Source organism: Lissotriton vulgaris, chromosome 3_1 (genome assembly GCF_964263255.1).
Source record: "Lissotriton vulgaris chromosome 3_1, aLisVul1.2, whole genome shotgun sequence".
Lineage (NCBI taxonomy): Eukaryota > Metazoa > Chordata > Amphibia > Caudata > Salamandridae > Lissotriton > Lissotriton vulgaris.
The window spans coordinates 1,215,437,663-1,215,509,751 of record NC_141689.1 but is presented as its reverse complement, the minus strand read 5'-3'; the positions used below and the strand labels follow the sequence as shown (position 1 = coordinate 1,215,509,751).

At 42.5% G+C, this 72,089-nt stretch overlaps 1 pseudogene; it reads left to right on the top strand.

The window, feature by feature from the left end:
- Window positions 1-42,502: 42,502 nt before the first annotated feature.
- On the top strand, window positions 42,503-56,707 carry LOC147727669 (nicotinamide N-methyltransferase-like; annotated as a pseudogene).
- The last annotated feature ends 15,382 nt before the right edge of the window (window positions 56,708-72,089 follow it).

Here is a 72,089-nt window from a genome sequence, read left to right as displayed (position 1 = left end):
CAGATATATCTGTTTTTTTAAAACGTTAATTTCTCAAAATCCACTGGAGCACATATATTGAGACCCAGCAAAGGCGCATCAGGCTAACAGTCCCTACAATTTTGCCAAGTTTCGTGCAAATCCATTCAGCCGTTCGAGCTAAAAGTGAGGCCAAACGCCCTATGGAAAAATGAATGGGAAAAATGTGTTTTGGGACCCACCTTTTTTCTCGGCTCCCCCTTGACAAAACCCCCCCAACTTTTTAGGGGCTGCTCAGAAACAAAGTGTGCCATTTTCCTGAAAATTTCAGCCGATTCCGTCCACAAACGCCAAAGTTATTAGACATAGAATTTTCAAAAGTCCCATAGAGAAAAAATCCTAACTATATATACCTACTGGCGACCGCCAGTAGGTAATATATATATATATATTCTACCTGATTTCATCAATAACATCGTCCATTATTGGAGATTTATTGACGACATTTGTATGATTTGGAGAGGGGATGAGGAATCTGCCACTGACTTTGTTAAAACCATCAACAACACTAACTTGAACCTTTCGTTTACTAGCCAGATCAGTAAAACTAATATCCAGTTTTTGGATGTTGACATTTACACCCTGAACAATACCTTAGCCACCAGACTCCACCGAAAAAATACGGCGGGCAATTCAATTCTGCACGCCTCTAGTGCGCACCCTAAACACCTCATAAAAAGTATCCCTTATGGGGAGTTTATACGGATGCGCAGAATTTGTAGCTTGGAGTCTGATTTGAACACCTGCCAGGAAGAGGCAATTCAGAGGTTTTTAAAACGTGGTTACCTGATGGATGATCTTCTGACAGCTAGAGTTAAGGCCAACAGTGTCAGTAGAGATGATGTTGGAGAAGAGGGTTCTGAGAATGCGAACGAAGAGGCAGATAACCCCCTAAACATGACATCGATACGGTCAGTTTAATCACCACCTTTAACACTGAGGAGAAAAAAATAAGGGGCATCCTTAAGAAACATTGGCCCATTCTCCACACAGACATTAACTTGTCATCATTACTGCCCATTGAACCCTCCATTATATTCAGGAGAGGACCCTCGATGAGAGATTGCCTAGTAAGAACCAGCCCAGAAGTGAGTGACAACAAGGTTAAGATTTCCAACAAAAAGGGTTTCCATAAATGTATTTCATGCAGAGCGTACAAGTTCGGGATAAATACGGAGGAATTTCAATCTCCATTTAATCCCATGCCTACACCCATTAGAGACCTGTATATATGTCGTACAGATTACGCTGTATATGTTTTGGAGTGTACGTGCAAACTCAAATATGTGGGAAGCACCAAGTTACAGGTGTTTAACCGCATATTGCAACATCTTAGGGCAATAGTGAACTCTGATTCCAATTATCCTGTCGCCCGGCATTTCGAACTTGTACATGCCAAAAACTCGAACCATCTCACTTACTTTGTTATTGACTCCGTCCCCAAAAACATCCGAGGGGGGGACCGGGAAAAAATTCTGAGACAATTAGAGAGCAAGTATATTGTTCTCTTAAATACCAGAATACCTAATGGGCTCAACAGGGGGGAAGATTTACAAGTTTTCTTGTAAATAAATCATTATCTAATCCCTATGTAGCAACCTCGAATTGAGTAGCCTGTGTAGACATCTTTTTTCCAACGATTTTAGTGAACTCTGTTCTTTTGTTGTTCTCCCAATGTTTCAGCCATGTACAGCACAGTTAAATTGAGCTCTTAGCGAACTACACTGTAATACCATGTACAATCTATTCTGTTTTCAAACAATGGTCTTGGCATTTATTATACTATATTCAGTCACTATGGCTATAGTGAACACTTAGCATCAGCAGCCATGCCTGATCGTTTTTAACTGTGGTGGGTTTCTATAACAGTGGCGCAGGTACATTGAGTTACATGACATCTTTTGGTATGATTCTTTGTTATCATAGCATACATGTACTTACTGCGAGAATCTTATGCACTTGGGCACTTGAGCACTTTTTTTATGATAACAACGATGGAGGTCTTGTATTATGCTTTGGACAAGTCACAATAATTTTGCACATATGTTTTGACTGGTATGAAATGAGGATTGAATACTAATTTTTCATTAGGCATTATTGTATATATCTTGAAATGAATTTTACTTGATATTGCACTAGCACTTTATTCAGCTCATTGACTTATCTGAATATTGAAATGTCCTTTTGAGTTTTGTATTTTGTACATATGTGTAAATGAAGTATTTTTTCTATGTCCTTTACCCCCTTAAATCCGTTGTTATCGTTTCTACCTCTATGTTTGACACAGTATTTAAACACCCCGATTGGTAATTTGAGGCCATGTGATCAAGGCCGTTTTGTGACGGCCGAAACGCGTCATGCCGATGGCGAGGGAAAAATAAAGCCACATCTTTGAAAATCTACCTTGCTGTTTCTGAGATCTGTTCCGCGGTGGTGCGAGGAGACGCATTGCAGGACTCTTGTTTTGATACAATTTCAGGCAGAATACGGCTGTTTCTGTCTCAACGGATCCTCTCTCTTCCAACGAGTTGCTGTGCTGATACGGCCGACACCGCGCATGCGGACTGTTCTTTGACCCGGAAGGGGTAATCTTGGCAGCAGCTCCCCGTGCAACCTGGAGAACTACGCGACGAGCACTTCCAGTGATAACGCGGCGTTTCCGAGTAAAACCACGAGTGAGTCGAAGGACCCCCGAGGGATTACAAGGTTACGTGCGGTAAACTGGTGAGTGCGTGTCGCCGCTAATTCAAGTAAACGTTGCATTGCACGGGTAGAGGGATATTTTAAACACCGTTCATTCACGCCCTCATTTCGAGAAAAGACTTCGTTGTTGAAGGGCTGTGGCACAAGAATTATTTTTCCCTCCTAACATGTCTTCGTCGGCGGAGGCAATGAAAAACCGGGAGGCATTGGCTGATGCTATGTTCGTAAACCTGCCAACAGTTAGACCAGTTGCAGATAATAGGAGCAACAACAACCCCAATATTGATCTTAAGGGGAAACTGAACAAACTGGAGAAACTTCTAAAGACTGAGATCACGAAGTGGTGGGAAAAGCGATCCCTTGAAAAATATCTGGAAGTGGGAAGAGTCCGAGGGGGTTAAGGGTACTTATAGCACCATCATTTGAAAACCCCAACCCACTCATGTTAAAAGAATGGGCTACTAACAACTTGGATAAATGTATAGAGGGGTCCCCGTGGTAGGGGAATTTTTTCAGCACAAACAATAAAGAATTTTTCGAAAGAAATTAGATATTACTCAAAAAACATGGGTGTTGTCATTTATTCAACAACCATACATGAAACAATTCAAAGCGAAATTTATAATCATTTATAAATAGAAAGGGAAATTGTGAATTTGAAAAAGGCCCCAAGGGGGAAGGAAAGAAGGAGGGGTGTGCTCAAAGGGTATGTGAAAGATTATAAGGATAGTACATAGATTTAGACATACAGTGTGAATACACAATCAACAAGGATTCGCAAAATATTTCACAAAACCAAAACGGCCTACATCAATTAAGGCAAGTGTTGGACAGGTTTAACAAAAGAGGGGGCCATTCAACGGTCACATGTACAAATCAATGAGGTACTGGAGAAGTGCCGGATGTCCCGTGGTAGAGAGGCGTCGACGTTTCGACCCCTATTTATAGGATCAATTTATTCCTTTGCCGGGGTCTTCATCAGGACCGTGGTGGTGGGGAAAAGGGACGAAGGGGGCCGTCCTATTTAAAAAATGAACATTCATTTTTTAAATAGGACGGCCCCCTTCGTCCCTTTTCCCCACCACCACGGTCCTGATGAAGACCCCGGCAAAGGAATAAATTGATCCTATAAATAGGGGTCGAAACGTCGACGCCTCTCTACCACGGGACATCCGGCACTTCTCCAGTACCTCATTGATTTGTACATGTGACCGTTGAATGGCCCCCTCTTTTGTTAAACCTGTCCAACACTTGCCTTAATTGATGTAGGCCGTTTTGGTTTTGTGAAATATTTTGCGAATCCTTGTTGATTGTGTATTCACACTGTATGTCTAAATCTATGTACTATCCTTATAATCTTTCACATACCCTTTGAGCACACCCCTCCTTCTTTCCTTCCCCCTTGGGGCCTTTTTCAAATTCACAATTTCCCTTTCTATTTATAAATGATTATAAATTTCGCTTTGAATTGTTTCATGTATGGTTGTTGAATAAATGACAACACCCATGTTTTTTGAGTAATATCTAATTTCTTTCGAAAAATTCTTTATTGTTTGTGCTGAAAAAATTCCCCTACCACGGGGACCCCTCTATACATTTACCTATCTACGCCCAGGTCCCCGTGACTGCTTGGGTTCTACCCCCCATTTATAATATACTAACAACTTGGAGGCATCCAAAAACATGATTTGCATTTTGATAAAGTATGCAGAAATCGACAGAATTGACATTCTCAAAGAGATTGAAGCACTTAATAATGAACTGGATGCTCACAAAGAAACTGAATATATTAAAAAATATCGTGAAGATATTAACACTCGTCTCAATAAACATCAAGAAACCATCAGCTTGCGCAAACAATACAAATTCGCCCGAGATAAACAAGATTATGAAACCGGGAGAATTTTCACGTTAGCGAGAAAATATGACACTATGAAAAGACAGGCAATGACACCAAAAGCCGTTCCCCCAGCAATTAATGAAAGCGGGGAAATAACTGTGTCAGAACAAGAAGTAAGCTCTAATGCAAGCAGTATGGGCTCAGATGATGAACAAACAGCGGGTGTTTCAGGAGCAGTACCCACCCATTATGCACCATCGGAGGAATTTGGTTTTTTAATCGAGGACAGGTTGAAAACTCTGCGACCAAAAACCCAACAACAGCGGAACAAAAACGCTAATGCAAAAACCGCAAATGCCACGAAAGAAGGAAATGCCGCAGGGAGAGGTTTCGCAAAAAGAGGGAGGGGCAAGAAATGGTAAATGTGTTAGAAATTAACAGTACCTCCACTTTGCCCACAAACCATGAAACTGGCAATACAGACACCATGGATACTAAACCTACCACCGGTCTAGATAATACAGTCATCAACTTATCTGAAGAAGTCCTTTCTAAAGCAGAGATACAACTTTTGTCCTTGGGCCTGTCCTTCTGTCCTAAAAACGGTTACAATTATGTACAAACCAGAATTGATGTATTCAAATGTATTCGTAAGTTGAATTTGAAAAAACATTTTAAACTTGCAAATGCCCAGGAGAAAGCCACTACCATCAGTAGCGCCTTACATCCTTCTTCTATGTTCCAAGTAGCAGATATGGGGGCATTGCAAACGGCCCATGAATTGGCACTGGATGAAAGTTTCTCTAGTATCTGCACTCAAACTAAATGTGACAGAATGGGGGTAAGTATCAATGCACCGAGTGAAACCCCATTTAAACCTAAGTCCACATTTATGCCTCTGATGCCAAAGGATGCTATTGACACTTTTAATGACATGATTACTGAGGACCTGAAAGCTTTGCAAATCAATACTTCCAGAAAAAATAAAAGACTCAAATACATGGAAAAACAATACTTCAACTTTATGAAAAAATTGAGGAACAATTCAAATTTGATCATCAATAAGGCCGATAAGGGAGGCAATATCGTCATCTGGCCAAGAGACCAATACATGAATGAAGCTAACTGCCACCTTTCTGATCCATCCTGTTACCGAAAAGCGAACTTCGGGGAAGTACGTAACCTTAAAGAGAAGATCCATAAAGAACTAAATCAATGGAAGAGGGAAGGTCTTTTAACTAAGCAAGAATTGGGGTATTTGAAAGTTGATCATCCTTTGACCCCTACCTTGTATTTAATACCCAAAATTCACAAACAAGTGTCTCCTGTCCCAGACCGACCTATCATTTCGGCCCAAGGAAGTCTCATGGAGCCAATGTCTAAATATGTTGATTTCTTTTTGCAGAATTTTGTTGTTAGTTTACCTTCCTACATTAAGGACACTGGGCATTTTTTGTCTAAATTGAAAGAGGTGGAGTGGAGAGAGGGATATAGTTTGGTGGCCCTTGACATCAGCTCCCTTTATACCAGTATTAAACATACAGATGGTCTTAACGCTGTACAGTATTATCTAAACCAACGTAACATCATGTACAAGAACCATAATGAAATGTTGATTTCTATGATCAGGTTGTGTTTAATGAATAACTACTTCTTATTTAATAAGGAGATTTACCAGCAGTTAAGAGGAGTTGCTATGGGGGCATGCTTCTCTCCCACCTATGCATGCCTTCATGTTGGGTGGTGGGAGGAGCATGTCCTCAGGCTTCTACCTGATTTCATCAATAACATCGTCCATTATTGGAGATTTATTGACGACATTTGTATAATTTGGAGAGGGGATGAGGAATCTGCCACTGACTTTGTTAAAACCATCAACAACAATAACTTGAACCTTTTGTTTACTAGCCAGATCAGTAAAACTAATATCCAGTTTTTGGATGTTGACATTTACATCCTGAACAATACCTTAGCCACCAGACTCCACCGAAAAAATACGGCGGGCAATTCAATTCTGCACGCCTCTAGTGCGCACCCCAAACACCTCATAAAAAGTATCCCTTATGGGGAGTTTATACGGATGCGCAGAATTTGTAGCTTGGAGTCTGATTTGAACACCTGCCAGGAAGAGGCAATTCAGAGGTTTTTAAAACGTGGTTACCTGATGGATGATCTTCTGACAGCTAGAGTTAAGGCCAACAGTGTCAGTAGAGATGATGTTGGAGAAGAGGGTTCTGAGAATGCGAACGAAGAGGCAGATAACCCCCCTAAACATGACATCGATACGGTCAGTTTAATCACCACCTTTAACACTGAGGAGAAAAAAATAAGGGGCATCCTTAAGAAACATTGGCCCATTCTCCACACAGACATTAACTTGTCATCATTACTGCCCATTGAACCCTCCATTATATTCAGGAGAGGACCCTCGATGAGAGATTGCCTAGTAAGAACCAGCCCAGAAGTGAGTGATAACAAGGTTAAGATTTCCAACAAAAAGGGTTTCCATAAATGTATTTCATGCAGAGCGTGCAAGTTCGGGATAAATACGGAGGGATTTCAATCTCCATTTAATCCCATGCCTACACCCATTAGAGACCTGTATACATGTCGTACAGATTACGCTGTATATGTTTTGGAGTGTACGTGCAAACTCAAATATGTGGGAAGCACCAAGTTACAGGTGTTTAACCGCATATTGCAACATCTTAGGGCAATGGAATTCTTTAATTTCTTCACCTCAATATACAAGGAAGACACAAATCCTACGGAGGAAGAAATCAAAAAATATCTTGAGAAGATTCAACTTCCGTGTCTGACAGAGGAAGAAGCGGAATTGGTGAATTCCGTAATTACAGTAGAAGAAGTAAGGAGCACCATAAGTCATCTAAAGAAGGGGAAAGCTGCAGGTCCAGATGCTTTGCCTAATGAATTTTATATTGCATTGGAAGAAACATTAATCGAACCGTTAACTGAAACAATTAATAAATCATATATAGAACATGAAAGGCTTCCAGACTCATGGCACGACGCTACGATAAGTATACTATTAAAACCAGGAAAAAACCCGATGAACTGCGCTTCTTATAGACCAATATCGCTCCTAAATTGTGATTACAAGATCTTCATGAATATAATAGCGAAAAGAGTATCTAAGGTTATGGCTAAATTAATTGATACGGACCAAAAAGGTTTTATTAAGGGAAGACAGATACAAGAAATTACACATGAGCTTATAGCAACAATCGATATAGCTACACATGAAAATCTGCCCCTTACACTCCTTACTTATGATGCTGCTAAAGCTTTCGATCGGGTTAACTGGGCTTTTCTAACTAAATGTATAGAGAAAAGTAAATTCGGGATTAATTTCAATCACATGGTAAGGGATATATACTCAAGTCCAAGAGCAAAGGTAGCTGTTAATGGCAATCTAACGGAAAATATTGAGATCCAAAGAGGTACACGTCAGGGTTGTCCCCTATCCCCATTACTCTTTAATCTATATATTGAACCATTGGCATGTTCTATCAGAAATAATACTAACATCACACCGTTTAGATACTCACAATGGACAAGAAAAGTAGCGCTCTATGCAGACGATTTAATGGTGCTCACAGATGACTATAATAACTCTAATCAGGCAATCGAGGAAGAGATGAATAAATTTGGTAAAGTATCTGGATATCTGGTTAATATTGATAAAACGGAAATAATGAGCTGGAACTCACAATTAACTACACCACTTTTGAAGGATAAAATAAAATATTTAGGAATCATCATAACACAAGATCTTGGAAAATTAGCAGAAACAAACCTCACACGTGTCATGAATGAAACTAGAAAACTTTTGAAAACTTGGTCAGGTCTACCACTAAGCTTCTTAGGTAAATCCAATATAATCAAAATGTCAATCATTCCAAAATTCACATATCTTTTCAACAATATTCCACTGGAATTTAAAAAGGAAGCCCTAAAAAAGATACAAGGAGAACTAGCTAGCTTCGTTTGGGCATCCAAGAGCACAAGAATCTAATGGAATAAACTTAGGAGAAAGAAGAAACAAGGGGGCATTGCAAGTCCGGATATATATGAGTATTACAGATCCTTTCAATTCAAAAACATCAGGGTCTTATTAAGAACACATCAAGCATATCCAACACATCTGTTTCATTTGACAAAGGGGGAGGATCATTTCCTCTTCAAATTCGGCCATCCGAAATTTTTCAAAAAAGTCAAACTAAAAGTTCTGAATAATGCAGTTAAGATCTGGAATCAAATAAGGGCAATCACACAGATTCCATACTATAGTAGCTCGGCTCCAATATGGGACTCCCTAGGCACCCCTGATTGTTTAAAAGATTCTTTATCAAAACCAATTAGACAAGCTGGAATTGAAAAATGGGGAGAACTTCTATCTGGGAACTCCTTGCTATCATGGGATCACTTGCAAAGAACTGCAGATCATAAAATTTCGAGGTTTAAATATTATCAATTAAGCAGCTGGGCAAGCACCATTCCAAAAGGAGATCTAGACCCGGAAAATTTAGAATCAGAAATGATCAGCGAAACGGCAATAAAGAAAGAAGTATCAAAATGGTATTGGGCATTAATTGAGACAGGAAAAGAAGATCAAACAACTGTTGAAAAGACATGGAAGAAAGACTTACAAAACGAAGTTTCAGATCTCTGCCAACTGTGGAACAAATCAGTAGAAAAATGTTGGACATGTGTAAAGGCCGCACCATTAAAAAGAAACCACCTTTTCTCCATACATAGAGCATACTGGACTCCTAAAAAGCTGTCAAAATTCAGAGGAGCAGCAGTAAAATCATGCAGTAAATGTGGAGAGGAAAAAGCGGATGATATACATATGTTTGCTGGGTGCCCCTCGCTTATACCATATTGGCAAGAAAGTGGTAAGACTCTGACTGCAATGCTGGCAACTCCAATAACTGTGAGTACTACTTTAATTATTTTTGGGATACACCTCAATACTCAATCCAACCAGACAAGGCTAGATAAACATCAAGAAAGTCTATTATTTGTTATGATTCTCTTAGCACGTAGAGAGATATGTATCAATTGGATAAAACCATCTCCCCCAACACATGAAAGCTGGTTAAATACTGCATTAAGAATTAGTAACCTAGATAGAAAAAGGAAACAAAACAAAAATATGAAATACTGGGAGATTTTGGAAAAGTATATCGAATCTAGACAATAACCTATCTCTCTGTACAAGAGGCCCCTGTGCTGTGTCTTTTTTTTTCCTTTTTTTCTTTTTTTCTTTTTCTTTTTCTTTTTGATTCCAATGATTAAGCGGACAATAATTCCTGGCATGACTTGAAGTCTGCTAAGCGCCTAATGGGTCAAAGATTTACCAAGACGATGGAATTATTGAATAAGATGGAGGTATGCAGTGGAGAACGGATCAAACCAAGAGCAAGGCTTGCCTTTTGTACCCTCCGTTAGATGATTAGGGGCAGCTCAAGTTAAGCACTTGGCTCGTTGGACGTTGGTCTCCCAAATGCCTGTCATTCTTTCCCCTAAACCGCAATATGAGGATTTTATTTAAAAAAAAAAAAAAAAAAAACATCTTAGGGCAATAATGAACTCTGATTCCAATTATCCTGTCGCCCGGCATTTCGAACTTGTACATGCCAAAAACTTGAACCATCTCACTTACTTTGTTATTGACTCCGTCCCCAAAAACATCCGAGGGGGGGACCGGGAAAAAATTCTGAGACAATTAGAGAGCAAGTATATTGTTCTCTTAAATACCAGAATACCTAATGGGCTCAACAGGGGGGAAGATTTACAAGTTTTCTTGTAAATAAATCATTATCTAATCCCTATGTAGCAACCTCGAATTGAGTAGCCTGTGTAGACATCTTTTTTCCAACGATTTTTGTGAACTCTGTTCTTTTGTTGTTCTCCCAATGTTTCAGCCATGTACAGCACAGTTAAATTGAGCTCTTAGCGAACTACACTGTAATACCATGTACAATCTATTCTGTTTTCAAACAATGGTCTTGGCATTTATTATACTATATTCAGTCACTATGGCTATAGTGAACACTTAGCATCAGCAGCCATGCCTGATCGTTTTTAACTGTGGTGGGTTTCTATAACAGTGGCGCAGGTACATTGAGTTACATGACATCTTTTGGTATGATTCTTTGTTATCATAGCATACATGTACTTACTGCGAGAATCTTATGCACTTGGGCACTTGAGCACTTTTTTATGATAACAACGACAGAGGTGTTGTATTATGCTTTGGACAAGTCACAATAATTTTGCACATATGTTTTGACTGGTATGAAATGAGGATTGAATACTAATTTTTCATTAGGCATTATTGTATATATCTTGAAATGAATTTTACTTGATATTGCACTAGCACTTTATTCAGCTCATTGACTTATCTGAATATTGAAATGTCCTTTTGAGTTTTGTATTTTGTACATATGTGTAAATGAAGTATTTTTTCTATGTCCTTTACCCCCTTAAATCCGTTGTTATCGTTTCCACCTCTATGTTTGACACAGTATTTAAACACCCCCATTGGTAATTTGAGGCCATGTGATCAAGGCCGTTTTGTGACGGCCGAAACGCGTCATGCCGATGGCGAGGGAAAAATAAAGCCACATCTTTGAAAATCTACCTTGGTGTTTCTGAGATCTGTTCCGCGGTGGTGCGAGGAGACGCATTGCAGGACTCTTGTTTTGATATATATATATATATATATATATATATATATATATATATATATATATATATATATATATATATATATATATATATATATATATATATATATATATATATATATATATATATATATATATATATATATATATATATATCCAAACACCTCATCACAACTCCAACTCCTCAGAATAACAAGCACGGACCCAGATAAGTGCTGCAATTATTTTATTTTGCCAAAGTCTGCCATTATGCATTTCAGCAGAACTAGCAGCCTTGTTCATATGACAATGCTTAGGTATTCTCACCGCTTTTTAAAGTGCAAGCGCTTTACATAAATTATGAACATAGACAATAGAGGAAATGGACATTCAGCCCACTCGGGCGATATCAATTGCACTAAATGAGCGAACTAGTATTAACCTGTGATTTACAGTTGATAGCGCAGTTGCGGTTTAATTACACTGCAGGAAATAAATATTTCATAGCAATGTGTATGTCTTTGACATGCTATTGTATAATTGCGGTTGCTCTAACTGGTACTTGATAGGGAAAACGAATACTTAGGTTTTTGTGCAATACAAATGGTTTTAAATCATTTTAGCATTTATATTTATATACTTATTATTATGTATTTATATATTTATTTAAATCTTTGAAATGAGCACATGTTAGTGAAAGCAACTTTGCCAGTTAAGTGTTGTAACAATGTAAAAGGAAGAAAGCAGACTGAGCGCTCTAAAAATGTGTATTTTATCTATGTCCATGCATCATTGCAATTAGGAGTAGACGTAACTACAAGGGTGTATATAATGGGTTAAAAAATGTCCTGAAACTGTCATGTGATCAAGCCCTGGGAGCAGGGTGAAACGCTTTGTGGCGGTGGTACGGGCAAATTAAACAGCTTTTAAGCACATGCCATTGGGTCTGCATTTGTTCTTGGCAGCGGCGAGCATTGTAACAGAGTGCTTGATATATATATATATATATATATATATATATATATATATATATATATATATATATATATTCACTGAAAAAACCATAGGTTATAGTCGATATATAGTTAGGAATTTGCATTTACAAAACCTTGAAAATTCAATGAAAAAACCATTGGTTTTAGGCCATATATAGTTAGGGATTTGCATTTACAAAACCTTATTTTACTCGCATAAAACCATTGAAATTCCATATATAGTTAGATGCGCTAACTATATATCGCGCACCCGCAATCCACTGCTGATGATGTCACATATTACATCATTCATGACATGGTTAGTGACATCACTGATGACATCACTGATATTGTTGTCAGCATTTTGAAAGGAAACATAAACAGCCGTTCTCCTAGTGAGTCTCACATTGTTACATTTAGGAAGAATGTTGAAGAGTAGTATGTGAAAAATCTGAAGCCATTTTTCTACAAACTCTCAATCAGCCTTGGATGGAAAAAAAAATCCTGAAGAATGTACAAACTGAAAACCAATTTTTGTCTGCATAGCATCAACAGCAACGCTTGAGTCAGCTTTGTGTCAAGCCGCCATTTTCATTCAATCAATAGCGTCCCCCTGCACACATTCAGGGACCTGGTCGTAGCTTCAGATGAAACGGATTGTAGGACAAGAAGCAGAAAGGAAAAGGAAAAAAGTTCCGCCGGACCTCGGGAGCCGGCCGCCTATGTCATGTGCGACCTTTGGCCACACCAGGGCAATAGTGAAGCTGCAGCAGGTGCAAATAAGCTTCAGACAGTCTTACAAGCACTGCTCAGAACTCTCAACTATGGCACTCAACATCCAGGACTTGCCATTCGGATCTTGGCGCCTTGTGCTGGTTCCGACCTATTCACACATCGGTCCACTACTGACATCACCTCATAAGCCAACGGGGCACCCCACGCCGACTTTCGGCGCAGCATTGTAGGATGGCCACACCAGTGCGGCAACTTGCTGGACACCACCTCGGTGCCATCCGGATCTCGGCGCGTTCGAGTCACTGTGCCGGAAGAGTGACCGGAACTCAGCTGGACACGCCGTCTTTCGGCGCAGCATTGTAGGATGGCCACACCAGTGCGGCAACTTGCTGGACACCACCTCGGTGCCATCCGGATCTCGGCGCGTTCGAGTCACTGTACCGCAAGAGTGACCGCAACTCAGCTGGACACGCCGTCTTTCGGCGCAGCATTGTAGGATGGCCACACCAGTACGGCAATTTGCTGGACACCACCTCGGTGCCATCCGGATCTCGGCGCATTGTGCTGCCTTCGGCCTACTGTAGCCGCAAGTGCGGACGCAACTCAGTTGGACGGCGAGTGAAACGCTAAGGGGCGCCGCACTGCAGCCGAGGAGCCTCCATCTTGGGGGAGACGCACAGCCCCCACTGACTGACGCGACCTCACAGGCCAACGGGGCGCCCCACGCCGACTTTCGACGCAGCATTGTAGGATAGCCACACCAGTGCAGCAACTTGCTGGACACTAACTCGGTGCCATCCGGATCTCGGCGCGTTGTGCTGCCTTCGGCCTATTTGCACATCGTTCCGCTACTGACGCCGCCTCACGTGCCAACGGATTTTCTACGCTTTTTGTAGCCCTATGCCGCATAACAGGTCATGTGACTTGTTTATAAAACTTTTCATTGGTTCATTTTACTTTTGGTTTCCTAAAGATAGAAGGCTTGATCATATGACCTAAAAATAACACTTTTCATTGGTTTAGAACATTTTTTTTTCCCAAACGATGAAAGCCCCACCTTGTTTCTGGATGATTCAGACTGAAGCTGGCGTCAGCATGAGAGCACCACCGTCTCGTGGCTCCGTCGTGGTCATTCCGCGAGCAATCATGGCAGCCGCTCCCCACCGGAAGCCTGCAGGAGTCGAGACTTTTGTAGAATCTTCACGGCTGAGGGGACGCTTTTCGAGAATGGAGCCCAAGTCCTAGCAGGCAAGCGTCCGAGTTCCAAGGTGTCCCAGGGCCATTTTAGTGGACCAGGCCCAAAACCGAACAGCCGGCCGCCATTTTAAGAGTCATGTGGCAGCCGCCTATCGCTGCACTGCAAGAGTGGGAGCAACTCAACAACATGGTGAGCGAGACGCTGTAGCCGCAAGAGCGGGCGCAACTCAGCTGGATGGCCGCCACCTGGGGAGGCCCGTTCACGCCGCCTCCCCCACTCCCCCCCCCCCGGGCCGCCCCACGCCAATTTTCGGAGCAGCATTGTAGGATACCAAAACCAGTGCGGCAGTTTACTGGACATCACCTGGGTGCCATCAACATCTCAGCGCGTTCTGCTGCCTTGGGACTATTCGCACAACAGACCGCTACTGACGAGGCCTCCCTCCGCACCACCCTGGACACCCCACGCTGTTTTTCTTTGCTGCATTGTAGGATCCCAAAAACCAGTGCGGCACCCAGGTGACATCACCTGGGTGCCGTCCAGAACTCAGCACGTTGTGCTGCCTTGGGACTATTCGCACAAAAGACAGCTTCTGACCATTGTTGCTTTTTTTTGTGAAAAATGTTTAAATGTTTTTACAGTTTTTTTTCCGTTCGTTATATTTAAAAGTTAATAAAGTTTTATAATCCTACTTTGTTGGAGTGTTTTTTAAAAAAAAAAAAACGGGTGAATGGGGCCTTGAATCGGGTTATTATCATGTGTGGGCTTTGCAAGTGTACTGCTACAGGATCGGACATTTCAAACTCAAATGCACGTTCTTTTTCTTACCTTTCCGAAGCATGGAGCGCAATAGCAGGCAGAGAAAGGGTGATGCAAGTGTTGAACAATGCCTGGCCTGGAAGTTGCTGGCAGTGCCCCCCCCCCCCCCCCCCCGCCCGCTCCTGAAAGAGGACACACACACACCGCCGCCCCGAGTACTTCACAGATCTTTAAAAGACCATGCGCTTGTTCATGAGGCTTAAATGGTTTATCACCCCTTCTAGAACCCCTGCATCGACCCTATGACGTTTCCTGGAAGAATTACCACGTAACACAATACCAAGCCCTGTCAGCTGAAACCCCCGAGGAATCATGGGGCATATTATCAAGGGGGTTTATCTCCGCTTTTTTGGCTTTAAAAGCCAAGAAAGCGGAGATAAAATTATCTCCCTATTACCAAGCTGTCGCTAACACCAGTTAGTGACAGCTAAAAGGAGATAGCGACCATCTTGGGCCCCGCTTTGCATGTCAGTGATACTTATCACTAATGACATGCAAAGTGGGCGTGCCAAGATGTTAGCGACTGGAAACAGTCCCTAACATCGCTATCTCCTATTACCAACTTTTGGAGATATTCGCGCTAAGCGCGAATATCTCCAAAAGCTAACACCTGACCTGAGCAGTTCTTAGCCATGTTATCCAATGGGAGGTGGATAACATGGCTAAGAGCATTTGCTCGATAATACATGAATATCGCTGACTTTTCTGCGATATTCATGCATTGCGGCCGTTTTTTATCGCATTTGCGATAAACCTTGCTAATAGCAAGATTTATCTGCGATAAAAATCGCCGATGTGCGGCGATAATTTTTGTCTCTAAACAAGTTAGAGACAAAAATTAACGCTAGTTGTTGGTAATATGCCCCCGGGTTTTTGCTTGCAGAAATCGGGAGGCGGGAGACTAGCACTGAAATCAGTAGTCCCACGCCTGAATCGGGAGGGTTGGCATGTCTGGATTCTCTACAGCTGGGGCCATAAACTATATCCGCAGGGGTAGGTGATAGCCTGGGACCAGCCTGGCATCTAAAATGGCTGCCGTGCACGACAAAATTGTGGCATTGGAAAAAAGGCAAGATGGCGCAGACAATGTTTATCAATAAGGATTCATTTATAACAAAATATTTTATCGCAGTGACAAATTGGCGGTCAACACTTCCTGATTTCCATCGAATCGAACGTTAACAGACGTCACGCAGCAAAAAAAAAAAAGCTCACGCACAGCCGCTGGAAGAGATGTATCAACATATATGAGCCTCCTCAGCCACCCTCAGGAAACATAGGGGATTAGGATACGTCTCCCGCACCCCCTTATACCTAGTAATTTAATTAAAACGAAGCACAAAATGGCGAATTCCCGTTTCGCTACCAGTTTGCGGCCCAGTTCGCGGCCCGTGAAGCGCTTCTACCGTGAAAAATCATTTTTTTTTTATTTTCCCCACGGGACCCTTTAATAACCCCAACAACATTCCTAGGGGGTCAAGAGGAGTATACCTTGCCCCCTTTCATTAAATTCCCCCTTCGTTTTTCACCTCTTCTTCTCTCTCGATCCTACCGAGAGATAAGATGGCGGCCGCTCCGGACTGTTTAGAATGTTGACAGACACCGGAGAGCCAATCAGCTTTTTGCGCGTAAAGTTCCGTTTCGCGAAAAGTAAGCGAACCGGACCGCAGCCTGGAGCGCTGTTACAGATATATATCTTGTTTTGAACGTTAATTTCTCAAAAACTACTGGAGCACATATATTGAGACCTAGCAAAGGCACATCGGGCTAACAGTCCCTACAATTTTGCCAAGTTTCGTGCAAATCCATTCAGCCGTTCGAGCTAAAAGTGAGTCCAACCGCCCTATGGAAATTAACATGGGAAAAATGCGTTTTGGGACCCCCCTTTTTTCTCGGCCCCCCCTCGACAAAACCCCCCCAAATTTTCAAGGGCTGCTCAGAAACAAAATGTGCCATTTTCCTGAAAATTTCAGCCGATTCCGTCCACAAACGCCAAAGTTATTAGACATAGAATTTTCAAAAATCCCATAGGGAATAAATCCTAACTATATATACCTACCGGCGATAGCCAGTAGGTTATATATATATATATATATATATATATATATATATATATATATATATATATATATATATATATATATATATTGAAAATAGGATTCCAACTCCAGATATGCTCCCATGTAAATCATCCAGGCACTCACGAATATCGTTTCTTTTAGGCTTCTTTTATTATAGTTACAGCAATGTCATCAACGCGTTTCGGGAGCCAAGCTCCCTTGATCACGATATTTTTGCGTTGTCAAGAAGCCTTCCTTTAATGCACGGAAGGAGTAGTAAAAACAGTAAAAGGACTCACAGTAACAAATACAGTTGTTTGTAAATACGGCGGCCATTTTAATATTTTTCAAATACATGGGTAAAGGGTATTTGGCAATTAAAAACATTTGTTATTTCTGCTTTAATGCTGATATACACATAACCAAATGTTAAAATCCCTGAAATAACAGTGAACACTCAAATGAACAATTCAATGATTAAAGTGCAAGTGCATATTTTCATTTTTGTAAATGTAAACACAAGGTTTCACAATTATTAAAGGCCAGTGCCTTTTTCAACAAAATGGGACTTGCTTAACTATTGAAAATAATTTCTTGCTTATTCCTCAACAATCCTTAAGTATTTGCCAAGATGTATTTAACATAAAACAACTGTATCTTGGTTAGATTTACCTTGTGGCTCCGTCAATCTAAGGGACTTATTTTTGATGGTAATGATAATCTATCTACTTTATTTATTGGTCATAAAGTGCAAGTGCTTCTGTAAACTAGTATTTTTCTACTGTATACATTCTAAATATTGCACATAAGAATAATAAAGTGCCAGTGCGAAAGTGCGTTTCAATATCAATAAAGTGCTAATGCTTCAATTTCAACAACAGTACCTCATATATGTAAACAATCCACTCATATTGCACTCCGACAGATATATTTTTCTAAAGTGTCCGTGCACATAAAAAAAAAAACAACATTACTCATCACAATATAACCGTCCCTGAGCCAGTTCTATTCCAGAACAACATACTACCAACCATACAAACTAAAAGGAAGGGAATTCAGAGTTATGACTATTAAAATTGAAAAAAAAATTTGTTAATTAAAATCATTAACAAAAAGTTTCCAAATGCAGTTTCGGTAAACTCGAGATTGAAAAAACAATTCATCATATGTACAGTTAATAAGTTTAAACATGTATAAAGGTCTTCGTCAACATTCAATCCCTGCGGCTCCTTACAATTAAATTCTAGTATGAAATAGGTCTCTAATCTTCCTAATTCGCTTTTCCTATCTCCCCCTCTCTTCTTCTTCGGAACCTCTGCAATACATGAGTACTGCAGGCCTGCGGGGTTACTTTGATGGTGCAATTCAAAATGTTGGGCCACTGGGTAAGACCTATCCTGATTAACGATGGCTCTTCTGTGCTGTAGGATCCGCTGGTGTACGGGTAAGATAGTACTACCGATATAAATCTTTGGGCAAGGGCACTGTAGTAGATAAACTACGTACTCACTTTTGCACGTAATGGCACTCCTCACTTTTACGGTCTTATTAAAAGATGTTTTAAAATCTGTGCGATTCATTCCATGTTGGCACGCTTTGCATTTAAAACACCTTTTAAAACCAGGTTTGGGTTTCAGCCAGTCTGCATTACTCTTTTTCTTATCCTGGAACTCACTCTGTACAATTAAATCTTTTAAAGATTTGGACTTTTTATAAGTGATTTCAGGGTTCTTCTTCACCTTTGGACCTAACACTGGATCGTTTTTAATCAGATATTAGTGTTTTCTAAGGATATATCTTACTTCCTTATGTTTGGTGTTAAATGTGGTGATGAATCGTGAACTCCCCTGATCATGATGTCCTTTATTCAATTTTTGAGTTCTGGAGGGCTCAAATAGTAAGTTATGTCTAGATAACTTCCTGGCCTTTTTGGAAGCCCCCTTAAGGACCGTCTCACTATATCCTCTTTCTAAGAACCTCTGGGTCATTTCAGTTTCTATGGTGTTGTACTGTTCATCATTACTGCAGGTACGCCTCGCTCTATAGTACTCCCCAAATGGGATACTTCTTATTAACGCCGTTGGGTGGGCGCTCTCTGCGTGCAAGATTGAGTTCCCAGCAGTACTTTTTTGGAACACAGTAGTTTCTAGTTTATTGTCCTGAGGGGTGATCCTGATATCTAGAAAATCAATAGAAATGTTACTGGAATTTCCCTCGAATTCCAAATTCAAGGAGTTCTGGTTTATTTCTTCGATAAACAGGTTGATTGATGTCTCCGTGCCCTGCCACAGCACAAAGACATCATCAATATATCTTACCCACAAAAGGATATGTTCCGACCAGTGGTCGAGGGTACCCCCCCATAGCACCTGCTCCTCCCAGTAGCCTAGATGTAAATTGGCATAACTGGGGGCAAAGCAGGTGCCCATATATATATATGTCCAAGCACCTCATCACAACTCCAGCTCCTCAGAAAAACGAGCGCGGACCCAGATAAGTGCTGCAATTATTTTATTTTGCCAAAGTCTGCCATTATGCATTTCAGCCGAACTAGCGGCCTTGTTCATATGACAATACTTAGGTATTCTCACCGCTTTTTAAACTGCAAGTGCGTCACGTAAACTATGAACATAGACAATAGACTTTGCCACTTTAAATGCTTTTCAATTGTAAATGCTTTGAAAAAACATAACATTTCAGATACCATTCCTAATAACTGTAAAATACAAAAGTATTCAACATAAATGTGCAGGACTTAAATGCCTTTTTAGGATATGCAACGTGTTTGTTTTTCAACAATGATCGCTGTATATATATCAAACAGATCCAAGAAAGAGCACACTCAGAATGATCCCTATGGAGTGCTGCATTTATTAAATTTCGAGTGATATAATATGTAAGGTCACAAGCAGTGTGTTGTGGGGTATAAGTTATAGTAACCTCAGGTAAACATAACTGCTGGATTTCACTGGTTTTGTACAAGTGAAATCCGAGCCTAGCTATACCGTCCTTGTAGCCTTTGCTTTTTTCTGTGAATTTCTAAGGTTTCTTTAAATTCTATTTCCTAGCTTTAATATCCGTTACCTGTGTTTTTTTTCAATGAACTTATATGTTTTTTCAATTCTATTTTCTAACTATAACATCTCCGTAACGTTTGTTGTTTTACGTGAAAATAAAAGGTTTTTAAGTGTAGCGTACAATTTGAGAATGAGTGTGTGAGTGAGCGCAGGAATGTCTCAGTGGTTTTGTGAGTAACTGTGTGAGTGTATTAATGGGTCTGTCAGTGGGTGTGTGAGTATCTGAATGGGCCTGGGAGTGGCTATATGTGTCTCACTGGGTGTGTGAGTGCTTGCATGATTCTCTGGGTGGGTCATTGAGTATGTGCATGAGTCCGAGTCGGTCGATGAGTAGGTGTCTGAGTTAGTCGGTGAGTGAGTGTACAAGTGTCTGAGTGGGCCCGTAAGTGGGTGTGCGAGTCTCTGAGTGAATCAGTGAGTGGGTCTATTAGTGTATACATGAGTCTTTGAGTGGGTCAGTGAATAAAGGCATGAGCCTCTAAGTGGGCCTATGAGTGAGTGAGTGTGTGAGTCTTTGAGTAGGTCTGTGAGGGGATGTGAGAGAATATGAGTGTGTCTCTGAGTGGGTGTTCACTCCTGACCTTTCTTTCTGCCTCTGGCTGCTCATTTCTGAGCTTTATTATTTTGCCTCTTTCTGCTTCTTGTGGACCTCTATATTGCCTCTTTCTGCTCATTTCTGTGCTTCATTCTGCCTCTTTCTGCTCATTTCTGATCTTTATCTTGCCTCTTTCTGCTCGTTGCTTAGCTTTATTTTGCCTTTTCTGCTAGTTTCTCACTTTTATTCTGCCTCTTGCTGCTCGTTTCAGACCTCTAGTCTGCCTCCTTCTGTTCATTTCGGACCTCTATTCTGCCTCTTTCTGCCTGTTCCTCCCCTTTAAAATGCCTCTTTCAGCTCATTGCTGACCTTTCTTTCGCCTCTTTCTGCTTGTTTCTCACCTTTATTTTGCCTCTTTCTGTTTGTGGCTGACTTTTATTCTGACTCTTTCTGCTTGTTTCTGACCTTTATGTATCCTCTGTCTGCTTGTTTCTGACCTTTATTTTGCCTCTTTCTGCTTTCTTTTCCCGGAACCGCGTGGGAGGCCTGAATGCCCCCATGGTCACAGCTGGCTACCTTCCTCAGGCGGGAGCTGGTATTCCTCACACAGACAAGGAGCTGCTAAACATGCAGCTCCTTGTCTGTGAGGGCAATCTTTTTAATGTTTCCCTGCCCGCTTGCAAGTGGGCAGGGGTACTAATGAACCTCCAATTCCAGCAAGCAAGAGCACTTTGTCAGCTCTCACTTGCTGGAAGCAGAGTGTTTACTCTGACTTTGTGAGAGCTGTCAACGCTCCCATCAAGTCAGAGCAAACAGCTATGTCCTGAGGGAGCACTCTGGGACATAGCAGGAGCCGGCCCTTGGGTTGGTGATCCCCAGGGCCTTGTATGGCTTCAAGAGGGGGGGCCACATGGCCGCTGTCCTTCTGTGAGCACAGGCTGGTCCCAGGGAGGTTGTGGCCCCCAGGGTGTATATGCCTGGGAGTCGGACCACACAGCCCCCCCTCCCAGTTTTAAAATGGAAATTTTGCTCATGGAAGGTGGTGGTCACTGAGGCCCCAGGGATTCTACGAGCCCCCCAATATGAATAGTTTAGCCCTGGGAGGTGGTGGTCCCCAGGACTGTGAGGGTCTGTGAGAACCTCCTATTCCTTTCTATTTAGCCCCAGTGAGGTAGAGGTAGATGGGTCTGGGGGGTCCACATGGCTCCGTCATCATTCTTTTGAGCAAAGCCCCAGGGAGGTTTCAGTCCTCAGGGGTTCCGCACAGCCCCCCGTAATGTAGTGGTACCTGGGGCAATGCTAAGCCCTAGGAGGGGGGCCCCAGGCACCCCCTTCCTTTTTTTAAAAAAAAGCTTGCATATCCCTGGAAACAAGTGTGGGAGCCAGAGCTTGCTTTTTTATTTTCGTTCCGTTAATTTTGCGCCAATTATTTAGTGAAAAAAAAGGCTTTTATGCCTTGGTGGGGCTCCAGGAGGAACCCAAGACCAAGCATTGCAGCCACAGATATCCATATTTTTTTTGCTTACATTTCATAGCAACAACTGAGCGGATTTACACCTGATAACTAATTAAGTAAACTAATATTAATTAACTTCTTTGGTCTGCCCTACTACTCATTTGCCAACTAGACTATATATAACCCATATAACACTTAACTAGCTCCAGCTCTGAGCTAATAAAACAATCAAAATTAAATTACTAAATGTTCAACTTGGTGTGTATATTTATAGATAAGGTGGCTCCTATACACATTGCATCTCTATTGTCCCAGCGCTCATTCTCTCTTTGGTATTTCTTACTTAGTTTGTACTGACCAGCTGGGCAATAGTCCTTTGTCCAGCTGTCTGTCTAACTTCACAGATCACTCAATCTGCCTCTCTCCCCTGAGAGCTGGCACGCTAAATGCCAACTCTGCCTGGGATGCGTATTCCTGCTGTTTGAGTGACAGTTTGTCAGTTTCAGATTATGGGGACTTTCTTTAAAGCCGTCTCTGGTGCATATCTACAGGAATCAATCAGAGAATAGTGACATTACCCCATGAATGATTGATCTATATGCAAACAGATAGGACCAACATGGATGTATTCTCTATGCTTGGTGAGGTTACACTTGGCAAATTATATTGAATCATGGCAGCCAGGAACAAAACATTTTTTACTGGTGTTTCGGGCACACGTGTTGGCAACATGGATATGTACAGTCCGAGTTGTCCCACAAGATCATATTCTAGACTATGCCTTGCTGATTGCAATATGACTCATTGTGTTTAGTTCCCATAATACATTTGGAGAGTCTGTACATGCAACAGGCAGAAATCAAATATTTTTCTCCTCAGTTTTCTTCCTCTGAATGACCCAAAAATGTTGGAGACTAGTTGTTCTTCACTCCTCCAATATTGACGCACCTGCTGCAGGGTTTCCAGTGTCAGTCTCTCAATGAATGTGCATTCAGGACTCTAGGACCCTCTTAACAGTTTTCCAGCTCTCCCAGGAAGGGATCAGTATCCATTGAAGTCCAAATAATTCTTCGGAAGCTTGTTGTCAGGCAGACACAAGCTCTGATTGTACAGCAGTCATCTGAGTACTTTTTCAGCACCCATTACCTTTATTGTAGAGGAATTAGATCTGAATCAACACTTGTGGTAGTGTTGTCCTGGCAGACATTAGGGTTCACTGATAGAATATTGAGGACAAAAACATCAATTTTAAAAATATATACAACATTTTGAATACAAAAATATCGACTCCCATATCTACACAGGTAAGTACAACAATATAGAATCAAAAATATTGATGTAATAAAATATTGGTGTTAAAAATATCGATTTAAATATATAGATATAAAATAACATAAGATGTATTAAAAATTGATATCAATCAAAAAAAGTTATTTACTTTTAAAATACCTTTTAACAAACCATAACAAATTAACTTAATTATAAAAAATAAACACACAAACATAATAATTTATACATATATATATATTTACTTTAAAATATTTAATAAACTATTATCTTTACTTTATTTTAAAACTTTAAATTACATACAATTAAAATATACATATATATCAATAATTTAAAACAGAAAAAATATTCTACAATAATTTAAAACATTAAACTAGTAAAATATATTTAAACTTACATTTCCCAATGCAGTTAGTGCAACAGTAGGGAAAGTGTTGGATAGCAGAAGGGTAAACATTACTGTTCCCAATCCAGTGAGAGCAACACTTAGAGAAAGTGTTGGATAGCGGAGGGGAAAAAAAATACTATTCCCACTCCAGTGAAAGCAACAGTAGACAAATTGGTGGATAGCAGAGAGGTCAAAATTAATATTTCTACCCCAGTGAGTGCAACAGTTGGAGGAGTGTTGGATAGCGGAGGGGTAAAAATTACTATTCCCACTCTAAACAGTGCAACACTAGGGAAAGTGTTGGATGGTGGGGTGGGGGGGTAAAAATGACTATTCCCACTCCATTGAGTGCAACAGTAGGGAGAGTGTTGGATAGTGTAGGGGTAAAAATTACTATTTCCACTCCAGTGAGTGCAACAGTAGTGTTGGATAGCCTAGGGGGAAAATGTACTATTCCCACTCCAAAGAGTGCAACAGTAGGGAAGTGTTGGATAGCGGGGGGGGGGGTAAAAATTACTATTCCCACTCCACTGAATGCAACAGTAAAATAACTGTTGCATAGCAGAGGGGTAAACATTTTTATTCCCACTCCTGTGAATGCAACAGTGGGAAAATTGTTAGATAGTGGAGAGGTAAAAATGACTATTCCCACTCTAGTGAGTGCAACAGTAGGGGAAGTGTTGGATAGAGGAGAGTTAACATTTCTATTCCCACTCCAGTGAGTGCAACAGTAGGAAAAGTGTTGGATAGCGAAGAGACAAAAAATACTATTCAAACTCAAACAGTTATAACAAAAATAAAAAGCATGAACAATTATTTAAAAATCAGAAGAAAAATTAAACAATATTTAGAAATGGAAAATCAAATATATTAAATATACACAAATTAAAACTTATTAAAAAACTACAAATAAAATATATGAAATAATAAAATGTATTTGTAAAATGACATTCTTTTAAACTAGAAAATATTTACAAACAAATAAATGAATTAAGAAATAAATGTATACATACAATTTCCTACCCTATTACATCACACCAATAACAAAACACTTCAACATTTCCCATTACATTTTTTCCAAAATTAACATAATTAATAATCAATTACAAAAATATTATTAATAAAACAAAACGAATAAACCTTAAGCGACTACACACACTTCAAAACTTTGATATTCTCAACACACACCTAAATTAATCTCTAAAATATTAAAATTCAATTAAAACATATTTATAAATTAAAAACTATTACTCTTCACAACTATTTATAAAGTACCTAAAATGTATTTAATACCCACACTTTACTCCTTTAAAAGTAAAAAAACAGACAAAAAATTACACAGTTACTTACCCAAAATACATATCAAATAATAAACTTTAATTACCAACTATGGGCCCGATTCTGATCTCGCTAGGAAAGTCCTCCGTACGACTCAGATCCGGAGGGCTTTGCGGGAGTCCAAACGAGCAAGTACAATGCTGCTGTATGCTTATGGACCTGGCTCGCTCGGACTCCCATTGAACTGTATGGGAGCCTGTGTACAGATGCGTACACAGGCTCCCATAACAGAAAAGGGGTGGGTGGGGAAAAGCGTACAACTGTGCCCCACACTGTGCATGCCTAGATCGGGGACCATGGGCACACCCCCATGACAGATTCGGAGGGCCACACATGAAGGAGGGCCTGCTACGGCCCCCCGGAGTATACTTCCGACAGCCAATTTGTCTCTCTGAGGCTGAGGTGAATCAGCTGTCCAAATCAAGTATCGTACTCGGTTGGAATTTGGCTCCATAGTGCGGCATGTTTCTGCTACGAGTGAGTCGTATTGACAGGTTCAGATCCCGGAATCGGTTCGGTCGGCGCGTACGCAATCTTCGCATCATACTTGGTTGTTTGGACATGTATGCAATTTAGTCATAAACAAAGGCTTAGAATCGGATCCGGGAAAGCCAAATCCGATTCGGAGGCATTCTGAACAACACCAAAATCGGGCGCTTTATATTAATTAATTAAATACAAATTACTTCCCACCCTTTAATCCTATAAACAAAAAAAAAAACAGCTAAAATTAATTTCACAATTACCATAATCAATTATCAATTAATTAATTACATTTAATTATTATCAAATTTTAAATTCATCAATTAAGAAAAAATTACTTCACATCATTAACACCTATACAACACCACAACGCAGGCCTAAATTAATTACGCAATCATCATAATTAAATACTAATTAATTAGTTCAAACTTATTAACAGACAATTATTATTTCATCAATTAAAATAAATTATTTACACAATTACCATAATTAATCCCCAATTAATTAATTTAAATTGATTGACAACCAATAAATAATTAATTCATTAATAATAATGTTCTTTACACATTTAACACTATGACATCTCGAATAAAAATACATATTAATAAATACAAAATAATCTTAATTTAAAAAAAAAATACTTTCCGCCCTATTCCCCTATAAACCCACAACCCGCTACGGAACTAACACTGCAAAATTCAAATAAAAAAAATTCATACCTACTAAAATGTAACACTTATATTAAAATAACAAATAATTCTTATACAAAAAAACAGATAACACATACATAAAAAATAAATATTAAATACATAACATTAATAAACAAACTGTATTTTAACAACTATATTTTTGCAAACTATATTAAACATTTCCAAATTCGTAACATCAATATTACTTACCTAAAATCTATTTTCTTGACCATGAGAATCTGTATGTCGATATTTCTGACCCACAATATTTGCAATTCGATATTTGTGCAAGTCGATATTTTTTAATTGATTTTCTGTCTCTGCACCGACATTAGGAGGTAAATTAACTGACACTTTGGACTGGGATTAGGTCCCAAAAGTGACAAAAAAACAGCACAAAGTGTTGTGTTGTGGATTTGCTTTCCAACTGAAATAAGATTTGCATTGGGAGTTTGCCTAAAATAAGGCAAAGCAGTGCTATGCTCTGCTTTGAAAGGGGTATACCATTGGTGGCACATAGGCATTTCCACGCAGCCACTCATAGAATTTGATGCAAATTCCTATCTAGTAACATTTGTATACAGGAATATGTTTCACAGAATGACACCCCCTTGAGGCAGGCATAACAATGGAGCAAACATAAAAGTCTCTAAACTTTTCCAACTTTGCAGCACACTTGCAAAGTGGGGAAAGTGTTAAACTTTGTCATAATGCACATACCCTCGCGCAATGGGAACATGGTGCAAAAAAGGTGCATGATAGGCTAAAGTGCACCAGTGCAGGGGAAAAGAAAAGTAACACCAAATATTAGTTGATATGGCACAGTTTTTTCTCTCTCCCACTGACACAGTGCTGTGCAGCAACTTTGGTTGCTGTGCTGCATTGCTTCAAAAAGTAGCACATTTCCATCTAGACTGCATTCTCTGTTTCCATTAGTATAATTTGTTTGAGGTTGTTCTTCTCAACATTGTACTTTCTAGGAGGGTGCTCTCCAGGCACAGACTTGTATTACAGAAACATAAATCACTTTAGGGATATAGCAATACCTGAGCATTGCCAAAATGCCAAAAGGGGCATTAAGAATTGGGAGGTTTATGCACCCACCTATCATCATCCCAAATGAAGAAGTATTCAGGAAAATATAAAAGCAGCAGAATACAGACAGCATTAACCTGCATACCTAGTCCTATGGAGACAATCCGAATTAACAAGATGTTGGCTCAATAGAGCAGTAGGCATGTTATGAATGATGTTATTTAAACTGCTCCCAAACAAGAAAATGTGCTTGTTATAACGATAGCTACCTGGAAGGAGCTCCTTATATTGCAGTTGGCAGTTCAGCAACAATAGTGCCCTGCAGTTCTCAGGAACTACTCACACACTGCATTTTGTAGTACGTTTAGCCAGAAATGTAGCCAGTGGATGTATTTAAGCTTGGTGAACATTGGGGAATGGGGCTGCCACCTTGTGTCCAGGGCAGGCTAGGTGGCTATGCCCACTGGATGGAGCTCTGGCCTGCATGGGCCAAGACATCCAGGCAAAAGCCATGGCTTCACCCACCTCTCATCGGGGAGTAGTGGAACAGTTCAGCCTGGGGGAAGCCCAGACTCCTTCCCATCTGATAACCCTCTGACCTGGGTAGGGAAGGTGTCCTTGCCTGCTGGATGGAGCTTTGCCCTGCTGGGACCGGACTTCCCAGACAAAGGTTCTGGCTGCACCTGCCTCTAACTGGGGGTTACTAGAACTGTTTGGCCTTGGTTGATTTTGGGCAAGTTCCTGGTGCCCTGACATGTGGGGACCAGGCAAAAGTCATAGCTTCACCCAAATCTGTTTAATTCTTGGATCTTGGTATAATGCCTCCCTGGCCTTGGAAGGAAACTCTGCTCTCACAAATGCCTTAGTGACAGGATACCTTCATACATGAGCGCTGACCTCACTCCATCTCTCGCTGGCAATACTTGGAGCTGGTCAGTCCACATACCTCCTGGTCCAAAGTCAGACTGCCCTGGCTAGGGAAGATCTCATGCTCTCTCTGGCTTGCTGCTGCCAACACGGTTATTTGGCTCTGGACTCCAAAGAGTAATATGCATCTTCTTGGATTTCCGCCTAGGTTAGACAAGGTGGATTAAGCACCCCCGCCTTACACCCTTTTGGCCTATCAAAGAAGCTATTTTCATTGACTGTTAAGTCCTCACAAAGTATGAGTATATGGAACCCAGGAGGAGGAAAATGTTGCACATAGCTGTGCCAGCTGACCTTCCATGCATCTGGTCTGCCAGCTAATGACCTGGTGGCCTGGGCATGCCACTGACAAGACAGTCTGGGTCATGCAAGGCCACCAGCCAGATGGCCTGTTCAACCTCCAACCAGATCGCCTAGTACAACCACTGACCAGATGACCCATGCCATCCACTGACCAGAATCTTCAGGCACATGGAAGCCACCGACCAAAGTGAACAAACCCATTGAAGACAGCTATCAGAAGCCTCTGCCCTATGAGGCCTTGCTTCATGCCAACAACTTGCTTCCTGGCACCCCCTACTGGCACCCACTAATTGTTTTTCTGACTTGAAAGGAAGGGTGCCTCCAACCCTGCACTCAGTGGTGCAGGGCCAGGAGGTCAAGCATCCCACAGCTTGAGTTGGCAGCTCTACCTCTGGGCCCAGTATACTAACAGACAGGCAGGTAGAACAGATATTAGCAATAGCAGGCAGTTCAACTAGTGGTCCACAAGGCCTGTTTTAGTGTTCAGCCCCAGCCCATCCACACAGGGCTGGGCAACGAAGAACCTGGAAATAATGGATGGTGGCACCATCTGCACATCATTTGTCAGATACCCCTCAGGCTGTCAGGAGCCAGGACCCGGCCTCTGAGTGTTCAGAGTCCCTTGCCTAGAAGGTGTCCATAAGCCGTGCTGCCAGGTTGGGCCCCACATGCCTTTTGGGCAGCACTGATGGAGAAAAAGTAGGTTATGCCCTGCCATTGGAACAACTTACACAAGCACCACTTAGGTGGGTGCGTGGAAGCCTAAATAGCCTGGGCTAGCTCCCCTCTACTGAGAGGAACCAGGGTTTCACTCATACACCCAGCTCCTTCCCATTCCAGGTTGGTCTGCCATCCAGGGAGGGCTACTCCTCTGACTCTAAGAGCCTGAAAGGGCCAGGATCATGCATGGGAAAGCTTAGATATAAGGGTTCTCTCTCAGGTCCAGCCCAGAGAGGCACTGACATTTGATCACCAGGATCATGCTGAGGTATCCTGGGTTCTGTATCAGAGGACTTTCTGCCACATCAGGCCCCACATAGACCCACTGACCCCCTGTCTCCAGCCCTCAGATTTATCAGTTGAGTCATCATTGGTGGGCCGAAAAGCCCGCCCATAACCTGCCCTCATCTCAAGTGGCCTGCACATTAGAGGAGGTACCAGGCCCCACGCCTGGGATTCCATCTGCGAGGAAGCGAGATTGTAGCTATCACTGTTGACACTTAGGCTTCTTTGCATTATTGATGCTTCCCCAGGTGTACCTACGGAAACTTTAACACAACTTTTACTTATATAGGTAATCAAATTTGATCATCTCCTCTGTACTCCACCAGGACTGTGCTTGCTACTAGCGAGGCCAATTTGAGGATCTCATTAAACAATACCATCAGTAGTAGTGATGGGTGGTGTGTACAAATGTAAGAGGCTTCATTAAAGCAAGTCTATGAACCACACCAGCTGTGAATTCCTCATTCAAGGGAAAAATACAATCCTCAATTACTATAAACAATGGGATCCAGAGGGATACCAGCATCTGTTGGTGAAGGGTAGACACACACTGATCCATTCAGTGTTTCGCAACAGTCACCCCGATTATTTATGGGTCTCACAGACCTGATTTTTCTCAATCTTCTATGGACGAACATGATTTTGTCCTTCTAAGACGTTGAGCGGCACCCACTAGCAGACATGTAAATAGTTCGCATAGAGAAGTCTTGCTCATTATTGGAATTGACTAGACAAAGCACTCCACCAACTAAGAAGAGTTATGCACCTCTTTAAGAAAGTAGGATTTGCTTTTATGGCTACCCCCCACTTTTTGCCCAGTGCTATTCTTTTTCTGACTAGTCTGACTGGGATCCTGCTAATCAGGACCTCAGTCTCTATGCTTTCTCCCTTAAATTGTTTTGGCAGTAATTAGGTACATCCCAGATTGGGTACTGAGGTACCCTTAACAGACCCTAGTATTTGGTACTAGGGTAACCAGGGCATAGGTACTCCAGAGGTCCCCCGTGGGCTGAAGAATGCATTATCCCACCCATGGGAGACCAATAAAAATGCAACTACAGGCCTGCCATTGCAGCCTTTGTGAGTTGGTGCTAGCACCACTTAGGAAAAATATAGGTTTCTTATCTCTAAGGGCACTGAACTTAAAACCTATAAGTCACCCCTCTGGCAGGCCTTTGCAATCCTGAAGGCAGGGTGCTTGGTTCTAAGTGTGAAGGTGCCCCTGCATGAGCGGGACACCCCTACACCCTATGGAGTCCATCATCCCGGTTTGTAAGTGAGACGCCCATATACCATATGGTGGGGCACCCTGTAATTATGCAAAGACCATCTCGAAATTGGCTCAAACGAATCCTATCATGTTTGGTATCAGTGTGAGAGGTATGATTCCAAGCACTGGAACGACCCTCAGTTAGGCTCTTAGTGCTCCTGTTGCACAACATTGCTGCTGCCGACCAGAGACACGATTCTGCCCTCCTGCTGCTGAGCCAAGCTCGAGCAGGGAAAGAAAAAACAATAGGTATCCTGTCAATGGGAGGTGTGACCACCTCCCAGACAGTATTTAGCGTATTGGGGCAGGAGGGTGCACTTGCCAGAACCAGTCAGTCTGCATGAAGGGCCCATTTGGTGCCCTCCTTGCATATTCCTGTTCAAACCTGCCCTGGAAGCTGTTGGCTCCTGTTCTGGTGTGAAACTCGACAAAGGACATGGGAGTATCCTCCCGCCTGTCCAAACCCTTCCCTGGGAGGGTCCTCTGAATCGCCCCCACCCTTTCCGTGGGGTACTTAAGGGCTTACCTGGGTGTAGATCCTTAGATTTGTTGTGGGGCAAGATTTAATTCAGACACCATTCCAACTTCTACCATCTGCGCACTCTGCACTTCGTTCGGGTTCGACTTTGTCTCCCTTCTAGTCTGCTGCATCGTCAGTGCCTGTGCACCATACAGGAACCTTCCAAGGCCTGTTGGCATCCAAAACACCTAAAGGAATCTCCCTTGGAGTCAAAGAGTTACTTCCCTGCATCTGCAGGCACCACAACCAAGCTGACTGGTCTGTCGATCCTGAGCTCCCACTGACTACGAAAATGCTCAACAACACAGGTGATGGTTCTTCTCAGATCTTGAGGCCATCATGCCCTCTCACCAAGTTTGAGGCCAGTATCCCTCTTAGGAGCCGCAGGAACCCAACCCCTGTGCACCGCATCAACTTGCCGTTGCAAACACTTGGCCGGCAGAGCAATCTGTCCACGCCTAGCCCCTAATATAACATCTAAGGACAAGAATCCCTGCCCCAACTGCCTAATGTGCTTACCGTATATTAATCCCCTCCCACTTGAATCATTATCTAAATCTGATCAGACCTCAGGCAACAGGCATATCCCTCTAAAGTATGCAGAACATAAGCATACTACTAAGGGAGAATTAATAAGCGGGTTATTAAATGTTAGATCTCTCCCAAAACATGCCACCGAAATACAGCTACTGATCGAATCCAATAACCTGGATATTCTGTTTCTAACGGAGACATGGACGGCGGTGGGAATGGAGTCAGAGCTGGGGCCGGCATGTCCAGTAGGATACAAGATTGTTCATAAACCCAGGATCGTGGGACGAGGGGGAGGAATAGGAATTATTTTTAGGGAAGATTTAAACATTGTAACATTGGATATTGATATGATCTCATGTGCTGAAGTTCTCGGGATATCGATCAGACATGATTCAGGCCATTGCCTTACGAGCCTAATCTGCTATAGGACACCGGGGCATATCAATGCAATGCAACAGCAGGAACTGATCACAGTCATTAATAACCTGTCAATCTCACATAGCAGACTGTTGATACTGGGAGATTTTAATTTGTGGGATAACGGCCAACTAGACACGGCCTTTCATAATATCACACAATCCTGCAACAATTTAGGATTAAAACAATGGATAAATACCCCCACACATAGGGAAGGAAATATACTGGATTTAATATTCGCTGCAGAGGATCTCATTACTATGGGAACAATACTACCAGTAGGATGGTCAGACCACCACCTCCTATTATTCAACATCCATACCTTGGTTAACACAGGACCAGCAAACACGCAGACTAGGACCTTCATTAGCCGTGATTTGAAGGGTCTGCTAAAAAGGAAAGAGGAAGGGAAGTCTGACTTCCGTCAAGTGGGGAACTTGTTTAATCTAGAGAACGATATTACCACAAATTATCATCTGCTATGCAATGAGGTAACTAGGAAACTTGACTATATTTCACCTCTGAAAGCAATTAGAAAAAGAGGAAAACCCTCCGCGCCCTGGTATACGGATAAATTGAAAGAACTGAAAAATGCCTGTAAAAAGGCGGAGAGGCACTGGAGGAAAAATTATTCAGAGCAGGAGAGACTGATCTGGAGGCAGACAATTGTGCAGTATAAGAAAGAGATCACCATAGCCAAAGCAAACTATTTTAAAACCTAATACTAAACAGCTCAAACAAATCACGTGACATCTTCAGGATAGTCAAAGAGCTGTCCCATCCTGAATGTGCTAATAGCCAAATCAAGCCTTCACAGGAACTATGTGACGGTCTGGCGTCCTTTTTTCAGGAAAAAATTACTAAAATCATTGAGGGCATGAAGGATGTCCCCACCCCTCTAGTGCAGTATAATAGTAATATCGAGAATGGGGAGAAGAGCGAAGGAAATGTAAGACACCCCATTCCAAAGGCCATCTTGGAGAATTTCGAGACCCCGACAGAACAAGAGTTCATACAAACAGCCCTCAATATAACATCACGATCCCCATTGGACCCTCTACCTCATAAAATAGTAAAGGAGTTTGGGGACGAACTCTTCCCAGTACTTCGACAGCTGTGTAATCAATCTCTTAACACAGGTACTGTACCAAAAGACTGGAAACTGGCAGTTGTCACCCCCCTATTGAAGAAATCAAATTTAGACCCGAACTGCCATAAAAACTATCGACCTATATCGCTCCTGCCATATCCAATTAAGATCATGGAGCGGCTGGTCAGCAGGTCAATGTCCCTCTTCCTGGAAAATAACAACATCCTTGAAGAGGAACAATTCGGTTTCAGACCAGCTCATGGAACCAAGTCAGCTTTGCTGACGGTTCTGGACGACCTACGAATGAGGGCGGACAGAGGAGAATCAGCAATCTTAATTTTGCTGGACCTGTCCGCCTCATTCGATACGGTGAGTCACGATATTCTGCTGACAAGACTGAAGAGCATTGGAGTTGGGGGAGTTGCGCTCGACTGGTTCTGCTCATACTTGACGGACAGATGGCAGGCAGTAGCAATCCCTCCATGCCAGTTAGAGTTTGTTACAGTTCCACGCGGGGTCCCACAGGGGTCTGCAATTAGTCCAATACTTTTTAACGAATACATGCAACCCCTGATGGGCATCATCAAGGCTCACAGTCTGAGTCTAGATACCAATGTCAATAAGCAGGTGAGCATTTGTTTCGCATTAATGAGAGGACTTAGTTGCTGCCCCTTTTACCAGTACAGGTTAGAGCCACCATAGTCAGGAGTACCATTCTTAGCCGCCTGGATTACTGTAATGCTCTTTTACTGGAATCCCCTGCTTACCTGATTTCCAGACTTCAGAGCATCCAGGCGGCTGCAGCAAAAATGGCACTTTCCCGAGGGCGAAGATCCTCCACTACCCTTGCACTGGCTGAATTACATTGGCTGCCTGTACACCAGAGGATCCTCTTTAAATCCCTATGCACTGTCTTTAAGGCAGTGCATGGGATGGGCCCCGACCACTTCAAAATAAATTTAAATGGTATGAACCGACTCGGACCCTGCGATCCTCCTCTACTAACCTCATCAGTATACCCAGGATCAAGAAAGCCACTTATGGTGGCAGAGCCTTCAGTATAGCAGCAGCTCATCTGTGGAATAGACTCCTATTGCCATCAGGAAAACAGATGAACTGATGGCTTTCCGAAAAAAGGTAAAAACATGGCTTTTCCCTAAAATCTAACTGCCCAGAGTCAAATGACATCCCTTCTACTCATGATGCACAGCGTTCCAGCTATATTCACACAGCGCCAGGATGCCCGTAGGGTTGCAGAGCGCTCTATAAATACTATAAATAAATAAATAAATAAATTGTTAGCTTCCTTCCACCAAGATCTTCAGGCTCCAATTAGCCCCAACCTCAAGCATCTCCACTGACCTAAATCTTTGTCCACATCACATCAATTACACTGTGACCTGCATCACTTGATGAGCTGCTTGAGGTTCTCTTGCGACTCCAGTGCCTCCAGCTTGTGGGTCCTGTATAGGGTCATCTTTGTTTCTTCTGGGCTACCTTGATTGCTGGGGGCCTGCCCTGACTCCCTTGCTTGTGGTAAGACCCCTGGATCTCGCTGTTCCTGACACTGCACCTTCTTCGACTTCCACATTGTGTGCAGTTTCCAAAGCTTGTTGGTGCTCCCGATTGACACCGACCCATCAACTCTTGACATCTAACGTGGCACAGCTCGTGCATGGCTCCTGGTCTTCCTCAGCAACGCCTGGTCCTCACAGCTGCAGAGTCAAGGTCACTGTCAACTCTCCTGCAACTCCCAACATCGGTGGGCAATTGTCATCCAGGTCTCCGGGTCACTCCTAAGTGACATAGACTCTGTCCCCTCTGCTTGTAGGTATTCCTCAACTGGAATTCACCTTTGGATTCCACTGGATTCTTTCTCCTTCGCCAGCAGCGGCATTTTCCTGAATTCCTCAATTGGGGTGGACTGCGGTTTCCGGCACCATTGCACCTGGCTTCCCTGCTGTTACGTGGGTACTAGGGTGTTCAAGGGTGGGGTGGCTCTCCAACCTTCTGCCTTCCACAGAATTTCTTCAGGGTCAACTGGAAAGGGTCCTTAAACTTTAACATTTCAACCGTGACTTACACGTTGATTTGTATGGATACCTTAGTTGTGTTCCCACACTGAACACAATCTTCGTGGGTTTGCTAGTCACTCACCTTGAGTGGTTCCTTGGGTCCCCGGCCCTTCTAGGCCCTCTGGACATTGTCTTAACATGAGTCATGGTTCTTATACCACTTTCTTGGTATATGGTTTGGTCCCCCCCTGGGGTCCACTGTTTACTCCGAGCTATTTACGTGATTTCTATCCAAAGTATTGTGTGCATTGTGCATATCTCTGGGTAGGAGATACCTGTTTATTTTAGTGAGTGTTATATAATAAATCCATTTTTTTTATAAATACATTGTGTTGTTCTTTTTCACTTGATCTATACCTATAAAATTGCATTCTGGTTAGACAAGCTGCTTTACACTCCTTCTGGACTAAGCCTGAAGGCTGCTCTCCCCAGCTACCACTTAGAGAGCTTTCTAAGGTTGCCTAAGACCTCCTAAATCACCATAAGGATCGTCTTGACTGGTGCAGGTTGTCCGCTTACATAAGTGTACATCATGTACTAGGCTAGCCTCTCACAACCACTGTCAACAGATTTAAGAAAGAGCTATCACTATGTCAGTCCTTTTGCTTTCCGGGCCTGGTGAGATTTCCTGTGCTGAGCCAAATTAAACTTAAAGCTTCACTAGTGGTAGTGCCTTTCCATCAATTTCTTCAAATTTGAGCTATGCGACCATACTCTACCAAACCCAAAGTCATTGGTTTCCCAGAAGCTGCTTGGCAGGTTGTGGGAATATTACTGCTTGATCGCCAGTCAGCCTTATTCAGGGTCGGAACTTAGATGGTACCTGATATTTTTCGAACCTCTGATTTTCATTCTTGATTAAGGAAAACGTTATTGGCAAATGCTTTCACTTTGGTTTGCCTTGTGTTGGTCCACAAATTGTATCTCTATTGGCACAATAAGAATGCCCCTGGCCATCTCTCTTAATCATGGCCCAGGTTCCAAAAAGCAACAAAATAGAACCAAAGCCCTATTCCATTTTTCCTATCTTAAGTATTCAAGAGGCACTACTGCTCTGAACACTCTAGAGACATGGACAGGTGGTACCTTGCCTCACAGTGAACTGCCAACTTGCTCCCAAGAAGCAACAACGAGCTTTTAAACTACAGCAACTTACATATATGCTATTTAGCTAGATTTACACTGGCTACTGGCACCAGACTTGCATTCCAATAGATCCTAGTTCAAGGATTTAAAGTGTACTCACTCTAATTACAGGGCCTCAAAATAGTCTTGTATTGTTATTTTTTATCATTACAAATCTCCAAAGGAGTGAGACAGGGCTGCATATTGGCCCCCTTTCTCTTCTCCTTATACACAAATGGAGGTGGGAAAGCACTTCCAGTGGCTACTAGGGACGTTCCCATTTTCGAAAATCATATGTTACCAATATTGTCCTACGCAGACAATGCTGTTTTAATTGCAAGAACTGGGATTGGGCTACAAAGGCTCATAACAGGGTATGTCTCTTTCATGGACTCATTACCACTAAAAGTAAATCAAGCAAAGTCTTTTATAATCATTGCTGGTAGCACTAAAAGAAACAAAGTCCCATATTTTAGCGCGGACACAGGGAAAAACGAGGTTGTAGACTCTTTTCTCTATCTGGGTATTCTTTTTGACAAAGACTTGTTATGGGCAAAACTGTTGGAAGGAAGGAGGCTGGTGATGGAGAGGGGTATTGTGGCAATAAAAACCTCTGCAAAGAAATTGGGTGCCAAACCCTTATTGCCAATAAAAAATATATATCAGGCCAGAGTAAATGCAGCAGTGACATACAGCGCTGGGGTATGGGGCACGGTTACATCTACACCACTACAAATAATAGAAAACACATTTTTTAAATCAGTAGTGGGTCTTCCTCCTTCCTTTGCAAATGGCATTTTACATACCGAATTGGCCCTTCCTTACATATTGGAATACATACAACTAGCCCCACTCGATGGATAACTGGAAAAGGTCAAAGTGGCTAAGTTACGTGGAGTCAGTCCAAAAAGACATAGAGCTCCACAAACTTTTTAAAGACCCCCTGGCATGCAAGAAAGTGTCTAAGCAGAAAGTCATCAGTATTTTTATGTTAAAGGCTGAACATAAGCATAGGGAATATTATCAAGGGAAATCCACAGTACAGGTTTATCACCTTAACCCACCGCCTATGGTGGGAGAATTTTCCTATTTAGCCAACATAAACAGTGCACGCCATAGATTTATACTGCTATGATTCCGCACTAATTTAATTCCCTTAATGCTTGGTTATCCAGAAAAGACATATAACCATTCCAATCTAGTTATGTGCCTGTGTGATAATTTATCACCCCAAACTAAACTGCATATAGTTTTATTCTGCGGGCTCTATGAGAATCAATGGAATACCTACCTGAAGCCGATTCTAAAGAAAATGGGATACAAGCAGTGTTGGGTTGTATTATTCTTTTTAAAAACACTACCCGACCCCTTGGTATGCTACTCTGTAGCATAATTTTTATGGGCCTGTATGAAGAAGGGGAAGGGGCTGACATTTAGCCCGTTAAGCTGATTGTAACCTTTAATGAATTAATATTTGAGAATTGAATCGCTTTTATTATGTTTTTTAATGCATTCTCATCTTCTTCTTGGATCATGAAGAACAATTTTTGAATTTTAAATTATAATATTTTTGTAATAACATTTTTATTGCTGCATTAATTATGCATGCTTTTATGGTCATTTCTAATATGATCGAATAAAGATGATGATGATGATGACTCCAGTGGTAAGTGCTTAATTTGAGCCAGTGCTTGCCGGTATGTACTCTACAACTGCATTTTCACTTATGGGACCAATTCAAAGAGGGTTAATTTCATAATAAAGAGTTTGACATTTTGGGTCAAATTCACAAATGCATCTTGTGTACTTGAAGGAGAACTACTGTAGTACTACTTCACATGCTTACAAATGTCTTTATGAATTGATCCTGATAGGCAGAATTCTCAAACATACTTGTGAAGGTCTCTGCACATATAGGTATATATTCTTGATGTAAATGTGGGAGGAGCAAAGGAGAGTTGTAGGCAAATGGGAAATATTCACTATAAAATGGGAGGAGTAAGGGAGAAATAAGGAGGAGCTCCCAAAGGCACATGCAAATAGAAACATAAGCTACAAAAGAATAACACAATTGCTATTCACCAAAGTTGCACTTACATCTACCCCAATAGTACTACCAGTAAAACAGTGTCACTCTACTCCAACCAAGTCTTGTTGTAAAGTAACTCACCCTACAGTGGCAATCACTAGTACCATAAGGCTCCCTCACAGAGATCAGTGGAAGGCAGGGAAAAAGATTTTCAACTTGTCTCTTGCTTACAGGCAACAGGTGGCAGGTGAATTCTATTCCATTGCCCCCTTCACTTGAGTATTAGGTGCCATCAATTGAACCCATCTGGCACTTCAGCCATTCTGCCGGAGGAGACACCATTTCCACGAAAGACACTACAGGCACCTCATCAATGTGCAATATGTCTGCTCTTGCGGCTGGGGACTTCAGTGGTGCACGGCTCATTGATTACTCTGGGACAACATATATCCCAGAGGTATGGATTGACAAATGTATTCACTCAAAACTTCACCCCATCATGCAAGCCTGTATCAATTGTTTGCAACAATGTGAGATTTCAACAAATATGACATGTTTTTCTTGCAGGTAATGCCGGGTATGCCCTTACTGCCTAATGCCTGACCCCCTTCTGACTTTCAACCGCACACACTTAATACAGCATACACATGTAAGCAAGCCATCAAGGAACACACATTTCTCATCCCTAAGTTCTGCTTCAGATATTTTGAGGATAAAGATGGTGCTCCAGTATTCCCAGAAGAAGCATGCAATGTCATTATACTCAATGTGGGTTACACAACATTTTCATTCAGTAGGCTTAAATGTAAACCTCACCCTTGAACTGCAGCTCCATCTAGGATCCAGAGGTAAGACACAGAACAGAGGTCAGGGTCTGCAGGTGCCTTCTGGTGGCCTCACATTTCACTTGAGCTGCTGGTTTTGTTGCTGCATCAACGTGATTTACCAGTGTTAAATCAGTGACTAAAGGTGGACTATACCATCATCCACATATGTCATCCTGAGACCTGCGCTGGCAGTTCAGGCTTGACTGCTTTGTTAGCACCATGGCAAAGACTGATTTGCACATGGCTGGCTCCTGATTGACTTGGCACAGTGGGAAAAATGTACGGACTGGATTCCTGGCCAGAGTAATTCAAAGTGAATGAGATTAATTCAAGAATTCCAACATCATGTTTTTGTTTTGCTTCATGCTATTCCCTAAGTGCGATGGGTAGGCCCAGACGTGGGTCCAATGGTCAATGTACATAAGGCTCAAGCTGCACCCTACTGATGTGTCCCAAGTAGGCTGAGAACGATCTGGGATTGCTTATGTTCTAGTTCTGAGGGGACCCACTCTGGCAGAGTTGTTCGGGCTGAGCTGTTCCTACTACGGATCCAAGACTGAAACAGGATCAAGGTTGACTTGCATTTGGTTGGTTCCTGCCAGAGGGGGCATGGTTGGGATAAAAACAATGGACCAGATTATGGCTCATGGTAATTGTCAGTGGTTGTGATAATTTAACCCGTTAAGTGCGCCCGTCGGCCATCGGCCGTCGCAAGCACTACCTTGGTAGTGCTGCACATGTCCGTTGGCCGACGCGCCCCCGCCCATTCAATGAATGCCCGCACTGCTGCGGTAAATGGGTTAAAAACCCAGTCATCACAATATTTTTATCCTCAGTGCTATCCCCTTAGTATAATGGGTTTGCCCAGAGATGATCCGGTGCTCACTGCGCGATAGAAGTCAAGTTGCACCCTAAATGAGTGATTTAATTAAAAAATATATTAGCATTGATCCGTTTAAATTGGGAATGTTTTTTTAACATCTATGCATTTTTTTGAATGTCAATCCGGAACCTCATTCAAAATACGAACTCCTACTGTGTGCAATGTTTGTCTCTGCTTCCTGATGAATGAGGCCCAACTTGATGTTGATTCAATGAAACATGTGTCGACGTTTTTTAAATTGGTCATCTGAAATGAAAAGACAGGCATGGCTGTCAGCTGTCCCTTGCAGGTCACTAACCCTGACTTTGCTGCTGATCACAGGGAATTGCAATTTTGCGACCTGCTTAGTGAATATTAAGGCGGGTCGTTGTGCAATTCTCTATGATTCCTTATTTTGCAAACTGACCTTTAAGTACATAGGTTGGTTGGCAGAATAAAATGCTTCTCAGAAAACAAACGCTGAACAATTTGCAACAGATTTTTTAACCAGCATATTAGGGGGCATATGTAGGTAAATACATTTTTGCGATTCAGAAAATGCAATTTTCTGCGAATCTCACTTTCGGAATCGTAAAACGGGATGTAGGTAAAAAATTACAAATAATTAGCGATTACCAAAAATTTGCAGAGTTATTGTGCGATTACTCAAATAGCGATTCCTTATTAGTGAATTCGCTAATAAAGAATCGCAAAACCGGGAAAGAGCAATTCAGGTGCAGAATATTGACATCACAACCAGGAGGTGTGACTTCCCATGCTGCACCTGATTCCCTGTACCTGTTCCAGAGTCAGTTGCTGCCTGAGAGACAGTGAGGAGAGAGTGTGGAATTGTCTGTGAAAGCAAAGTTGCTGAAATGTAATCCCAGGCTTCGGAAAAGCAGGGTGGGGACAAGCAGGCTGATGAACACAGCAGGAAAAGAAAACAAAAATTCTCAGAGAGGGAGCTGGAGGTATTGACTGAGGAGGTAGTGAGGCAACATGACCTCCTGTTTAGGAAAGACTCACTTCATGTTCCTGAGGCCAGGAAAAGAAAAATATTTCTGACATTCAAGAAAAGGTAAACGCCATAGGTGTAACCCATCGTACCACTGAGGACTTAAGGAAGAGGTGGTACGATATGAGGCAGAGATCGAAGGAGAGGGTGGCCACCAGATTGGCAGAGGCAAAGGCAACTGGAGGTGGGACCTCCACTGCTTCAGATCTGACGCCCATGGAGGAGTTGGTGGAGGGCACCCTCCTTCCTGAGGCAGTGACGAGGCGTGGCTGACCTTGACAGCTCCGACATCAGAGACACCACAGAAGGTTAGATGCTTGCCAATATCCCCAAAACATACCCATCCCACTCATACCCCAACATCCCCATGCATGAATAGGAATCCGGTCCATGTTGTGAGGGTAACCCAGTGAGGCATTATGGGAAATGTAGTCCCATGCTGTGAAAGTTGGTTCAGAAACACATACAAACGGTACATAGGGAACAGTCACCCTAGCAATGTTCAAAATAGACAAAATAGACAAGTAGGCATGTCATTTGTAGTTTCAAGAACTTTATAGTAATGGAAAAAAAAAATAACACACAACTCATGTGTGCTATTTTTTGGCAGATGAACCAACAACACAGGACACTGTGGCTGCAGTGGGGGAGACAGTTACAGCAGAGGACCAGGTAGGGCAGGAGAGCCAGGGTGCCACACGGGACACACCATCAGCGCAAACCAAATGGCGCAGAATTGTTCCTGCACTGATACCAATGCCATCCAGCTCTACGGATCCCAACGAGTTCACACAGGCTGCAAATCACAATCCTGCACATCAAACACAACTGGCAGTGGTGCCAGACAGAGGGCACGGGCCAACACCAGCGATGCCTCCTAAGGTACAGAATCCGTCTTCGCAGGGCAACAAGTTGCGAGTGCAGCACCTGCAAAGTAAAGGGATCACATCAATACAGCACCAGCTAGTGCAACACAACCGGCACATGTCGGAGCTGAGACTTGGTGTGACAGCAATTGCACAAGCCTCAGTGGCAAATCTGAGTGAAGCTAGAAGTGATAGGCAGGCCCAGCGCAGGGAACAACGTCAGCTACACACCCACCTGGACTAGTTTGCAAGGGCTGTCAGCCGCATATGCACAGCTATATCCATGCTAGCACGAAGAACAGTAAGCATGCAACATGAGATGGCACACTGCTGTCAGGACGTTGCCAAGAGCCTGGTGCCGGTGACCCATGCACTAGACCAACTGCGGGCTGTTGTCACTGGGGGAATTGTAACACCAGTGAGCCTAGACACAGAAGGGCAATCCAGCAGGAGCACCCCTACTCCACCTATCCCTGCAGAAAGGCGTAGGAGTGGCCTTCAAGGCAGAGCTGTGGATGACAACAGCGAGGCAACTGCACAGACTGAAGGAGGTGCATCAGGGCGTGCACGCCGGAGGTGAAGGGGTGGCATGCACAATGGCATGTTGTGAGGCAACACATGCCATGAGGACTACCTAACTCACTGCTGCAATGGCACTGTGAGGACATTAACATGTACTAACTACAAAGTTACAGTCACACTGTGTGACTTTTCACATCCTGCATTTAAGGGAATAAACATATTTTTTTTGCATCAACATTGGTCATTGTGGTCTATTATCTCACCTAGAAGTAGTTCTGTGTGATGTCATCACGTCTCAGGCACCCGGCAGCTGCCCCGGCTCCACCTACATGTCTGCTTTGGGGGGCTGGATCCTCCTCATCGGATGTGCCGGACTCTGTCAGATCCACTGGGGTGCCCTTCTTGGTAGCAATGTTGTCTAGCATTGCGCAGGCCACCACACTCTTGCAACACGTCTCCGGGCTGTACTGTAGAGTACCTCCACTCTCATGGAGGCACCGGAAATGGCTTTTGAGGATTCCAAAGGTCCTCTCAATGGTGGCTCTTGTGGCTCTGTGGGGAGTGTTGTATCTCCGCTCAGCAGCTGTGGTTGGATTGAGGTAGGGTGTGAGGATGTAGTCCTGCACAGCATATGCACTGTCTTCTGCAGGGATAAGGTATGTTGATGTTTAGTGAGATACTGCAAGTTAAAACATTTCATACTACTATTTGTGTGTGCCATAGAATTACCTAGCAGGTATCCCTCTCCAAAATCGCCATTTGTAAGTCTGCGATGTAAACCACAGTGTCTAAAAATGAAGGAATCATGAGTGCTTCCTGGAAATTTTGCCACTATGTCTGTGATTACATGTTTGGCATTGCAGACTACCTGGATGTTTAACGAATGGTATGATTTTCTGTTTCTAAAAACATACTCATTGTGTGATGGGGGGACAGTGCAAAATGTGTTCTGTCTACACAGCCAATCACGTGGGGGAATTGGGCAATTTGGTAAAAATCCTGTTTGCTTTGTTCCAGTTCCTGCTGTGTGTCTGGGAATTTGATGTGGTGATGCATCCTCTGCATCATAGCAATGAGGAACTCGTGGAAAAAGCGCAAAAGTGTGCTCTGCGACACCCCTCCTACTGTGGCTAATATCCCCTGAAAACTCCCTGACGCTAGGAGGTGCAGTGAGCACAACACCTGTATGTGTGTGAGAATGGTGTGGGCCCTGTATGTGGGGTGCTCCAGCATGGGGGTGAGCTCCTCTATCAGCTCCAGGATACTTTCTGGATGCAGCCTGTAGTGCACATGGATGTCCTCCTCAGTGCGTTGGAAGAGGGTGATGAGTGTCCTGTAGATCCTCTCCTGGTGTCTCCTTCTCTCTTCAGCCTCTCGGATACGCAGCCGCCTGGCTATACCATAAAGCGCCGCCATTGTGAGAAGCCACTGTTGCATTATGGGCCACCTTAAATAGGTTGTACCTGACTACCACCTGGCCAGAGTTGGTGGTGATTGAGAAGTGCAAAATTGCGATTTTCGAGAATTCGCTATTTGCGACTTTTACCTACATAGGAAATTGCGAATTTGCAAATAGCGTGACGGTATTTGCGATTTTCGCAAATACTGAGACGCAGCTTGCAAATTCGCAAATTTATTCGCAGAATTCATTACTCGCAAAATTGGTAATCGCAAATTTCACGATTAGCAATTTTGCGTGGAACATTACTTACCTACATTGCATCACACACTTTTGCGAATGCAAACACCCCGAATTCTGCGAATTTCGGGGTTTGCGAACCCAAAAGACCTACCTACATATGGCCCTAGTACATTTAGCCTTGTGTTCAGCAAAAGCTGAGATTGCTAAAATGTTAAAGGTGTGAGCAACTGTTGTTTTCCAACAAAGTTAACACTTACCTTGCCGCATTTAAAACAGTAAATGTAAATTGACCGACTTTCTTTCAGGATGGCCTGATGAAAACTCAGTTAATCTTCATCACAAGGACACACGGTGAATGCCCAGTTATCATGCCTTGGCCCAGCGATATATTCTCTCATGCTACTGAATACACTACAATTTCCACATTTGTCCTATCATTGCATCAAGGAACTCCCTTGAAAAACGTGTTTTTTAGAGTATTCGTTTTTTCCGTTGCCTTTTGCTATTGTGTTATATTAACTTTAAGTTAGTCAGCAAGTCCATGTTATTGGCTGGAGTTGTTAGAGTGCTATAAATTCCCTTTGCACGCTGCCAGTCTTTAGTGCACAATGTTGATCCATCACTGAATCACCTATTGTAGTTTTCTTTTGCAAACCATCATATTTGTAAAATATAAATCAAAAGTTTTGCTGATGGTATATTCCAATGTCCCACATGAGTAACTTGACTCAAGTTATGCTGATCTATTATATCACTCTTTTTCCAAGGACGTGTGAAAGGAAATCTTCTGCTAGATATAGGCTGTGGACCAACCATCCATCAGCATTTATCTTCTTGCGAGGACTTCACAGAGATCATTGTATCAGACTACTGTACATCTAATCTCCGCTACTTTGAAAGATCCCTGAACAATGAACCAGGAACTAAAGACTGGACCCCATGCTTCAAGTTGGTCTGTGAACTAGAAGGCAACAGGTACAGGCTAAATAATACTGATTTATGTTTTCATTTCTTTGTGTATTTATTTAGTACTTGTATCTATCACTCAAGTGCCAGTATGTACTCACTTTACAGTACAGTCATAACAAGTGCCTTTCAAATGGCAGAACACAGTTTAAAGGTATTTTATATGACTGCTGAACTATTATATTTCAATGAAAAAAACATGAAATGAGCAGAAGTGAATGTAAGAAAAGGAAATAAGTTGGAATGGGTAATTTAGTAGGTTCAAGGAAGGAGCATGGCTTGGTAATTCAATAGGCAAATAGAAGGGGTAGCTCCCTCCCGCAGACTAAAAAATATTGGGAATATGGATCAGAGTTCAGTGTTACATGGACAAACAGGGATCAGTAACTATAGCTTAGAGTGGACTTGGTTACAGTTGAAGATAGAAAAGGAGCAGAGAGGAAAGAAAAGAATCACGTAATTATGGAAATTAGTTCACATGTTTCACCATTCTCTGTCCTTCCCCCACCCCTGGCCCTACTTCTGCCCCTGCAGTGGATCGTGCACCTTTCATTGGACATTGCTCTGGCAGGGGGCCCTGTCCCATTCATTCCCCAGGACCTACAGTTGCACACCCGACTTAAGATATACTTGAAGTACCAGCCTTCCTTCTCATTTGGCCTTCTTATCTGAGGACCCTTTCTGAGTACGAAAACCACCTACCCCAGTATTACGTTTTAATACCTATAGTAACAGAAGCACATGGAAGTCACTGCAGTTTGGACATTACTCCCTGCCCATAGTACTACAGGGAATCCCTTCTTAGCTAACATCTTACCTGTATGATAAGCATACCTCCTGCCAATGGCCTAGTGGTAGTATCCCTGAATACGATTGGATTACTCAGAATGAAAGGAAGCAAACACTCACATAGCTTAAATCTCTCTCTCCAGACAAAGTCCTCTTTAAAAAAGAAACACCTTAGATCTGTAGAAACCCAAAAATTACTAAGAGACTGGGTGGGGACAATATATTTTTCCTGTAAACCTCCCTCTTGTGCTATCCTTCACAAAAAAACAGGATTTAGTAAAAAAAGCAAAGTAGCAATAGTTATCTGCAAGAGCCTCTCTATCCGGTTAACACAGTCCTGTTTGGACCCTGACGTTCATTTCATTTTCATAAAACTCCAGGTACATCATCAAACACTGAGTGTAGGATCTGTGCATGCCCCAACTGGAAACAAAATCCAGTTCTTTAAGCAGATAACCAGATTGCTCTTTTCTCTGCCCCATAATAAGTTCTTAGTGTGAGTGATTGGAACCTAGTGCCCGGTCCCTATTTGGACAAAGCTCTACATTAAACAATAACCCACCCCAAGGACTGGCACCTTTTATGAGACCTGGTTCAGGATTTTTCCTTTAAAGACATATGGTAACTATAACATTCTGTGGAGAGAGAGTACATCTTCTCTTTCTGTGTCCATGGCACTCGTACATTTATTGACTTTTACTTGGTATGTCTTACTCTTCTACACAAAGTTATGCACGGTGACATTCTACGCTGCAGTATATCTGACCACAACATTACCACAACGTGTATTGTTCCACCCACTGGGACTTGGAGACTCATTGTATTTTATTACAAACTATTATAAGAAGCATCTCCAGTCCCACTTAGCCGCATAACTGACAACCAATGAAGTCACTGTCTCTTCAACACAAATATTGTGGACAGTTGGGAAGACCAGTGTCTGAGTCAGCCTGACTAGGGACTCAACCCAGCAGAGGAAAAACACTGACCAAAAGCATATCTTCCGTGAAGGACAACAGCAACACCTCACGAACACACACAAGCAATACAGCACACCACACCTCAGACACTTCAGTAACTTCTGAAAGCAAAATATGACCATAACGCCATACTGACATCAAAGGTGGAAAACATTATTTTACATCTGTAAACATCACTATGGGGGGGAGACAGGATAATTCTTAGGCCACCAACTCGGGGAAAGAGAGGCACAACTCGCAATCCCAGTCATGCTCAGTAGCCATGGTGTCCTCATGATGCACTCAATCAGCATACTAGAGAAATTTCACAAGTTCTATCAGTCATTATACAGAGCATACTTACTGTTGAGAGAAGGAAGACTGCCTTATCTCACATGTTTATCTGCATACTCTCCTTCCAGACCTAGCTCAAATTCTTAAGATGGAAATTATAGCCAATGAAATAGCTGTAAAATGCCTGAATGGCTACCCCACCGAATACTACATAGTGGAATGGCACATCGTGTTTTGAGTGTTGGAGAAGGAGGGTTTCCTCACCCAACTCAAATGGCTATATTTAAATACCAGTAGTATGCCATGATTTTTTTGTCTCAGACTATTACTATTAGTCAAGGAACCAGACAGGCTGCTCCCTGTGTCCCCTCCTTTTCATACTGGCATTGGAACCACTAGCAGCAGTGATGAGAGAACCTCATATTAGGGGAGCACAAACTACAGGAAAAGAGTAAAAGGCTCTCTACTCTGCCGATTATATATTAGTCATGTTCTCAAACCCACGCAGATTAATCCTGGCATTGACAGCTTGAATATCAGAGCACTCTACATTCTCTGGTTATTGCGTGAATTTAGATAAGTGTGAGGTGCTTCCTCTCACCCCATGTATAACTCAAGACTCTCTTGGAGACTCCCTATTCAGCTGTCTCTCTCACAACACAACCTCTAATACTTAGGTATGCACATAAAGAGGGGGCTTCAGAACATAATGCAAGACAACTTTGGTCCCATACTTGACAGAATACAGATGGATATCACTCAGTGGTTCGCAAACCAATTTGTCTCCTTGGGGAAAAGTACAAACAATATAGATAAATATTATGCCCCACCTGAATTGTGTATTTGCAGTGCTCCTGCTTCGAATATTGGCTACCCTTCAAAAACACTATCACAAATTTGGAAATCATACTTATTGAATGGCAGGAAACCTGTCCTTAATGTGACTAATCTATACGTGGCCACTTAAAGTGGGGGTCTTCGACAGCCTTATGTGGAATCATGTTGGCTAGCCTCACACTGGCACACTAAAGTTTCACACTCAGACATCTCTTGACACCACCTTCTTGGTAGTGATAGGAAATGCGAATGGGGAAAAAAAAAGGTCTAGGCATGGTGTATACCAAGGGTCAGTGAAAGATTGAGCGAATAAACCCAATACTACATTCTACAGCATATGCATAGCCAACAAGGGTACATTGATATATTACTTTTAATATGTTGATGTGCTGTGCTAATTTGATTTGTATTGTTTATAGTCAGTTGTGATTCTACAAGATAACAATATTTGACAGTAATATATACATGAACATTTGAACTATGTTGATGAAATGCATCACCAATTCTTTTTATTTCACAAAGAACACTGTTAACAGGATGCATCAATATTTTTACATCAAAATCTGGCATTAATAATGCATATTTGTATACTTGATTAGGGAGCCTCAGTCAGACCTTCTATCCAGAATTTATCTGCATTGTCAACTCTTTCTTTTTAACTCTTAAAGGCAAGGACTACAGATGTTTGCAGAATGATTCAACAATAGATCTCATAACATATGTTTCACTATGGAGAGAAGGAAACAACAAATCCATTTTCTGGACTTACAAATTCGCATTGAGGATGATAAAATGGTTATGAGCCTATATACCAAGTCTATAGACAACAAAACCCTTTTACATTTTCAAGGCCTTCATCCACATACAGTGAAAGAGAACTTTGTATATGGGGGATTGTGCTGGACATGAAGATTATTTTGACAAGGCATACAACTTACCCTAAAATTATAGTTAGAGAGGTCTTCAAAAATGCATGTTTCTGCTCCCAGAGAAACTCTTTAAACTGCTAAAGAACAGTTACAAATATTACCATTGGCATGTGTCATTATGCTTATCCCAGTTGGAAACTAGATTTGCGGCACCAAGAAGAAGCATTGGAACTTACTGGATCCAAAAGTAATAGATAAATCCTTGTTCTCCTTTAAGGAAACCAAAGAAAATCACAGTTCAGAGCAGATGTAGCACAGAAAAACCAACTCTAGGAGCAGTTAAGAATCTTCCAGAGGTAGGAGGACACATTGCTCTGAGAGACTGCTTACTTCTAATACAAAACAAATCACTATTAATGGGAGTAAACACTAAAACTATTTTCCAGCTGTGGCAGTAAAGGCATAATATATGCCAGCTTCTGATGACCACTTATATAGATTGACAGCGAAATAAATTAAAAAATGTATAGGACAAAGTAAGTCCCACATAAACTGCAGTATGATGACTGCCTTCCTGGTCAGTCACTTCAAAGACATGGATCACACTGCTAAAATTGAAAACGATCAATGAGGTGGCAACATGAAAAGACAACTCCAGTTCCTTAAGCCCAGGCTCACACTGTGAGCCACAGTCTGAACACCTTAGATAAAATATTTAATTTGACTGGGTTTCAATTATACTTTCATGCCTGTGTCAGTAATTACCCCAACATGGTCAATATATTATATGGAGACTGCGCTTTGCTATTGCAAATATATTTGAAATTTTGCACAAACACTATAATAGTTCGGCACATTGGCCGTTCAATGATTGGACATTCGGCACATTGGCAGTTCTATGATTGGACATCTGTATAATGTCTTGTTCTCAAAAAAAATTTTTTCCATTATTGAGCCTATGTAAATTGAGCCTTTGTGTGAGTGTAAGGTCATCATGGTACTAGAACCATGATGACCTTACACTCACACAAAGTCTTACATTTGTTTCACTTAAGGTACTGGCCTCTTTTCTCATATAATTTCTTATGGCTCCCATGAAGGCCAAACTTTTGCAAAGTCTATATGGGCAGTTTTCTATCCAAGGGCCAGTTTATGATTAGCCTTCAGCTTGAGCATTCCTGCCCCATGACAAATTCTTTATTTCATTGCAACTGTGATGCTCGGATACCCCCTAGAGCCACTGTGCATCTGTTTTAGTCATTTTACAAGTCTTTCTAATGTATTATATTTCATTGTATTTTATTGGGACATCTAGAGTTTTGCCGTTACAAGGTTCATATAGCCTGTCCAGTGGCCAATATGGCAGATCCATTTAGTACGATCTTCACCTGGTTGATTAGTTGCACACCTTTACCTGCCCACAGAGGCATCCTCCATCAGTTAAGTCAAAGTTCCGGCTTCTACCATTGATTCTTTTCATGCACCTCTTGACTGGCCCCTTAAAGTTGGCTGAATCCTTGCACCTATGGCAGGTCCATTCAGTTGAACCCCTGACCTAGGTTTATCCCTGGCCTTCTACAGCATGGTTTGAATTTAAACAGGCACAGATGCCCTCCATCTGTCTGTTTGTGTAAAACCCGATATGTTTGCGTAATGTCAGGGATACTGTTGGATTTTACTATATGGATATTTTCCACTCTTTTGGGTGCCCATTTTCTATGTCAATATGTTCCGTTTATGGCAAATTTTTGTATGACTACGGTTTTAATTGATGGGTCCTGAGGATCATCCCAATGAGGTATACTGAGCGCTTCAACAACACCCGTAAGGTTAACAAGGACATTATTAAGGACTTTTAGTATGTACTGTTAAGCTGCTGTACAAACAATATTATCTGTGCAAAGTGTGGACCTCATTTCAACAAATAAGCTTGGATGCTGAGTAGAAACTTGTCAAAAGATTGCCTCAAGTAGTATTTGGATTTAAGCTTTCTTTCCATGCATTTTCTAATAAATTTGTATGCAACTTTTCTTCATTTTTGCAAAATAAATTGTGACTATTGCAAGAACAGGTATGAGGAAGAAACATTGTTTATAATTTAGAGCATGATTAATTCACAAATTACCTTTATACTCCGGAGGTGTCCCTAGTGCATTGTAGTTAGATTGTAACTGCCATGTTACTATTCAAAGATTTGGAATTATCCCCAGAAAAGTATGTTTGCTCTGTTATCATTGGACTACAAGCATTGCATATGCCAACCACTCCTCTCGCACTGAAAGGATGTGCACATATTAGAACAGTATGCAACAACACATGCTTCACAAAGGAATCAGCTCCCACTCCATTCCAATGCATCAGACTGCACTTCAGACCAATGCACATTAAAGATCTTGATCCAATCATACCGGATACCGGTGCATATCTTGACAGCACACATGTCGGCATTGTCAACATCCGCTATCACTGGTAGAGATTCAGGTTAGGACCACTCCAGAGTGATAAGATTGGCAGAACCAGGATGCACTTGTGCTCTTTGGAGTGAGTACTGACCCATTTCAAGCAATCCCCGGTGCAACCTGCTTCTTCTTCTTGAAAAAGGTCAATCACTCAGAAACATGTGGCCAGGAAATCACAGTAATATAACACTGATTGCTCCATCAGAGGGTGACAACTTTCTTAATAGATGGTTACAGAAACTGTAAACTGCATTTATGAGAATGATTTGGAGAGCTTTTGCTTAGGTGCCACCAGAGTCCTCTCTCCTCCAATACACAGTGCATGAATTCCAGATGCCACATTTCCTATTGCCAAGATATACCAAAAATAATTACCATTCTTTATATGTCAAACAAGTGTTAGTCCATGTATCTGAAAAGCACAGTTCATGGCCTCCTACCCTGCTCTGTCTGTCCACATAGTTACACCAAACATGGGCTAAAGCTTTTGAGTACAGGCCATGTTAAGTGCGTGTGTACAATACACACAGAAATGGACTTATAAACACCTTGTGCCGGCTCAAGTGACTGAAAGGGACAAACATTTTTGAAAGGGAGTTCACTTTCCAGTGAAAAAAGATATTTGCATTGGAAAATCTGCCTTTTTCATTGTGTAAATACTAGTCTGAGTTGCTTTGCTCCAATTTTAGTTACGGGGGTATTACATGGTTGTAACTTGGGTGAATTCGCTGACACACCCAGAGAGTGTGACACAAAGCTCAATCTAACAAGATAGTCAACCCCGCTTTGTGTGAAAAACTGCTTTCTCCTTGATTAAAGAGTAATACTTTATTTTCTCCAAACATTCCACACACTGCACATGTGCTGCTCTATATAGCACAATACAATGTATGGAATGTCTTAGAGTTTATATAGGCATAGGAGTTTGTCCTGGAAGCCTAAGCTTCCTGTACAACTCCTATTCTATATATGATGCACATGCCTCTGAACCTTCGTGCAAGGGAGGTGCATTGCGCCAACGCAGCCTAAAAGAGTGACAGTGCAGGGGATGACAGAAGCAGCAGCCTTTCTGAATAAAGTTGCCTTTGGGCGGATTTCTTCCCTTTGTGCAATGTAGCAAAGCAACTTTTTTGTTGCACTGCCTTGAGTGAAAATGTAAGAAATCTGTCCAGAGTGCCTAATCTATAACTAAGCAATGTGTATATTAACCTATCAAACATGTCCCTCTGCTTTGACAGTAGAAGATATTGTTTGCATGGGCCTAGTGCACACAATTCCCGTCCTACAGCATACGCTTGTGTTTGCTCATGATCATGAACTATGTACACATCTGTGACACACCTAGAACATCTCACAGTCACACCCAAAACCTGTGAACTGTGTTTCGACATATACTTAATTGAGTGCACCTCTCTGACTTTTCAAATACGACCCTCAGAAAGCAGTGTCAGGATGTGTGTATTACTGAACTACACCAAGCATGCTTGTTTAGAGCACATCCATAGTCAATAGGGTTGGTGGATTCCCAATTTTCAAAATCCCTTGAGTATCCTTTACTTTCTTTCTTTCTTTCTTTCTTTCTTTCTTTCTTTCTTTCTTTCTTTCTTTCTTTCTTTCTTTCTTTCTTTCTTTCTTTCTCCTATAGTATTCATGCCACATAGACACACACACAGTCTCTTTCGGTCTATGAGAGCCACAGTGATGACACTGGACAGAGGAGATGGATGTCTATCAGTCCTAGAAACTAGACAGGTCATTGTGTGAGGTCCCATGTGTTGGACTTGACCCTTCTGGCAGGTTCACCCCTGAACTTTTTGCTTTTAATTGTGACATGGTGCTAGTGATTTTTGGCTTCTGCACACTTTACCACTGTTTCCCAGGGTAAAGTGCATGCGTGTAGTGAGGTTGGCCTGCCCTCCCATAGGAATGCATGGGGAATGTATGTGTCCCTGGTAGTTCCTGATGTGTGGGGTGTGCAGACTCGAGTTTGGTATGTGTGGACTTGTGTGATTAAATGCTGCACGATGATGTGTGCAGCGTGACTGTGTCTAGTGTGGAAGTGCCACTTCTAGAAGTTGGCATACCGATGTATTTTATGTCTGGCATGTGAATGGCTGGAGCTGGCTGGTGAGCCTGGCTCCAGGAGTCAAGATGGGTCTGCCCCGGTGGTGAGTGGAGAGATTAGCATGCTGATGTGAGGGAGGGGTGCCCCTGGGACCTGAATAGGGCTGGGCTTTCCCCACACAATGCTGACTCCGCCCCCTGTGGTGCGTCTAATGTCCCCACCCTGCACACAGACAAAGGATTTACCTGTATAAAAAGGGGCTGTGTCCCCAGAAATGTTGTTCTTTTCCTGGATCCTTTCCTTGAGGGGAGCTGCTGCTGCTGGGCGCCAGGAGGACCGCCACTGGGGACTGCCTTCCTGCCTGGAGGGCCCTGTGAGCTGGATCCTGGGCACAGCCTTGCCTCCCCACCTCCTGAAGTACTTGTTTCTACCCTTTGGGGCATCCTCGCGCTGGGGAGTGCTTTGCCCTGGCTCCTGGATCTTTGTAGCGCTTGGGAGCGCTCTGTGGGCAGCCTAAGGGGACCAGCGCTGCTTCATTCCCGATAGCCCTGAGCTGCTTGCCTGGAGAGATTCCCCGGCATGGGGTTCACCCTTCTCAGTGGTAATTTGCGACACGGGTGCCCACCCCGCTTAGCCTGCCGCCTTTTGCCCTTTTTTTGTGTTGTGTTTATTTCCACCCGGGAGCCTACCCCATACTTTCCGGAGGAATCGCCGCGCCACCAGGAGTTTACTCGCCCCAAAGCCTAGGGGCTGGTCCGAGGGCCGCGCTGCCATTGATTTCCCCGCGGCAGAGTCACCACACTGCCATTGGCTGCCCCAGGCCGGAAAGCAGGAAGGAGGACGGGAGCCCACCCCGCCTCCATTTGATGCGCTGCAAGAGTCCCCGATGAAGGCGAGGCCCCGGAGAAGAGGCGCCCCGCCCGCGGCAACAGGAAAGCCCGCCCTCTGGCAGGAAAAGCCGAGGGCAGCTGCAGTGTCTGAGAGCCCCGAGGAGCAGGAGCTCTCCAGCTACAGCCGTCATCCCGGTGAGTGCACAGATTTAAAGAGAGAGGGGCCGTTGGGGCACATTGCCGGTGGCCACCCCTCCTCCTGTGGTGCAGACTTGCTTGTGGGGCGCTGGGAGGGTAGAGCGGCTCCGGCAGGCAGTGGGCCGCTCCCCCAGCGAGGCGCAATTGTAAAGAGCCCCGAGAGGCTCAGGGGGCATCCTGTGATTTCGAGTCCCCCAGAGAGGGACTCCAATGGTGGGCATTGTTGTTCTAGAGCCCCCGAGGCTCAAGGGGGCATATTGCAAAGAGCCCTGAGAGGCTCCTTGGCATAATTTTACCTCGAGTCCCAGGAGAGAGACTCAAATGATTTGGGGGCATTTTTGGGTGGTAGGGCGGCCCCGGCAGACAGTGGGCCGCTCCCCCCACACTGGGCATTCTTTCATCGGAGCACCGAGGCTCCCACCTTGCCCCACAGTTGTTCTTGAGCCCAGCGAGGCTCATGGGGCCATGAGTGTTTTGGTGGCCAGAGCCCACGAGACTCCACCATGTTGGTCCTATTATCTCCACAGCTGCCCAGCACTTAGTGGGCAGCTGTTCCATTTAGGCCCCCCCCCCTTGACATTTTGGAACACAGGGCGTTTCAGCCCCAGAGAGGCCAGTTGGCCTGGGGACAGTTACAGGTTGTGGCCTATGTGATTTCTGCGTAATTGGTCTTCCGGCACCACTGAATGTATTTCTATGCATCATGTGTAATGTTTTCATGCCTATACCCCTAAATGTGTAGTGATACTTAGGTGGTTGTTCTTCCTAGTACAGGTGTTGCTAGTGAGTTCCTGGTTCCCTGCGTAATATTTTCCTAAGGTGGTTAGGGTTGCGTAGGTGGTACTTACCTGTTACCAGTGATTACTGGTTGTGTGCTCTATTTTCTATTCCTACAAGAATTATTATTCCTACAAAGTGCTATTTCTAACAAGTATTCTAGGTCTTAAGTGTAATTCTACCAAGTATTTGAGTTCTAAAAGTGCCTATTCCTGATAGTGGTCCATGTGGCCCTTTCCTGTACATATATCCCCTGTAAATTCTGCCCGTGCCTGTTGGCACATTGTAAAGTGTGTGTTTTTATCTAATGTGTTTGCTATACTACAAAGGCTATTTTTTATAAATAACCTTGTGTGGAGTTTCCTTTGTGGTGGGCCTTGGGTGTTGTTGCTGGGTGCGTGCGCAAACACTTAACCTACATTGCCTCCGGGATAAGCCTTACTGCTCCCGCCACATTGCCTAGAGGGTGAGCAGGAGTTATCTTTGGTGTGTAACTCCCTTGCCCTGACTAGAGTGGTGGTTTCTGCCTGGCTTTGGCGCAAGCCTCAGCCAACCGGAAATCCCATTTCTAACACCAGGTTTTTAGGGCAGTGAAGCAATTCTGTTCACATATGTGATACCATCAGTGATTTTACCAAAGATGTTCTTTGTGATTTCAAATGAATGTCATTTTAAATCATTAGCAATGCTTGCTTTGAGTTCACAATAACATAATTACATTTCCTGCTAAACGGTAGTCTTGTCTAATCCTCAATTCAAGTTGTGTTTTTCAATTAAAAATAATATTGACAAAGTAATGGGAAAGTACTAACCATGTTTTTTTCTTCTTTGTTTTTTGACAAGTCCTTTTTCATCTTATTTTGCAGTGGCAAGCTTGATGAGAAACGAAAGAAACTAAGAAGTGTAGTCAAACAAGTATTGAAATGCGACATCACTAAAAGCAACCAATTCGATCCAGTTGTGGTGCCACAGGCTGACCGTGTGGTCAGTTTCGAGTGTTTGTCATGTGCAAGCAAAGATGTGGAGAGCTTCCGGCAGATTGTAAAAAATCTCTTCTCACTATTGAAAATAGGGGGGTATCTAATATTAATAGAAAGTTTAGGATTAACAAAATACTTGTGCGGAGGCACGTGGATGCCTGTACTGCATTTGAATGATCAATTGATTAGAGAAATTGTAACCGATTCTGGCTTTTTAATTGAGGAACAGAAGTTTTTTCCTTTAGATAGTTATGAATTTTAACGTGAACGCTGGAACTGTAATACCCTTCTATTTTTAATAGCCCGAAAAGACAGAGATATCTAATTCAGGGAAACGACAGAGCAGGACAGAGGACTAGGGTCCCTGTTACATAAACAGCAGACACATTTGCAACAATCTCAGTCTTCTTTTTTATTTTATTCATTTCTTTTATTAATTGTCTTGTTGGTGTTAAATTGGTAGTAGAGTGGAATGTTTTGCTCCATACTTTTATAATGATAAGGCTACATATGTGTGTGTACTTTTGACCTCATGTATTCTAAAACTTAATCAGACTAAAAATACGTGGGCACTAGTATATAAAGTGCGATAATGGAGTGTTCTAATGAGTGTGTGCGCATTAACTGTTTTCCTTTGAGGAACTGCGGTTACGTCAACAACAATTCATCTACAGGCAAAGATCTTACTGGAGTTGTGCTAAAAAGCATTTAATGCAGTGCATTCTCCAAAGGTTAGAAAAGAATGAACTGCGAGGAGAGTCAGTGTTGTACTTATAACACAGTCAGCCCTTATTCTGAATAATACAAGTGTATTTATATCTATACATCTATATATGTATATAAAAATCCAAGGTTGCCTTAAGAGAAGCCACACACGCAGGCACAGCACACCACTCCGCAGGCGGCAGTATCAGCAGCAAGTGAAACGCTTAATCAGCAGCCATACGCGTTTCGGCCTAATGAGCCCTTGATCACTGGCATAAAGAGGCAGATAAACAAAGTGCATTGAAGAACACCCATTTATTCAGTCTCAATGAGTCCCGCCCCAATGGGTGTACCTGATGGCATGCTGGTTATTGTAGACCTGAGTGCTGCCATTGAAGGACTCTCAAACGTTCTTTATATCTATATCTATCTATCTATTTATATGTATATGTAATCTTATATGTATTAATGTACTTACCGGATTATTTGTGTTTTTTGCAATTATATACTTTTGCGGGTAACATGTTAAATTAGCTTGACAATGGGACTTAAGTTCACAGTTAAAGCATTTTACATTGCACATGAAAGTTGTTTTAAATATATTTTTCTTTTCAAGGTGCAGACCAAAGCATTCTTAGCTGGTGAAAGAACAGTGTGTTTAGACATAGTGAGGCCAGGATGAACTGCCAAGGTCAATTAAATTTAATGAGAAGAACAAGGGAGTGCTACCAGTCAGCGATATCTGTCAAAGGGAGGACTTCAAGGATGCTTCAGAAGTGAAGATTGGAAGATGGGAGTGTTGTACAGGGTGCTGGAACTCTTCATGAGAATGGAAATAATGAGGTTGAATAATGTGAGGTCATTTGTTTTTAGACCTGTCGGTGTGTTTCTTGTTAGTGAACTTATTTTGTAGTAAGATCAGATGACTTTAGACTCCGAGAGATACAAATCTCTCCTGACTTCTGTTTGTGTGGCTTCATGTTATAATGTTATACATGATCCTTTGTTTCCAGAACAACTACAGAAGTTCTGATGTTGGCACCTTTCTTTGCTTTTGCATTAATAGAGCTTCCTTAACTCTTAGCTGACTGCAGGGATAGTCATATTCTGAACTCTTTCCCATGCATGGGGAGTAGGATCGAAACCATTCATGCACTCATCAGATGTTATTCCTAATTTTCTTCATTGAAATACGGAAACCCTATTTTTTTCTCTGTTGCTAAGGACCAATATTGTACGTCAATTTAGTCCTCCTTTAATACTTCTGTATATCTACAGTATGTTTTTGCATTTGATTTATATTACTTTGGCCTTGAGCTTCTAATAAATCCTTTCTTTAACTTCAAGATGCAGACTCTGACTCTCAATGCGTGATCACATTGGTCACACTGTCTACAGAATCTACATTTGTCGCTAACCCCTTTCATTCACAGGCTACAACAAAGATCGTTGATTAAAAGAATTGAAAAGGTTGGCCCAGAGCTTCATCAGATAGTTGCACATCACGATGGTTTGCACCTGAGGTGTAGGGGTTAATAATTGTCCCACTCTAAAGTAGCTTAGGTACAACTGGACTTAAATGTCTGTGTGGTAATCTGACTAATTGGTGTTGTTCTGAAGGCTCGAGAGCGAGTTATAACAGTGGAGGAGTGAGTATCGATTGTGTGTAAATGCTTTATGCCTAGCTTGCGTTGCTGTGGTAATTGTGTGGTGTCTTGCGGAGATTGAGCGTAATAGTTGGTTGGTGCTGTGAGCGTATTGTTTATTGTGGTAAAGTTGTTATTTGGTCCAACGTGCCTAAGACTTTGGGATCATATTAAGGTGTAAGAGACACTGCATTGTGTTTGCCTCCTGAAGTTTGTGACGTTTGTCATGAGATGTCATCGACAAGCCCAATTGAGATAGGGACATTTTTCTTGGTATGAGAGTGAGATATGATCAGTGTGGAAAAACTATGCACAGAGGAAAGCTGCACTGATCAGGATGACATCCCACCAATTGAGGTTTCATTTATATGTGTGTTGGCATAGACTGGGAAGTATTCTTCTGGTCACTTTTGTGTGAATGTGTTTTGTTGGTTTCTTTTAGAGAAGCAGACAATTGTTATTTGTTGTTGTTTAGGTTGATGAGAGAGTGCTTGCATACATTTCTGAAGGAGGGTGAGCTACTGTAAGTATCAAGAATGTTGTCTTGGTGTTCCATGCTGAGATAGGTTGGTTGGTTTGAAGCCAAGGTGTCATTGGTTGTTCATGTTGGAGGTGCAGCACTGCTATTGCTTGATGATCCAGAGTGCTTTTTGAAAGCAACACATTACATTTGGATTAAGAAATAATTGCATGCTTGCTTGAAAATGAAATGTTTTAAAGTTGTACAAGAGTTGTTTAGGAGATGTGCAAATATCTCTCAGAGGGAGGAAGGGGCCCCACCGGAAGATACCACACGTCATTATATGGCGATAAATGTAGGGTTACATACTTGTGTTTGGCTTGAACAATGGCACAAGATCACATGGAGCGAAGATGCATGAGCATTTCCACATTATGGTACATTTTTATTGAGGAAGATTGAAAATGTGAGGATAATATTATATGAAATGAAACCACAACCAAGACCCACACAACTCCAAAAGTTGTACCTGAGAGACAGCGAGTGGAAGAATTTGCTGCGTTAGATCCAATTTAGGCTAGTTCTCCTAGTGCAGATCTATCTGTACAGCAGGGTGGATTTGGACCTTTGAGGACTTCCACAGGGTTACTAGACTTAAGTCTACTTACATTGGAACAGTGTTTAGATATACAGACTAGCATGCCAAAGGTGGTATCTAAATCCCCGGATGGATGCTCTGGTTTAGAGGTCGGGAATTGGAAGATCTTTTTAAAGTTCTTAATGCCACATCGAATGTGAGTAGCAAAGTGAGTCAGGGAAGTCTACAGTCTACATTGAAGGTGAATCTAGTTGATGTTGGGAAGTTAAAATTAGAATTGGACGAAACGATTAGTGAGTCTTTTACATTGAATCTAATAGAAACATACCAGCAGGATGAACCTTTATTCATGAGTAAGGATGTGACTATGAGAGCAAGAGAAGTGCATGATAAATTATATGATTTGGCCCAAAAATTTGAACTTTATTTGGAACAAACAAAGGCTTTTCAGAAGAGCCATTGGCATGCCTTCAGTGATCAGGACATGGAGCATATGAGAATACCAGGAATGAAAATGCATATTCAAGAGTTGATTCACAATATTAGAGTTTGGAATGATTTAGAAACATGGGAGACCTAATGGCCCAAAATGGTGACTCCTAAGAGAGTAGTGGGTGAGACGCCTCCTCCAGGAGGTAGAGAAAAGGGAGCAGAAAAGTTTCCATCATGATAAGTAGCTACTAGAGGATATGTCTATGTACCTTGGAGTAGGAGTGAACTTGTGGCATTTACTAAATGAATTTCCAAAATTAAGAGAGACGCCTGTGGAGTAGCATAAACAGGTTGAGCAATTTGTGAAAATATCAAAGGTTTTGTGGATGGATTTGAGCACTATGTTTGATATTGTGGTGCAGAGTGATTTGTAGACAGCATACAAGATAGCTGTGGAGTGTCCAGAAAACAGAGCCACCAAGGGATGCTGCAACTCATTATCCTTTGGGTATGGTAATGATAAAGTATGAACAGGTAATTACATGGTTGAAGTCTAAGTGCCATCTTAAGATATTGACTGAGTTAAGTTTGACTTTCCAACCAAGGAACCGAAAGAGACAAATCATGCTTGTTATGTTATTGTCAAAATAAGTCTGTTGATAAAATGATGTGGTATACTAAATACTGTAATAATGAAATTGAGATGAGGCTGAAAAGGTTGAAGGAGAAACTGATAGTAGCGCAGATGAGGGCTGTTCAGTGGTGAATACAAAAAGTACTATTTATTGGAAATACCCATCTGATGCAAGGAGCATATCCACAGTTAACTCCGGCGATGCAGGGTGGAGGTGGATTTCAGGCACAAGGTAGAGGAGGAGGAGGTGTTGTTTTTTATCAGGTTAGAGGGGCTGATACACTTCAGAATAATGGCATGCAACAGCAAAATGTACCCAGACCGAGATCACATCATTTTGCTGGATCACTAGCTCCAGTGATGCAGATTCCCCAACCTCCAATACCACCCGAGGCTACAGGTGGTCCTAGATTTTCTACAAAAAAGGTCCCATATATGATTTGGAATATCAGCAATTTCCGTTGTTTGAAATGAACTGAATCAAAGGCATCGATCAATATGAGTGATGGTGCCTGAAGGTGGAGGCGGATTGCGTACTTGGTGCACTCTTGGAAGCAGACCAGAGTGGCCCATATGCAGATGGTGAGGCAACTGGGGATGATGTCACGTTTTTGGTCAACACTGGTGCTACTCTTTCTACTGTAAGAACAGCAGAAGTTCCAAACCTACCCCTCTCAGGTAAGATTATCCAAGTTGTAGGCATTGCAAATCAACACATGAGAAATCCAATTTCTGGAGAAGTACCTATAAAGATAGGGAGTTTTGAGGATAATCACTAATTTGCACTTTGTGTTTCCAGTCCCGTGAGCTTGTGTGGACGTGATTTGTTGTGCAAATTGCACTGCACTGTCTATTGCACCCTCAAAGGGATAGAATTACAGATGCAAGATGAAGACATTGCCTTTAATTTGGCAGCTCAAAATTTGACTGTTGGAATGTATCCAATGATAACTATAGAAAATCTACCTTTGGACCGCAGTTGCTAAGTGAGACGCGTGGTTTGGGATTTCACTGGGAAGGACATATGGCTTATTAATGGTGTTGAAACTGTTCAAATTCAGATTAAAACAAATGCAGACTACCCGAGAACTCCACAATACAATTTGATTCCTGAAACAATTGCTTGAATCACCCTGGAATTGAGACAATGATCCTGCAAGGTATATTGAAAGAAATAATGGGAAGTCTGTGTAACTCACCCATTATGGGCCTACAGAAACCTAGCTGTTAGTGCTGCATTGTGCAGGACCTTCAAACAATAAATAATATTGTGATTCCTTGTTGTCCCGTGGTACCGAATCCTGCTGTAATATTATTTGAAATTTCATATGAGACTGAGTGATTAGCTGTCACTGACATGTTTCAGGCGTTCTTCTCTATACCATTGCATGAAGAATGCCATTTTTTTTTCTTTTCTGTTTGGCAGTCATGTATTGGCAAGGAGCAGAGTTCATCAAGGGTATACGGAGAGTACGTTTATTTTAAATCCGATTCTTTAAAATAATCTGGAGTCTTTAGTTATGCTTCAAAACACAGTGCTGGTGCATTGTATTGATGATTTGCTGAATGTGTCAAATACACAAGAGTTTTGCAAAGTTGACGCTATTGCTCTGTTAAATGACTTGCCTAAGAATGGACATAAGGTGTCCCCAAAGGGGTTGTTTATCTTTGTCATCACATTGAGAAAGGTGCAAAAAAGGTGTTGCAAGAGAGTAGTTTGCCAATCATGCAAATGAATCAGCCAACAACTTAAAGGGAAGTAAGAATGTTCTTGGGAATAGTGGGCTACTACCACCAGTGAATGCTTAACTTTTCCCTAGTGGCCAAGTCCCTACTGAGGCTTAAGCAGAAAGATGTGTCAGATCTGGTGCCTTGGGACAATGATTGCTTGGTCACATTTCTGGAATTGAAGAAAGCCTCTCCTGCGCTCTGGCGCCTGATTACAACAACGCTGTTTCTCTCTTTTGCAGTGAATGTAAAGGTTGTGCTCTTTCAGTGTTAAAGCAGAAATATGGGGGAGCTCAAAGGCCACATTAGATCTAGTGGCAGCAGTGCTGCCTGGTTGTCTTAAAGCAGTAGTAGCGACAGATGTCAGCATTGAAAGGTGCAAGAGTACAGTGATGGGTCATCCCTTAACTGTGTACTTTCCACACTCTGTTGAGATTCAGTTAATCAGGTTGAGGACACAGAATCTTCCGAATAGCAATCTGACGTTGTATGAACGGCTCAGAATGGCGGAAGATAACATTAGGTTGAAAATATGCTCTGTCTTAAGCCCTGCTACTCTGTTGCCTCCCCCGGACATTGAAAATGAAGAAGATGACGTGGAGAATGACTGTCTTGATGTCACTGAACCATGCATCAAGTCTAGACCTGATATTCAGAATGAGGCACTCTTTGAATCTGATTACATAATGTTTGTGGATGGCTGATGCTTGCAAGGCTATGAAGGAAATTTGAGAGCTGCTAATGCAGTCTGTACTGTTTCGGAAGTGGTGGAAGCCACTTGATTACAAGGAGCAGTCTCTGCTGAAGTGGCCAAACTGATTGCTCTTACCATGGCATATTGTGTCTCATCTCAGTTGAGAGTGACTATATTTATTGATAGCTATTAGAAATGGGGGTCTCTAGTTGGCAGAGGTAGTTACCTTTGTCCAAATAGGAACCCTTACTTCTATTCAGGATAAGGGTAATTCACTTCTAAAAAAAAAACTGCTCACCCCCATGGTAGCTTGGCATGTGCAGACAGGCTTATCTGAGAGGCAGTGTGTAAAGTATTTGTGAACACATACAGTAAAGCAGTGAAATCACTACAAATGGACACCACACCAGTTTAGAAACATCAGACATTTTTTATCTAAACCAAAACAGGACAAAACAACTCAAATCCACAATAGAGTATTAAAAGTATGACTTTCCGATGGGAGAAATAGTTCAGTTCAAAGCAAATTGCAGATGCAACACTTTTCTCACAAAGTACCTGGGATGCATCTGGCAAACAAACAAAACTGGCCGCAGGGAAGGTGATGCGTCGGTTCCTTAGACTCAGGGAAGGTGATGAATTGGTTCCTTACTGAAGCGCAGGGAAGGTTATGCGTCAGTTCCTTGCCAAAGAGGAGGTGATGGGTTGGTTTCTTACTGCGAGGGAATGTGATGAGCCAGTTTTTTACTGCATCCCGCAGCGATGCCACAAACTTGGTGCCTCGATGCGTTGATCCAGGATGATGCGTGAAATCTTGCAGCCGCACAAGAGGCCATGCGTCAAACTCAGTGCGATGATCTCAGAATTCGGAGAATTGTGCACTCGATGTGGCATGCAGTGATTCCTCAAGCCACAGCAGGCGCTGTGGCGATTTCTTTGCGATGCGTCAGGATGCGTCTCCCTTCTTCAAAGTTGCAGTACTTTTCCAGCTCCAAGCGGAAACAGTCTCTAAAGGTCCAAAACACCAGCAGGCACCTCTTTGCAGGTTAGCATTCCCAACAAGGAAATTCAGAGGGGGCGGTGGTGAAGTCTTTGTGTCCTTGAGACTTCCGAACAAGAGGCAAATTCAGTTTCAAGCCCTTTCAAGAGATATTTTCCTCAAGCAGGTGACAAAGCAAACAGTAAAGTCCTTTTCTCCTTTTCTTGGCAACAAGTAGCCACTGCAGGCCAAACCCATACAGCAAACAGCACAGGGGCAGTAGTCCTCCTCAACTTCTACAGCTCTTCTCCTTTGCAAAGGTTCCTCTTGATTCCCAGAAGTGATCTAAAGTTATGGAGTCTAGGCCCACATATTTATATCACAAAATCCTTTATTCTCTGGTGGCAGAGAAGCACTGTGCTCAGTCAAAAAAGGGTCTGTCCTCTCTGGTACAGCTTCCTGGCAGGAGATGGAGACAGCGTTGTCCTTGGCAAACCAGGTCCATTCAGGTGAAAGGAAATCTCCTATCCCTACTCTAAATGCAATCAAGGTCTATTCAGTCCAACCCGGACTCATCAGGCTCTCTGGAGCCACTTCTGCTCCCCAACCGCTGTCATCCAAAAGCCAGACATGCAATACACAAACCTAGCAGAGGCACATCGGATGGCTTAGCAGAAAATACCTACTTTCTGGTATTATTTAACACAGAATGTAAAACTCACCCTCACTAAAAGATGCATTTTAACATTCTGAGTTCAGGCATACAAAACTTTATTTTCCTACTTTGCTACCTGGGGTAGATATGTTAATGAGATGTTATAAGCAAACACCCCACTCTATCCCATTGGAACAGGTAGCCTTGCAATAGTGAAATATGAAATTGTCAGTAAAATATATCATCAGGATATACCACACACATCAGGGCATGTCTTGCCTTTCACATACACTGCACCCTGCCCATAGGGGTACCTTGGGCCTACAATAGGGGTGACTAACATGTAAAAAAAGGGAAGGGTAGGGCCTGGCAAGTGGGTGCACTTGCCTGGTCGACATGGCAGTACCAGACTGCACATAGGCTCTGCACTGGCAGGCCAGAGTTACATTTACAGGCTGCTTGTGTGGGTGGAACAATCAGTGCTGCAAGGCCACTAGCAGCGTTTGACTTACAGGCCTTTGGCACACACGATGCACTGTACTAGGGACTTAATAGTAAATCAAATGAGCCAATCATTGAAAACACCAATCCATAACAACAATTTACAGGGAGAGCATATGCACTTTAGCACTGATCAGCCATGGTAAAGTGCCCAGAGTCATAAAACCAACAAATATAGGTCATCTACAGGATGCCGTAATCAAAAAGTCTGAGGATAACCCAGCTGAAAAAGCCAGGTCTAACAATAGCCAATATGGCGTTGGTGAGGTTCATGATTTCAAACAGTTATGGTCCAAGAAGTGATTTTTGACCTCATCAATATCCCCTTCATGAAACGGTGAACAAGTGAGGAAATGATTGGAAGCTTTGAAGTTACCTGCTCAAATTGCGGTCAAGAAATGTTCTGCACATTGCAAGGGAAATTATTATTGTGACTCTCGGTAATAGGTTTGTCGATGAGGTTGCTAAATTTTGTGCCTACAATGCATTTGATAGAGAGTATGCAAATGAGGGTGATGGAGTAAGGATTCGCACATAAAGCGACTTGCTCTCTCTCATGAACCTCGTTAACTTGTAATAGTATTAACCAATCCTGTTTGTCATTAATATTACACTTTTACAGTACACGCGGGTGTCCCAGAGATGCTTGCTTATGTGTCTATTAATCCTAACTCCGCTTGCATACTACAGAATGGCCGCCTCGCCGAAATCCAGTCTGCACATGCGTCGGTCATACCCATGTGATGTGACGCACTCGCAGTTTTGGAGGGAGAGTTCGCTCATGCGCATTGTAGCTAAAATGGCCACTTGTCTCTAAACACGCTTTCTGCTTGCCCATGCTGCTTTGCATTTCTATCTATTTCCGCTTAATCCTTAACTGCTATAGTTATTCTGAAGTAAGGGGTGCAGAGTAGATTATCAAAGTGTACAGTGTGTTCATTTTTTCTGTGATTCTAATTTGTTTTCGCTTACTTTTCATGTACCGCGTATTTGGGGCCTGGGAGTGGGGAGCAGCACCATCTTTGAAACCCATCACGACCCCGTCATGTGATGAGGGAGAAGTCAAACTGCGCAGAAGCAATGCCCCGCCAGCTGGCTGCTGAGACTGGGATGCTCATGAGAAAGTGAACTGTCACCTGACCAGGGGAGCCGAGCTGTACCTGAAAATGAAACATTTTGATACATTACTGTGTACACTATTGTCCTCTTCTACACGTATGCCTGGTAACAGGAATGTAAGGGGTGGGCACTGAGAAATAAATATTAACTGTGGGAATACAGAATTTTAGGTGGTGACTATGACCTAACCACCTCTCCTGACCAATCGTAAGTTGGGACCCTGTCACTTGCAACATTTGTGGGTGGTCTGGGGACCCAAAAAGAGTATATCTAGCCTAGTTTAGTTAGGGAAAATTGTCCGACTTGTCCGAATAGCTGACCTGTCACCGACCCCACGACTCTATAGGTGATTGATAAAGAGAGCTGCGGAGCGCTCTGTCCGAATTTCCACAAACTCCAAGGGGTGGAAATAGTCTTAAATGCTGGCGGAGCACTTTGCTGGGAGATTCGAGAACCCAATCGGGGTTACTGGCGGATTCCGTGCAGTGAGGGGGTAGCGCAGGCGTTGCATCCGAAGCTGCAGGTGTTGGTCGTGCCCTTTGGTGATCCCAGTCCTGACCCAAATCCTGAGGGGTATCCTGTCCTGGTTTTCCGTGAGCTGTACCTGCTCACCTACTGGCATCCTAAATCCTTGAGGGTCCTTGTCCTCGTCTATTCCTGAAGCTGACCCGTGGCCAGGATTAGTCCTCATTCCTGTCCTAGGTAAATATATCCGTGGGTGTCCGTATGCTATCCTTTCCTTCCTGCTCTTTAATAAAGCCTCTATGTCCATGATATTCTCTCTGACCTCTCTAATATTGCCTATGCAAACTGTTTATTAGTATGTTCCATTTTTCCCCTTCCTGTAGGGCACATTGACACTGTTTTTGCTTGAATAAAGTGTGATGATGTGTAGGATCTAAGTTAGACAGACTAAGATTAAGGTTTGAATCACTTGTAGGCTTGTAGGAATTCACTGACTAATGTGTTTTAAACTTATCGTCCTTAGTATAAGCCTGAAATTTAATAGCATGTTCCCTGTTACCCTTACCCAATAGCGTTCCCTTCGCACCTAATGGTGCTTGCCCTTATCCATAGTTATATCATTCTTGTAATCCTGATTATTGATGTTTTGATTTGCATTTGCCTTATACTTTTGTCACTTTGAATTTTACTTCTTATATAAAACTCTTAAAACCCTTCAGGTGTCTGTGGTCTTTTGAAGACTTACAAAGTGTTATTTAACGAAAAGAATAAATGTTTAGAATTATCTTGTCACTTACCCTCTAATAGCTTCTGATCCGTCAGGAAGAGTAAGTACCTGTGGTAAGTCAGGTGCCATGGTAATAGTGTTACAGAAAACACATATAAAGTACTGATAGTGGTGCGTAAACTCACTCAACTCACAAAATTGTATTTCAATCACGTCATGGGCCAGAGTGCATGAAAATCCGGTAAACTCAGAGCTGGGTGACCTGCGCGCTCTATCAGTATTTTTCTGGTAGCAGAGCTATGGTTAGGACTAGTTAAGATAGGTAGACAAGATAGTTGCTGTTGAACCGTGAAAAATAAAATGTGCTGCTGAATATTTTTGCTGCTAGAAAAAGGATTGTTATTTCATTTAAATGTCATAGAATAAGTTTATTATATTTCATGAAATATTAAGTATATTACTAAACAAATTGTGAGTAATTGTTTTCATGTTGTGGGGATCCCCGGGGAAATAAAATAGCAGGTGGTGAGTAGAATCCACTTTGCTGTGAGGTCACTGGCTAGGAGGGAGATTAGTGCATGGTTAGGCAGAACTGGAAGCGCTAATTAGGATTTTCATAAATTCATTGATGTGTAAATGATAGCTACCCAAACCTTGGTGAAACTCCCGTTGTGATATCACCTAGAAAGGGTCACAGACGGCAGGAGTAATAGGGTCTTTGGAGCTTGAATGATAGCAAGGGAGGACATTGGCGAAAATTGACTTAGTATATATCCCGGAAAGAAGTGGATTAGTCAAAAGAGTAGCAGGTTCTCTATTTGCTTCTGTGAAAAGGATAGGCAGAAGAGATCTATCTGTAGTGAATGAAAAGTAGACAAAAGTGGTTTACTTGCAGTAAAAGAAAAACTTTCTTTCTTTTTAAAACCCTCAAGCACAGTGGCAAACGTTATACGTTGTTAACTAAAATTCGCATCGGCACTTTAAGAAAAATTCAAAGTTTCCGTTACCTTGTGAAGGAGGGAGTCGGTCGCAAGGCTGCGCTGACGTCACTCCGTGCCGGGCTGGCATTGGTGGAACCAGCGGGTGTGTAGCAAAGCCAGAATTGTAAGGGAGGGGTGAGCGCCGAAGAGTGAGACCGCGCCTCACGAAGGGGCCGCGCCCCCATTGGTCAACAGATTTTGCAACCTCAGTACTGATTGGTTGCCGTAAGCTGAAAGACGCGCTTGCATTGGAAGTTCATAAGTAAACAAAATCAATCAATCAGAGCTTGAGGATAGTTTGGAGAGGTGTATGTGGTATCCTGAATTCTTACCTAATCAGCAAAACCTAGGTTTTCATAAGGAGCAGATGCTAAGAGGTAGACCTTACAATGTGTACGGAGGAAAGAGAAAATTGACCCTTGCAGAAAAGATCAAGAATTATTTCAAGAAAGACAAACCCGTTAGAACCAGGGAGGGTGTGATCATTCCCCCTCCTAATACTCCCGCATCCTTTATGATGTTTGACAAGGGGTATCATACTTGTGTGTGGTTAGAAAATTGGGTAAAGTACACTGAAGATGACGGAGTCCTAGCATTTCCCCTCGATGGTACTTTTAATGGTAGAATCCTGTTTAACTTGAGAACCCGAATGAATGAATTACACCCCCGACCCAGATTAACGCAGTACGAAGCTTTAGAGGAATGGGAGATTGAGGCTCTAGAGCAAGACAGACCCCGAATGGATAGGGGAGTGAGCAAATGGTATCCAAAATTACAGCGAGAAACAAAAGAGCAGAAGATGAAGCAGTGGAGACAGAATATGATGGTTGAGGGACTGTTCCCGATGCTTGGGGTAACCGAACAAGCAGAAGGGAAAAAGACAGAGAAAACTCGACACCTAATGACCATGGGGGATTCAGAGGATGAGTATCTGGAGGATTTGTTAATGAAAAATCCACCTCCTTATGCTGAAGCATCAGGAACCCTAAGTTCGAAAAATCCTTTTTTCCACCATCCCAGAAGTAGAAGGGCCAGCGAGACAGATGTAACTGGTACTGGTAGCAGATCCAGTAATAGCGATGACTTTTGCAGACCTAGTACAGCAGTCCCAAATTACCAACCTTTTGGTGAAGATAGACCAGGATCAGCCATCCCCACTGCCCCGAATATATACCCTCCTTTGGTGCCCCAAATAAAGCATGATAACTCGTCAGAAAGAGTTTTACAAGAACGAGAAAGAGATGCCCTGATTAAGCAGCGAAATGATCTAATTCAGACTATAGCTCAGATACATCCCAGTCCTGACGCCCTGACAATCCCTGTAACTATTGGTCCTGCTATACCCCTTTACGGGGATAGGCAGGCTAGTCAAAAAACTCCAGTCATTACTCCAATCCCAGCACCCCCAAGAAAAGAGCCACTAGTCGTTGATGACCAGGCGAGTGAATGTGAGTCTGTAATCTCCCTAATGGATCTGCCCATAAGAGAGCCTGGGAACAGTGAATCTCGGGCAGGGAGTCAGGCTAAGGCAAGGGAAGCCCTAATAGAAATAACATCAGGAATCCGGAGTGCCACAGTGGTGACTCCAGAGGAACTAGATAGATGGACTAAAGAAATGGACCGAGAAACTTCCCCGCCCAAACCTTTGGATATTTACAGGCTAAGGATAGAAATGGAGGAATTAATGGCCGGAAATGTGGGATTAGACAGAATAAATACTCTTAACGAAGAAGAGTTGCTGTTTATCAGCAAAAGCCTTACCTGGAATACTAGAGTGCTCCATGAAAAACTAATGGACACTGCTGCGGATATGGGAATTGATGTAAGTCGATCCAAAGTCTTGCAAAAACCTTATAGAGCAGAATTCTCAGACAAAGATTTAGAGAACATGAATGTGTCGGGGAAGAAAATTCAGATAAAGGAACTACTGAACATCCTACAGAAATGGGGAGATCTAGATAAATGGAAAGCCAGGTGGGCAAAGAAAAAGGAAGATAGTAGGGTAAAACCAAAGGCTTCTGAATACGTGTTAAAAGAAGTAGGTCAAGCAGAAAAACTGTATCCCATGAGAGACGTGCCAGGTGGGAAATATGTACATGTCCCGTGGTCCCGACAAGATATTGTGTCCTTTACCAACGACTTCCCAAAACTGAGAGAGAAGCCAGTGGAGTGGTATAGGCAGGTGGAGAGATTTGTGAAAGTCCAAAAATGTCTCCTAAAGGACCTCGATGGGTTCTTTGACATTGTAGTTACTGTAGATTTATGGACCGATTGCAAGATAGCAATTGATTGGCCCAGTGACGAATATGCAAGGGACTCCCGAACTGGAGCTCCTTCCCCAGATGTAATGAGAAAATATGACCAAGTCATACAATACTTAAAAGGAAAGGTACCAGCGAAAGAAACAGATTGGACCCGAATAGATAGAACTACCCAGGATCATAATGAAACGGTGCATTCTTATTATGAAAGACTATTGCAGGTATTCAAAACCTACAGTGGCATCGATAATATTGAAATGAAGGATATGACTCATTTCATTTATCGATTCGTGTTGGGTTTGAGACCGGAAATATCTCAATGGATTAGAGACAATAAAATTTGTTGGCAGGGAAAGCCCATAGATGATGTCCTCAAGTACGCTAAGTACTGCGAGGATGAAATGGAGAACAAAAAGAAGGCCCTGAAGGAAAAAGTGATGTGGGCCCAGGTAAAGTTGGCCGAGCAACAAGAGAGACAGTTAAGCAAATTGAACAGTAATGCTCCAAACACTAACTCTGGGGCGGGAGAAACCTCGAGTAAAATTGAGTAAAGAGGAGGCCAAAAAGAAGTTTCCCTGTCACGGGTGCGGTCAGATAGGGCACTGGAGAGACGAGTGTCCACATTTGCAGGCTGGTAATGCCCCCATAAATGGTTTAAATCCACAGGTGCAGAAAGAGGGGCCACGAAAGAATCAGCAACAGGTAAATCCACCTCCATTGCCTCGAGCTCCTAGACCTAATTACAAGAATCAGGCTCAACAGAATGAGAGGGTTGAAGTATGGGAAGGACAGAATGAGAGAAATCCAGCAACTTCACAATTCCTGTTAATGAGAGGGTTGAAGTATGGGAAGGACAGAATGAGAGAAATCCAGCAACTTCACAATTCCTGTTAAATGATACATTCCTCTGTGATGAACCATACTGACGGGGCCTGAGGGGGGAGGAAGGGGAGTGCGTGCTTGGCGCCTCCCTACCGGTAGACCAGACAGGGCCATACATTGAAGGAAAGGTTGAAGGAAATGATGTCACCTTACTGTTGGACACTGGTGCTACCCGTTCGACTGTGAGAACAGCAGACTTTCCAAACCTACCCCTCTCGGGAGAAGCAATCCAAGTAGTGGG